We start from the raw sequence: 72,089 nt of genomic DNA, 5'->3' as shown, positions 1-72,089 counted from the left end.
TCGCTCGTGCTTTGCCTCCTCTTCTCGCCCTCTTTTGCGAATAAGTTAGCCACCAGACTTGCTAGTCGCTTGCTGCAGCTCCACTCATATTTAACCTTGCCATACCTATAAGCTTAAATAGTCTTGATCGCGAGGGTGCGAGATTGCTGAGTCCCTGTGGCTCACAGATTACTATTACACCAGATGCAGGTCTAGGTGATTCCGCTCCAGGTGACGAGTATGAGCTCAAGTGGGAGTTTGACGAAGACTCTCAGCGATACTACGTGTCTTTTCCTGACGATCAGTAGTGGTGCCTAGTTGGGGTTTGATCGGGACCGTGTCGCATGTTGGGTTCTCTTCTATTTTGGCACCGTAGTCGGGCCATGAGTGTTTTGGATGATGTAATGTTATTTATGTTCTTGATTGATGTGGCGAGTGTAAGCCAATTATGTTCTCCCCTTTAATATTCATGTTACATGGGATGTTGTGAAGATTGCCTAACTTGCGACATATGCCTTCAATGCGATTATGTCTCTAAGTCGTGCCTCGACACGTGGGAGCTATAGTCGCATCGAGGGTGTTACAGAAACATCATAGGATCCAAATATAATAGCAAAGCTCATGATACATCAAGATCGTACCACCTTAAGAACATGAGAGAGAGAGATCAAACACATAGCTACTAGTACATACCCTCAGCCTCGAGGGCGAACTACTCCCTCCTCGTCATGGAGAGCACCGGGATGATGAAGATGGCCACCGGAGAGGGATTCCCCCTCCGGCAGGGTGCCGAAACGGGTCTAGATTGGTTTTCGGTGGCTACGGAGGCTTCTGGCGACGGAACTCCCGATCTATTGTGCTCCCCGAAGTTTTTAGGGTATATGGGTATATATGGGAGGAACAAGTACATCGGTGGACCTCCGGGCTGTCCACGAGGCAGGGGGGCGCGCCCAGGGGGTGGGCGCGCGCCCCACCCTCGTGGGCAGCCCGGGACTCTCCTGGTCCAACTCCGATACTCCATGGGCTTCTTCTGGTCCAAAAATAAGTTCCGTGAAATTTCAGGTCTATTGGACTCCATTTGATTTTCCTTTTCTACGATACTCTAAAACAAGGAAAAAACAGAAACTTGCACTGGGCTCTAGGTTAATAGGTTAGTCCCAAAAATCATATAAAATAGCATATAAATGCATATAAAACATCCAAGGTTGATAATATAATAGCATGGGACAATAAAAAATTATATATATGTTGGAGATGTATCAGCATCCCCAAGCTTAATTCCTGCTCGTCCTCGAGTAGGTAAATGATAAAAACAGAATTTTTGATGTGGAATGCTACCTAACATATTTATCCATGTAGTTCTCTTTATTGTGGCAAGAATATTCAGATCCATAAGATTCAAGACAAAAGTTTAATATTGACATAAAAATAATAATACTTCAAGCATACTAATAAAGCAATCATGTCTTCTCAAAATAACATGGCCAAAGAAAGCTATCCCTACAAAATCATATAGTTTGGCTATGCTCTATCTTCACCACACAAAGTGTTTACATCATGCACAACCCCGATGACAAGCCAAGCAATTGTTTCATACTTTTGGTGTTGACAAACTTTTTCAATCTTCATGCAATACATGAGCGTGAGCCATGGACATAGCACTATAGGTGGAATAGAATGGTGGTTGTGGAGATGACAAAAAGGAGAAGATAGTCTCACATCAACTAGGCATATCAATGGGCTATGGAGATGCCCATCAATAGATATCAATGTGAGTGAGTAGGGATTGCCATGCAAAGGATGCACTAGAGCTATAAGTGTATAAAAGCTCAAAAAGAAACTAGTGGTGTGCATCCAACTTGCTTGCTCACGAAGACCTAGGGCATTTTGAGGAAGCCCGTCATTGGAATATACAAGCCAAGTTCTATAATGAAAATTTCCCACTAGTAAATGAAAGTGATATCATAGGAGACTCTCTATCATGAAGATCATGGTGCTACTTTGAAGCACAAGTGTGGTAAAAGGATAGTAGCATTGCCCCTTCTCTCTTTTTCTCTCATTTTTTGGGCCTTTTTTTATGGCCTCCTTTTTTTATTTGGGCTTCTTTGGCCTCTTTTTTTTTCATCCAGAGTCTTATCCCGACTTGTGGGGGAATCATAGTCTCCATCATCCTTTCCTCACTGGGACAATGCTCTAATAATGATGATCATCACACTTTTATTTTCTTACAACTCAAGAATTACAACTCGATACTTAGGACAAGATATGACTCTATATGAATGCCTCCAGCGGTGTACTGAGATGTGCAATGACTCATGAGTGACATGTATGAAAGAATTATGAATGGTGGCTTTGCCACAAATATGACGTCAACTACATGATCATGCAAAGCAGTATGACAATGATGGAGCGTGTCATAATAAGCGGAGCAGTGCAGTGGAAAGTTGCATGGCAATATATCTCGGAATGGCTATGGAAACGCCATAATAGGTAGGTATGGTGTCTTTTTTGAGGAAGGTATATGGTGGGTTTAAGGTACCGGCGAAAGTTGCACGGTACTAGAGAGGCTAGCAATGGTGGAAGGGTGGGAGTGCGTATAATCCATAGACTCAACATTAGTCATAAAGGACTCACATACTTATTGCAAAAATCTATTAGTTATCGAAACAAAGTACTACGCGCATGCTCCTAGGGGGATAGATTGGTAGGAAAATACCATCGCTCGTCCCCGACAGCCACTCATAAGGAAGACAATCAATAAATAAATCATGCTCCGACTTCATCACATAACGGTTCACCATATGTGCATGCTACGGGAATCACAAACTTTAACACAAGTATCTCTCAAATCCACAACCACTCAACTAGCATGACTCTAATATCACCATATCCATATCTCAAAACAATCATAAGGAATCAAACTTCTCATAGTATTCAATGCACTCTATATGAAAAGCTTTTATTATATCCCTCTTGGATGCCCATCATATTAGGACTAAATTCATAACCAAAGAAAATTACCATGCTGTTTAGGACTCTCAAAATAATATAAGTGAAGCATGAGAGTTCATCTATTTCTTCAAAATAAAACCACCGTCATGCTCTAAAACGATATAAGTGAAGCACTAGAGCAAATGACAAACTACCCCAAAAGATGTAAGTGAAGCTCAAATGAGTAGTCGAATAATTATGCAACTATGTGAAGACTCTCTAACATTTAATAATTTCAGATCTTGGTATTTTATTCAAACAGCAAGCAAAACAAAGTAAAATGACATTCTAAGAATGGCAAACATCATGTGAAGAAGAAAAAACTTAGGATCAACCGAAACTACTAACCGATAGTTGTTGAAGAAGAAAGGTGGGATGCCAACCGGGGCATCCCCAAGCTTAGACGCTTGAGACTTCTTGAAATATTATCTTGGGATGCCTTGGGCATCCCCAAGCTGGACCTTTTGTGTCTCCTTAATTCCTCTCATATCACGGTCTCCCTAAATCTCAAAATCTTCATCCATGCAAAACTCAACAAGGACTCGTGAGATAAGTTAGTATAAACCAATGCAAAAACCTTATCATACTCTACTGTAGCAAATCATTAAAATTATTATTCAACATTGCATACTAAATGCCTCTGCATATTTAATAGTTCTATCCTCAAATAGAATCATTAAAGAAGCAAACATATGCAAACAATGCAAACATAATAACAATCTGCCTAAACATGACAGTCTGTAAAGAGCGCAGCAAGATCCATACTTCCCTACCTTCAAAAATTATGAAAGAAAATTCCCACTGTAGTAAATTTATCAGAGCTTATTATGCAAAAGGTTTCAACATTTTATCACATTTTGACTTTTCTAGGAAATTTTTGCAACAGCGGTAAACTTTCTGTTTTCAAACAGCAACATGTGGACTTGTAAAATAGGCATAGTAAAGGCTATCAATGCCACTTTTATTGAAATAAAATATGCAAAACATTGTTCTAAATAACAGCAAGCAAATCCTAAAAAAATAAATTGACGCTCCAAGCAAAACACATATCATGTGGTGAATAAAAATATAGCTCCAAGTAAAGTTACCGATGAACGAATACGAAAGAGGGGATGCCTTCCGGGGCATCCCCAAGATTAGGCTCTTTCCACTCCTTATTTCATAGTCCATCGAATCTTCACCCAAAACTTGAAAACTTCACAACACAATACTTAACAGAAAAGTCGTAAGCTCCGTTAGTATATGAAAATAAATCACCACTTAGGTACTGTTGTGAACTCATTCTAAATTCATATTGGTGTAATATCTACTGTAATCCAACTTCTCTATGGTTCATACCCTCCGATACTACTCATAGATTCATCAAAATAAGCAAACAACACATAGAAAACAGAATCTGTCAAAAACAGAACAGTCTGTAGTAATCTGTATCAAACGTATACTTCTGGAACTCATAAAATTCTAAAATAAATTGCTGGACGTGAGGAACTTATCTATTAATCATATGCAAAAATAATTAACTAAATAACACTTTCCAAATAAAAATGGCATCAATTCTCGTGAGCGCTAAAGTTTCTGTTTTTTATAGCATGATTGCAAAGACTTTCCCCAAATCTTCCCAAAGGTTCTACTTGGCACAAACACTAATTAAACACAAAAAACACAACCATAACAGAGGCTAGATGAAATATTTATTACTAAACAGGAACAAAAATCAAGGAACAAAAATAAAATTGGGTTGCCTCCCAACAAGCGCTATCGTTTAACGCCCCTAGCTAGGCATGATCATTTCAATGATGCTCACATAAAAGATAAGAATTGAAACATAAAGAGAGCATCATGAAGAATATGAATAGCACATTTAAGTCTAACCCACTTCCTATGCATAGGGATTTTGTGAGCAAACAACTTGTGGGAACAAGAATCAACTTGCATAGGAAGGCAAAACAAGTATTACTTCAAAACTTTAAGCACATAGAGAGGAAACTTGATATTATTGCAATTCCTACAAGCATATATTCCTCCCTCATAATAATTTTCAGTAGCATCATTAATGAATTCAACAATATAACCAGCACCTAAAGCATTCTTTTTCATGATCTACAAGCATAGAGATTTTATTACTCTCCACACAAGCAAAATTCTTCTCATGAATAATAGTGGGAGCAAAGTCAACAAAATAATTATCATGTGAGACATAATCCAATTGAAAACTAAAATCATGATGACAAGTTTCATGGATATCATTATTCTTTATAGCATACAAGTGATCACAATAATCATCATAGATAGCAATTTTGTTCTCATAATCAATTGGAACCTCTTCCGAAATAGTGGATTCATCACAAAATAAAGTCATGACCTCTCCAAATCCACTTTCATCAATATAATCATCATAAATAGGAGGCATGCTTTCATCATAATAAATTTGCTCATCAAAACTTGGGGGACAAAAAATATCATCTTCATCAAACATAGCTTCCCCAAGCTTGTGGCTTTGCATATCATTAGCATCATGGATATTCAAGGAATTCATACTAACAATATTGCAATCATGCTCATCATTCAAATATTTAGTGCCAAACATTCTAATGTATTCTTCTTCTAACACTTTGGCACAATTTTCCTTTCCATCATTCTCACAAAAGATATTAAAAAGATGAAGCGTATGAGGCAAACTCAATTCCATATTTTTTTGTAGTTTTCTTTTATAAACTAAACTAGTGCTAAAACAAGAAACAAAAATATTCGATTGCAAGATCTAAATATATACCTTCAAGCACTCACCTCCCCGGCAACGGCGCCAGAAAAGAGCTTGATGTCTACTACACAACCTTCTTCTTGTAGACGTTGTTGGGCCTCCAAGTGCAAAGGTTTGTAGGACAGTAGCAAATTTCCCTCAAGTGGATGACCTAAGGTTTATCAATCCGTAGGAGGCATAGGATGAAGATGGTCTCTCTCAAGCAACCCTGCAACCAAATAACAAAGAGTCTCTTGTATCCCCAACACACCCAATACAATGGTAAATTGTATAGGTGCACTAGTTCGGCGAAGAGATGGTGATACAAGTGCAATATGGATAATAGATAATGGTTTTTGTAGTTTGAAAATATAAAAACAGCAAGGTAACTAATGATAAAAGTGAGCACAAACGGTATTGCAATGCGTTGAAACAAGGCCTAGGGTTCATAGTTTCACTAGTGCAAGTTCTCTCAACAATAATAACATAATCGGATCATATAACTATCCCTCAACATGCAACAAAGAGTCACTCCAAAGTCACTAATAGTGGAGAACAAACGAAGAGATTATGGTAGGGTACGAAACCACCTCAAAGTTATCCTTTCTGATCGATCTATTCAAGAGTCCATAGTAAAATAACATGAAGCTATTCTTTCCGTTCAATCTATCCTAGAGTTCGTACTAGAATAACACCTTAAGACACAAATCAAGCAAAACCCTAATGTCACCTCAAGTATCTGTGGGTATGATTATACGATATGCATCACACAATCTCAGATTCATCTATTCAAACCAACACAAAGTACTTCAATGAGTGCCCCAAAGTTTCTACCGGAGAGTCAAGACAAAAACGTGTGCCAACCCCTATGCATAGGTTCATGGGCAGAACCCGCAAGTTGATCACCAAAACATACATCAAGTGAATCAATAGAATAACCCATTGACACCACGGTTATCCCATGCAAGACATACATCAAGTGTTCTCAAATCCTTAAAGACTCAACCCGATAAGATAACTTCAAAGGGAAAACTCAATCCATTACAAGAGAGTAGAGGGGGAGAAACATCATAGGATCCAAATATAATAGCAAAGCTCACAATACATCAAGATCGTACCACCTCAAGAACACGAGAGAGAGAGAGAGATCAAACACATAGCTACTGGTACATACCCTCAGCCCCGAGGGCGAACTACTCCCTCCTCATCATGGAGAGCATCGGGATGATGAAGATGGCCACCGCATAGGGATTCCCCCTCTGGCAGGGTGCCGTAACGGGTCTAAATTGGTTCTCGGTGGCTACGGAGGCTTCTGGCGGCAGAACTGCCGATCTATTGTGCTCCCCGAAGTTTTTAGGGTATATGGGTATATATGGGAGGAAGAAGTACATCGGTGGACCTCCGGGCTGTCCACGAGGTAGGGGGCCGCGCCCAGGGGGTGGGCGCGCCCCCCACCCTCATGGGCAGCCCGGGACTCTCCTGGTCCAACTCTGATATTCCGTGGGCTTCTTCTGGTCCAAAAATAAGTTCCGTGAAGTTTCAGGTCAATTGGACTCCGTTTGATTTTCCTTTTCTGTGATACTCTAAAACAAGGAAAAAACAGAAGCTGGCACTAGGCTCTAGGTTAATAGGTTAGTCCCAAAAATTATATAAAATAGCATATAAATGCATATAAAACATCCAAGGTTGATAATATAAGAGCATGGAACAATAAAAAATTATAAATATGTTGGAGACGTATCAGGAAGATATAACTTGATGAGGTTGTTAAACCTTCACTTCAACCAGAGAGTAGCGCAGCGCAGAAAGATGTTCCTGTGGTACCTATGTCAGTTGAAGAGGAAGCTAATGATGGTGATCATGAAGTTTCAGATCAAGTTACTATCTAACATCGTAGGTCGATAAGAACATGTACTACTCCTGAGTGGTACGGTAACCCTGTCTTAGAGGTCATGTTGTTGGACAACGATGAACCTACGAGCTATGGAGAAGCGATGGTGGGCCCGAATTCTGGCAAATGGTTAGAGGTCACGAAATCTGAGATTGGATCCATGTATGAAAACAAAGTACAGACTTTGGAAGTATTACCTGAAGGGAGAAAGGCCATTCAGAATAAATGGATCTTCAAGAAGAAGACGGACGCGAACGGTAATGTCACCGTCTATAAAGCTCGATTGTGGCAAAGGGGTTTTCACAAGTTCAAGGAGTTGACTACGATGAGACTTTCTCACCCGTAGCGATGCTTAAGTCCGTCAGAATCATCTTGGCAATAGCTGCATTTTTCGATTATGAAATCTGGCAGATGGATGTCAAAACAAAGTTTCTTAACGGTTTCCTTAAGGAAGAGTTGTATATGATGCAGCCGGAAGGTTTTGTAGATCCAGAGAATGCTGACAAAGTGTGCAAGCTCCAGTGATTCATTTATCGACTGGTGCAAGCATCTCGTAGTTGGAATCTTCGCTTTGATGAGGTGATCAAAGCATTTGGGTTTATACAACTTTATAGAGAAGCTTGTATTTACAATAAAGTGAGTGGGATCTCTATAGCGTTTCTAATATTATATCACTCGTGCGCGTCGGTCCTAAACAAACGGTTTTTTGCCCCTTTCCACGACGGCATTTGGAACCGTCGCCAAGTGAGTGTGTGCGGTAGGGTGTCCTTCCCACACGACCCAAAAATCATCAGGGATAGGCCCTCCTGGGACCCAGGCTGGGGCCTTGTGCGATCGGGTGAGGCATAGGAACCCAATCATTTTCGTAGGTATGTACATCCCACACGGTGAATCCCAGAAATCATTTCCGTAGGTATGTACATCCCACACGGTGAATCCTAGAAATCATTTCCGTAGGCATGTACATCCCACACGGTAATCCGAAAAAGTCATTTACGTAGGTATGTACATCCCACACGGTGAATCCAAGAAAAACATTTCCGTTCGTATGTATATCACACATAGTCAATCCAAGGAATACGTTTCCGTTCTTATGTACATCCCACACAGTCAATCCAGGGAAAACATTTCCGTTCGGACGTAAATCCCACACAATTTTATGTGTAGGCTTGTGTGTGAAAGGTGTAACTATCACACACGGTCTTCCTTGGTTAACTGTTTGCTTTTATCAACTATATCACACATGATTTGATGAAGAAAACTGTGTGGCATTGGGCTATCCATCGCAACCGCTTTTACGGCTAGAACCGTTTGCAAAGGTCCATGACACATTGAGCAGGTTTATTAGTTTACAATTAATAATTCCACTATTACGCAAATTCACATTTCATATCGAACAGTTGTTTGCCAATTTCATATCAGGCACATAAATATATTATAACATCACAGTACGATAGCTACATGAAAACAACACAGTACAACATATAGCTAGTTCAACTTCATAAGAACAATATATTCATTTCCCTAATCGAGATCATCCAGGCTCCTCTTATCCACCTCTGCTTTCAGTTTAGTAAGAACCTGCTTTGCACGGGCCAACTGGGAAAGTGCCCCCTCCTTCGCCAACACCATCTTAGCAAAGTCTTTAAAAAAGTCTGAGCTCATTCTCCACCTTCAACTTTTTATCCTGCATCTTCAAAAATTCTTCAGCGTTGACCAGACTTTCTCTAAGCCTAGCTGTGTTCACTTCCTCATACATGCTCCAGAGCTTCGTTAGGCACATCTTCAAAGACTGTGGCCACTCTTGATCAGCCCACTCCAAGTAAGAACACTTCCGTTCATCCTATAATATTTAAAACTAGATCAATAACAATTGTAGGGGAAATGGGTTCATAGCAACATAGAAAATCACCAATGCTTATTTTGAAAAACTGAAGAAACATGTTAATTATGACAGATCTTCTCAAAAAGATCAATGTGCAAATGAAATAATTGGTACTGAGACAACAACTAAATTCTGGAACATCATAAGCTATAATTAACTACAACGACGCTACAAGTTCTTACTCATCTACAATAAATAACAAATTGAACATTTTATGAGGAAGGTAAATATAACTGCAACAGCATAGCGACAGTGTTTGGATGACATCAACTTGATACTAACAGGTGTGTACACGCAGCAAATTAGGAACATAGAACTAATAGCACTAAGGCCGTCCACTATATATGCCAAAACTGGTGTAAAGACAACTGTTGCTACATCTCGCACCGGTGCCCTAAACTAGTGAGCCGATGCAGCGGAAAAAAAATCAGGGACCCGGACTCCGGAGCACGTAGTTGCTTTGATGCCCAAGTTACTTCATGCCATAAAGATTTTGTATTTTACTACTTGGCTACTCAGATGTGTGGACCAAAGTTGGCTGCACAAACTGCTGAAGCGATGCTAAATAATTTTCTAATGGCACTGCTGATGAGATGGCTGCTACGTCTTGAGCTTGCGTTGGTTTTCCCCGAAGAGGAAGGGATGATGCAGCAGAGTAGCGTAAGTATTTCCCTCAGTTTTTGAGAACCAAGGTATCAATCCAGTAGGAGGCCACGCTCAAGTCCCTCGTACCTGCACAAAACGATAGCTACTCGCAACCAATGCGATTAGGGGTTGTCAAGCCCTTCACGGTCACTTACGAGAGTGAGATCTGATAGATAGAATATTTTTGGTATTTTTGGTATAAAGATGCAAAGTAAAAAGTAAAGGCAAAGTAAATAGCAAAACAATATTAAAGTGATGGAGATTGATATGATGAGAATAGACCCGAGGGCCATAGGTTTCACTAGTGGCTTCTCTCAAGAGCATAAGTATTCTACGGTGGGTGAACAAATTACTGTTGAGCAATTGACAGAATTGAGCATAATTATGAGAATATCTAGGCATAATCATGTATATAGGCATCACGTCCGTGACAAGTAGACCGAAACGATTCTGCATCTACTACTACTACTCCACTCATCGACCGCTTTCCAGCATGCATCTAGAGTATTAAGTTAAAAACAGAGTAATGCCTTAAGCAAGATGACATGATGTAGAGAGATAAATTCATGCAATAATAAACCCCATCTTGTTATCCTCGATGGCAATGATGCAATACGTGCCTTGCTGCCCCTTCTGTCACTGGCAAAGGACACCGCAAGATCGAACCCAAAGCTAAGCACTTCTCCCATGGCAAGAACTACCAATCTAGTTGGCCAAACCAAACGGATAATTCGAAGAGACTTGCAAAGATAACCAATCATACATAAAAGAATTCAGAGAAGATTCAAATATTATTCATAGATAGACTTGATCATAAACCCACAATTCATCGATCTCAACAAACACACCGCAAAAAGAAGATTACATCGAATAGATCTCCACAAGAGAGGGGGAGAACTTTGTATTGAGATTCAAAGAGAGAGAAGAAGCCATCTAGCTACTAACTATGGACCCGAAGGTCTGAGGTAAACTACTCACACTTCATTGGAGGGGCTAGGATGATGTAGAAGCCCTCCGTGATGACGGCCCTCTTCCAGCGGAGCTCCGGAACATGCCCCAAGATGGGATCTCGTGGATACGGAAAGTTGCGGCGGTGGAATTAGGTTTTTGGCTCCTGTTCTGATCGTTTGGGGGTACGTGTGTATATATAGGAGGAAGAAGTACGCCGGAGGAGCAACGAGGGGCCCACGAGGCAGGGGCGCGCCCTAGGGGGGGCGCCCCCACCCTCGTGACCGCCTCTTTTGTTCCTTGGAGCAGGGTCCAAGTCTCCTGGATCACGTTCGGTGAGAAAATCACGTTCCCAAAGATTTTATTCCGTTTGGACTCTGTTTGATATTCTGTTTCTCCGAAACACTGAAATAGGTAAAAAACAACAATTCTGGGTTGGGCCTCTTGTTAATAGGTTAGTCCCAAAAATAATATAAAAGTGGAAAATAAAGCCCAATATAGTCCAAAATAGTACATAATATAGCATGGAGCAATCAAAAATTATAGATACGTTGGAGACGTATCAGACATCCCCAAGCTTAATTCCTGCTCGTCCTCGAGTAGGTAAATGATAAAAAGAGAATTTTTGATGCGGAGTTCTACTTGGCATAATTTCAATGTAAATCTTCTTAATTCTGGTATGAATATTCAGATTAGAAAGATTCAAGACAAAAGTTTATATTGACATAAAAATAATAATACTTCAAGCATACTAACAAAGCAATTATGTCTTCTCAGAATAACATGGCCAAAGAAAGTTATCCCTACAAAATCATATAGTCTGGCTATGCTCTATCTTCACCACACAAAATATTTAAATCATGCACAACCCCAATGACAAGCCAAGCAATTGTTTCATACTCTAACTTTTTCAAAACTTTTTCAATCTTCACACAATACATGAGCGTGAGCCATGGACATAGCACTATAGGTGGAATAGAATGGTGGTTGTTGAGAAGACAAAAAGGGAGAAGATAGTCTCACATCAACTAGGTGTATCAACGGGCTATAGAGATGCCCATCAATAGATACCAATGTGAGTGAGCAGGGATTGCCATGCAACGGATGCACTAGAGCTATAAGTGTATAAAAGCTCAAAAAGAAACTAAGTGGGTGTGCATCCAACTTGCTTGCTCATGAAGACCTAGGGAAATTTGAGGATGCCCATCATTGGAATATACAAGCCAAGTTCTATAATGTAAAATTCCCACTAGTATATGAAAGTGATAACATGAGAGACTCTCTACTATGAAGATCATGGTGCTACTTTGAAGCACAAGTGTGCTAAAAGGATAGTAACATTGTCCCTTCTCTCTTTTTCTCTCATTTTTTATTATATATTTTTTATGGCCTTTCTCTTTTTTATGGCCTTTCTCTTTTTTTTAATTTTTTTTGTCCGGAGTCTCATCCCGACTTATGGGGGAATCATAGTCTCCATCATTATTTCCTCACTGGGACAATGCTCTAATAATGACGATCATCACACTTTTATTTTTCTTACAACTCAACAATTACAACTCGATACTTAGAACAAAGTATGACTCTATATGAATGCCTCCGGCGGTGTACCGGGATATGCAATGAATCAAGAGTGACAAGTATGAAAATTATGAATGGTGGCTTTGCCACAAATACTATGTCAACTACATGATCATGCTAAGCAATATGACAATGATGGATGTGTCATGATGAACTAGATGATGTAAAGTTTCATGGCAATATATCTCGGAATGGCTATGGGAGTGCCATAATAGGTAGGTATGGTGGTTGTTTTGAGGAAGGTATATGGTAGGTGTATGATACCGGCGAAAGTTGCGCGGTATTAGAGAGGCTAGCAAAGGTGGAAGGGTGAGAGTGCGTATGATCCATGGACTCAACATTAGTCATAAAGAACTCATATACTTATTGCAAAATCCTAGAAGTTATCAAAGCAAAGTACTACGCGCATGCTCCTAGGGGGATAGATTGGTAGGAAAAGACCATCGCTCGTCCCCGACCGCCACTCATAAGGAAGACAATCAATAAATAAATCATGCTCCGGTTTCATCACATAACGGTTCACCATACGTGCATACTACGGGAATCACAAACTTCAACACAAGTATTCTTTAAATTCACAACCACTCCACTAGCATGACTTTAATATTATCACCTCCATATCTCAAAACAATTATCATGCTTCAATCTTTTCTTAGTATTCAACACACTCAAAAGAAAGTTTCACAAATCTTGAATACCAAGCATATTATTATTAAGCAAATTACCATGCTATTAAGAGACTCTCAAAATAATTTAAGTGAAGCATGAGAGATCAATAGTTTCTTTAAAACAAATCCATCACCGTGCTCTAAAAGATCTAAGTGAAGCACATAGAGCAAAATTATAACGCTCAAAGGATATAAGTGAAGCACATAGAGGAAAACTACTTAGCTCAAAAGATATAAGTGAAGCACATAGAGTATTCTATCAAATTTTAATTCATGTATGGCTCTCTCAAAAGGTGTGTACAGCAAGGATGATTGTGGCATACTAACAAACAAAGACACAAATAATACAAGACGCTCCAAGCAAAACACATATCATGTTGGTGAATAAAAATATAGCTCCAAGTAAAGTTACCGATGGAAGTGGACGAAAGAGGGGATGCCTTCCGGGGCATCCCCAAGCTTTGACTTTTTGGTGTCCTTGGATTATCTTGGGGGTGCCATGGCATCCCCAAGCTTAGGCTCTTGCCACTCCTTGTTCCATAATCCATCAAATTCTTACCCAAAACTTGAAAACTTCACAACACAAAACTCAAAATAGAAAACTCGTGAGCTCCACTAGCGAAAGAAAACAAAAGACCACTTCAAGGTACTATAATGAACTCATTATTTATTTATATTGGTGTTAAACCTACTGTATTCCAACTTCTATATGGATTATAAACTATTTTACTAGCCATAGATTCATCAAAGCAAACAACACATGAAAAACAGAATCTGTCAAAAATAGAACAGTCTGTAGTAATCTAAAGCTAGCGCAAGATCTGGAACCCCAAAAATTCTAAAATAAATTTCTGGACGTGCGGAATTTATCTATTAATCATCTTCAAAAATAATTAACTAAATATCACTCTTCAAATAAAAATGGCAGCAGTTCTCGTGAGCGCTAAAGTTTCTGTTTTTACAGCAAGTTCAACAAGACTTTCCCCAAGTCTTCCCAACGGTTCTACTTGGCACAAACACTAATTAAACACAAAAAACACAACCAAAACAGAGGCTAAATAATTTATTTATTACTAAACAGGAGCAAAAAGCAAGGAATAAAAATAAAATTGGGTTGCCTCCCAACAAGCGCTATCGTTTAACGCCCCTAGCTAGGCATAACAAGCGAGGATAGATCTAGGTATTGCCATCTTTGGTAGGCAATCCATAAGTGGCTCTCATGATAGTTTCATATGGTAATTTTATTTTCTTTCTTGGAAATTGTTCCATGACCTTTTTTGATGGAAATTAAAATCTAATATTCCCTTCCTTCATATCAATAATCGCACCAACCGTTCTAAGGAAAGGTCTACCAAGAATAATAGGGCAAGAAGGATTGCAATCTATATCAAGAACAATGAAATCTATGGGCACATAATTCCTATTTGCAACAATAAGAACATCATTAATTCTTCCCATAGGTTTCTTAATAGTGGAATCTGCAAGATGCAAGTTTAGAGAGCACTCATCAAAATCGCGGAAATATAGTAAATCACACAAAGTCTTGGGAATAGTAGAGACACTAGCACCCAAATCACACAAAGCATAAAACTCATGATCTTTAATTTTAATTTTAATAGTTGGTTCCCACTCATCATAGAGTTTTCTAGGGATAGAAACTTTCAACTCAAGTTTTTCTTCATAAGATTGCATCAAGGCATCAACAATATGTTCGGTGAAGGCTTTATTTCGACTATAAGCATGTGGAGAATTTAGCACGGATTGCAACAAGGAAATACAATCAATTAAAGAGCAACTTTCATAATTAAATTCCTTGAAATCCAATATAGTGGGTTTAGCAACATCTAGATTTTTATTTCTTTCAATCCCACTTTCGTCAATTTCATCATTAAGATCTAAATACTCCGAATTTTTAGAACGCCTTCTAGGTAAAGGAAGATCATATTCAGTTTCATCAAGATTCATATTGCAAAATAAAGATTTAATTGGAGACACATCAATAACTTTTAGATCTTCATCTTGATTTTCATAGGAATTGGAAGAACACGCTTTAATAAAGGCATATTTGGAAGGACGCATCATAGCGGTTCTTTATTTACACTCATCAATTGAAATTCTCATGGCTTTTAGAGACTCATTGATATCATGCTTAGGTGGAATAGATCTAAGTTTTAAAGCATCAACATCAAGAGCAATTCTATCAACGTTCCTAGCCAAATCATCAATCTTAAGCAATTTTTCTTCAATCATAGCATTAAAATTCTTTTGCGAAGAAATAAATTCTTTAATATTAGATTCAAAATCAGAGGGCATCTTATTATAATTTCCATAAGAGTTGTTGTAGGAATTCCCATAATTATTAGAAGGATTACTAGGATATGGCCTAGGATTAAAATTCCCTCTATAAGCGTTGTTACCAAAATTATTCCTACCAACAAAATTCACATCCATAGATTCATTGTTATTCTCAATCAAAGTAGACAAAGGCATATCATTAGGATCAGAAGAAACACTCTTAGTAGCAAATAATTTCATAAGTTCATCCATCTTTCCACTCAACACATTAATTTCTTCTATCGCATGCACTTTTTTATTAGATGATCTTTCAGTGTGCCATTGAGAATAATTAACCATAATATTATCTAGGATTTTAGTAGCATCTCCTAAAGTGATTTCCATAAAAGTGCCTCCCGCGGCCGAATCTAAAAGATTTCTAGAAGCAAAATTCAATCCGGCATAAAAATTTGTATAATCATCCACAAATTCAAACCATGAGTAGGGCAATTACGTATCATTAATTTAATTCTCTCCCAAGCTTGTGCACCATGTTCATGATCAAGTTGTTTAAAGTTCATAATATCGTTTCTAAGAGAGATGATCTTAGCGGGAGGAAAATACTTAGAGATAAAAGCATCTTTGCACTTGTTCCATGAATCAATACTATTCTTAGGCAAAGACGAAAACCAAGCTTTAGCACGATCTCTAAGTGAAAAAGGAAATAGCTTCAATTTAACGACATCATTATTGACATCTTTTTTCTTTTGCATATCACATAAATCAACGAAGCTATTCAGATGAGTAGCGGCATCTTCACTGGGAAGGCCGGCGAATTGATCTTTCATAACAAGATTCAACAAAGCAGTATTAATTCACAAGATTCAGCATCGGTAAGAGGAGCAATCGGAGTGCTAAGGAAATCATTATTATTGGTATTGGTGAAGTCACACATTTTAGTAGTATCTTGAGCCATCGCAACAAACAAGCAATCTAGCACAGGAGCAAACAAGAGCAAACGGGCAAAAGAGGCAAACAGAGAGGGAGGAAAGAGAGAGAGATGGCGAATAAAACGGCAAGGGTGAATTGGGGGGAGAGGAAAACGAGAGGCAAATGGCAAATAATGTAATGCGAGAGATAGGGATTGTGATGGGTACTTGGTATATTGACTTTTTGCGTAGACTCCCTGACAACGGCGCCAGAAATCCTTCTTGCTACGTCTTGAGCTTGTGTTGGTTTTCCCCAAAGAGGAAGGGATGATGCAGCAGAGTAGCGTAAGTATTTCCCTTAGTTTTTTAGAACCAAGGTATCAATCCAGTAGGAGGCCACGGTCAAGTCCCTCGTACCTGCACAAAACGATAGCTACTCACAACCAACGCGATTAGGGGTTGTCAAGCCCTTCACGGTCACTTACGAGAGTGAGATCTGATAGATAGAACATTTTTGGTATTTTTGGTATAAAGATGCAGAGTAAAAAGTAAAGGCAAAGTAAATAGCAAAACAATATTAAAGTGATGGAGATTGATATGATGAGAATAGACCCAGGGGCCAGAGGTTTCACTAGTGGCTTCTCTCAAGAGCATAAGTATTCTATGGTGGGTGAACAAATTACTGTTGAGCAATTGACAGAATTGAGCATAGTTACGAGAATATATAGGCATGATCATGTATATAGGCATCACGTCCGTGACAAGTAGACTGAAACGATTCTGCATCTACTACTATTACTCCACTCATCGACCGCTATCCAGCATGCATCTAGAGTATTAAGTTAAAAATAGAGTAACGCCTTAAGCAAGATGACATGATGTAGAGAGATAAATTCATGCAATATGAAATAAACCCCATCTTGTTATCCTCGATGGCAACGATGCAATACGTGCCTTGCTGCCCCTTCTATCACTGGGAAAGGACACCGCAAGATCGAACCCAAAGCTAAGCACTTCTCCCATGGCAAGAACTACCAATCTAGCTGGCCAAACCAAACGGATAATTCAAAGAGACTTGCAAAGATAACCAATCATACATAAAAGAATTCAGAGAAGATTCAAATATTATTCATAGATAGACTTCATCATAAACCCACAAATCATCGATCTCAACAAACACACCGCAAAAAGAAGATTACATCGAATAGATCTCCACAAGAGAGGGGGAGAACTTTGTACTGAGATTCAAAGAGAGAGAAGAAGCCATCTAGCTACTAACTATGGACCCGAAGGTCTGAGGTAAACTACTCACACTTCATCGGAGGGGCTAGGATGATGTAGAAGCCCTCCGTGATGACGGCCCTCTTCCAGCGGAGCTCCGGAACAGGCCCCAAGATGGGATCTCGTGGATACGGAAAGTTGCGGCGGTGGAATTAGGTTTTTGGCTCTTGTTCTGATCGTTTGGGGGTACGTGTGTATATATAGGAGGAAGAAGTACGCCGGAGGAGCAACGAGGGGCCCACGAGGCAGGGGGGCGCACCCTGGGGGGGGCGCACCCACCCTCGTGACCGCCTCTTTTGTTCCTTGGAGCAGGGTCCAAGTCTCCTGGATCACGTTCGGTGAGAAAATCACGTTCCCGAAGATTTTATTCCGTTTGGACTTCGTTTGATATTCTGTTTTTCCGAAACACTGAAATAGGCAAAAAACAACAATTCTGGGTTGGGCCTCCGGTTAATAGGTTAGTCCCAAAAATATTATAAAAGTGGAAAATAAAGCCCAATATAGTCCAAAACAGTAGATAATATAGCATGGAGGAATCAAAAATTATAGATACGTTGCAGACGTATCAATGGCAACAATTTAAGATACTAGGTACAAACTGTGACACTGTCTTAGGATGTGTTTGGTTGAAGGTGTGGTATGAATGGGTTGGGACCGTGACAGTGTCTGAATCACATCTAACAAATGATTTGTAACAACGAAAGAGGGTCTAACCTTCTCTGCACATGCCAGAAACTTCCTCCCAGTGTCCACAGAATCAAACACAAGTAGCTTCACGCATGGAGATTGATGGTGACAACGATCAGATAGATCTTTAGCCACCCTGCTCCATTCATTGCCACTGATGGTCCTATGGAGCTACAAGAGGAAGAAACGACTCAAATCGACCTCCAGGTAAAAACCCTTCATTCCAAGTCATAGCCCGAGAGAGAGAAGAGAGGCATATCTAGGTGGTGAAGGAGTAGTCGCCGGAGGAGGAACTGCTAGAGATGTCTTTGAAGAAGACCATGGCGACCCCGGCGGTAGGATGCGAGATGGCGAGAGCGAGGAAGCGACTATAGCTTAGCAAGGAAGGAAGGAGGGATGGAAGGAAGGAGGAAACAGGGGAAATGTGACTTGTGCTCGGGGAGAAAAGTGAGTAGGGAAGGGGGGAAGGGGGGCAGGGGTAGATATTTTGGCGGTAGGCCAAAATTTTGGAAATGTGGAGGGAAACTTTGCGCGCGGTGCCGCCGGACCATTCACTTTGAACGATTGTGTGCATCACAAACGATTCTTCTGCTTTACGCGCATGGGATGAGTTTGATAATTCAACTTTTGGTCTCAAGGCATGGGCACATTCACATTGAACGCGCGTGGTGCCGCCGGACCATTCACTTTGAATGGCTGTGTGCATCACAAATGATTCTTCTGCTTTACGCGCATGGGATGAGTTTGATAATTCAAATTTTGGTGGAAATTTCCCCGGGTACGTCATTGCATAATTTAACATCGCTTGCTAATTTGGGCACACAAAAGAGCGTACAGCAGACATACCACACTTACTGAATCGAGAAATTTCAGTAATTACACAGAGCCAGTTGACCTAAACATTGCTCTAACAAAATACCATCATTAAAAACAAAGCCTAAGTACGCATAATTAAAAATCCGCCGTCGCGCCGTCCTATGCATCACCGGTGTGAGATGAGACGTCGATGACTTGTCTTGGCGACATGCCGCTGTTGGTGGACTCCACGTCCCCCCTACTGAAGTCGACCGCGTCCTCGTCCTCGACGCCGCCCTCAAGGTTGTAGTACTCGTAGTAGTGGCTGCGTCAGAGCTTGCATTGGATCTCCACAGCCGATTCCTCGACCGACAGACTCTTCTCTACCTCGACCTAGGCCATGCGCAACTCCTCCTCCCGATGCTCCTCGATCTCCATCGCCTCCTTCATCTCTAGCTCCTGCTCAGCGACCTCATGAGGAAGCAGGTGCTTAATGGCCGCCGCCGCCTTTTCAGACGTGGGTTGCATGCTGGAGTCCGAGGTGGCCTGGAATATCTTGGCGTGTGCATCCTCGATCTTGGTGTGGATGGACTCGACCCGGTCCAGGGCGACATCAGCGGCACGGACGGTAGCTCGAGCACTCTCGGTGTTTGCAGCCGCCATCGCAGCAGCAGCTATAACCGTCTCGGCTACCACAGACGCCCTCTTGGCGGAAGCGGCTGCACTCAATGCGGATGCGGCGGCACTCTCAGCATAGGCGACCATGCTCTCGGCGCAGGCGGTGGCGCTCGGGGGGGGGGGATCGTATGGGCCTTCACGAAGAGTTTCCATGGCATCATCTTTGTAAGAAGGGGGTGCGGGAATGGGGATTGGGATTCGTGGATTCGGGGGTTGCAGGCACTAGAGCAGACGAGCTGGCGAAGCTTAAGGAGGGAGACTTAAATAGATCCAGATATTTTCATCGCAAATGGTTCCTAGAAAACAACTGTGTTGAAGAAAATATGCCCTAGAGGCAGTAATAAAGTTGTTATTTATATTTCCTTATATCATGATAAATGTTTACTATTCATGATAGACTTGTATTAACCGGAAACTTAGTACATGTGTGAATACATAGACAAACAGATTGTCACTAGTTTGCCTCTACTTGACTAGCTCGTTGAATCAATGATGGTTATGTTTCCTAAACCATAGACATGAGTTGTCATTTGATTAACGGGATCACATCATTAGAGAATGATGTGCTTGACTTGACCCATCCGTTAGCTTAGCATGATGATCGTTTCGTTTGTTGCTATTGCTTTCTTCATGACTTATACATGTTCCTATGACTCTGAGATTATGCAACTCCCGAGTATCGGAGGAACACTGTGTGTGCTACCAAATGTCACAACATAATTGGGTGATTATAAAGGTGCTCTACAGGTGTCTCCGATGGTTCTTGTTGAGTTGGCATAGATCGAGATTAGGATTTGTCACTCCGATTGTCGAAGAGGTATCTCTGGGCCCTCTCGGGAATGCACATCACTATAAGCCTTGCAAGCATTGTGACTAATGAGTTAGTTGCGGGATGATGTATTATGAAACGAGTAAAGAGACTTGCCAGTAACGAGATTGAACTAGGTATGAGGATACCGACGATCGAATCTCAGGCAAGTAACATATCGATGACAAAGGGAACAACGTATGTTGTTATGCGGTTTGACCGATAAAGATCTTCATAGAATATGTAGGAACCAATATGATCATCCAGGTTCCGCTATTGGTTATTGACCGGAGACGAGTCTCGGTCATGTCTACATAGTTCTCGAACCGGTAGGGTCTGCACGCTTAAAGTTCGGTGATGATCGGTATTATGAGTTTATGTTTTTTGATGTACCGAAGGTAGTTCGGAGTCCCAGATGTGATCACGGACATGACGAGGAGTCTCTAAATGGTCGATATGTAAAGATTGATATATTGGACGACTATATTCGGACACCGGAAGTGTTCCGGATGGTTTCGGAGAAAACCGGAGTGCCGGAGGGGTTACCGGAACCCCCCGGGGAAGTATTGGGCCTTAGTGGGCCTGAGGGGAGCCCCTTCCCATGAGGAGTCCGAATTGGACTAGGGGAGGGGGCGCGTCCCCTCTTTCCTTCTCCCTCTCCCTCTCTTTCCTTCCCCCTTCCCCTTTCCTAGTAGGACTAGGAAAGGATGAATCCTACTCCTACTAGGAGGAGGATTCCTCCTCTCCTTGGGGCGCACCAAGGCCGGCCGGCCTCCCCCCTTGCTCTTTTATATAAGGGGGTGGGGGGGCACCCAAATACACACAAGTTGATTGTTCCAAGCCGTGTGCGGTGCCCCCCTCCACCATAATCCACCTCGATCATATCGTAGCGGTGCTTTGGCGAAGCCCTGCGTTGGTAGCAACATCATCACCGTCATCACGCCGTCATGCTAACGGAACTCTCCCGCAAAGATCTGCTGGATCGGAGTTCGTGGGACGTCATCGAGATGAACGTGTGCTGAACTCGGAGGTGCCGTGCGTTCAGTACTTGGATCGGTCGGATCGTGAAGACGTACGACTACATCAACCACGTTCTCATAACGCTTCCACTTACGGTCTACGAGGGTACATGGACGATACTCTCCCCTCTCGTTGCTATGCATCACCATGATCTTGCGTGTGCGTTGGAAAATTTTGAAATTACTATGTTTCCCAACAGTGGCATCCGAGCCAGGTTTATGCGTAGATGTTATATGCACGAGTAGAACACAAAGGAGTTGTGGGCGTGGGTATATACATATTGCTTGCCATCACTAGTTGTGTCTTGATTCAACGGTATTGTTGGATGAAGCGGCCCAGACCGACATTACGCGTACGCTTACGCGAGACTGGTTCTACCGACGTGCTTCGCACATAGGTGGCTGGTGGGTGTCAGTTTCTCCAACTTTAGTTGAATCAGATTCAATGAACATGGTTCTTTCTGAAGATCAAAAAGCAATCACTATACCGCGTTGTGGTTTTTGATGCGTAGGTAAGAGCAGTTCTTGCTCAGCCCGTAGCAGCCACGTAAAACTTGCAACAACAAAGTAGAGGACGTCTAACTTGTTTTTGCAGGGCATGTTGTGATGTGATATGGTCAAGACATGATGAGATATAAATTTTTGTATGAGATGATCATGTTTTGTTGAAGTTATCAGCAACTGGCAGAAGCCTTATGGTTGTCTCTTTATTGCATAAGATGCAAGCGCTAAATAATTGCTTTACTTTATCGCTATGCGATAGTAATAGTTGCAAGAGAAATAGTTGGCGAGACGACCACGTGACGACACATTGATAGAGATCATGGTGTCATGCCGGTGACGATAGATATAATGACGATACTTTGGAGATGGAGATCAAAGGCGCAAGATGATCATGGCCATATCATGTCACATATTTTGATTGCATGTGATGTTTATCCTTTACGCATCCTATTTTGCTTAGTTCGGCAGTAGCATAGTAAGATGATCTCTCACTAAATTTCAAGGTATAAGTGTTCTCCTTGAGTATGCACCGTTGCTATAGTTCGTCGTGCAGAGACACGACGTGATGATCGGGTGTGATAAGCTCTACATTCACAAACAACATGTGCAAGACAGTTTTGCACACGCAGAATACTCGGGTTAAACTTGACGAGCCTAGCATATGCAGACATGGCCTCGGAACACTAGAGACCAAAAGGTCGAGCGTGAATCATATAGTAGATATGATCAACATAGTGATGTTCACCATTGAAAACTACTCCATCTCACGCGATGATCGGACATGGTTTAGTTGATATGGATCACGTGATCACTTAGATGATTAGAGAGATGTCTATCTAAGTGGGAGTTCTTAAGTAATTTGATTAATTGAACTTTAATTTATCATGAACTTAGTACCTGATAGTATTTTGCGTATCTATGTTGTAGATCAATTGCTCGCGTATAGCTTCCCCATTTTATTTATGATATGTTTCTAGAGAAAAAACTATGTTGAAAGATAATAGTAGCAATGATGCAGATTGGATCCATGATCTGAGGATTATCCTCGTTGCTGCACAGAAGAATTATGTCCTTGATGCACCGCTAGGTGACATAACTATTGCAGGAGCAAATGCAGACGTTATGAACGTTTGACAAAGTTCGGTATGATGACTACTTAATAGTTTAGTGCACAATGCTTTACGGCTTAGAACCATGTCAAAAATGTTTTTAAACGCCACAGAGCATATAATATGTTCTAAGAGTTGACATTGGTATTTCATACTCATGCCCGTGTCGAGAGGTAGGAGACCTCTGACAGAACTTTGCCTACAAGATGGAGGAGAATAGCTCAACCAGTGAGCATGTGCTCAGATTGTCTAGGTACTAGAATTGCTTGAATCAAGTGGGAGTTAATCTTCCAGATAAGATAGTAATTGACAAAGTTCTCTAGTCACTATCACCAAGTTACTAGAACTTAGTGATGAACTATAATATGCATGGGATGACGAAAGTAATTCCCAAGCTCTTCGCGATGCTGAAATTGGCTAAGGTAGAAATCAAGAAATAGCATCAAGTGTTGATGGTTAACAAGACCACTAGTTTCAAGAAAAGGGCAAGGGAAAGAAAGGGAACTTCAAGAAGAATGACAAGCAAGTTGCCACTCCCATGAAGAAGTCCAAAGCTAGACCCAAGCCTGAAACTGAGTGCTTCTACTGCAAAGGAAATGGTCACTGGAAGCGGAACTGCCCTAGATACTTGGCGGATAAGAAGGATGGCAAAGTGAACAAAAGTATATTTGATATACATTTTATTGATGTGTACTTTACTAGTGTTTATAGCAACCCCTCAGTATTTGATACTGGTTCAGTTGCTAAGAGTAGTAACTCGAAACGGGAGTTGCAAAATAAACAGAGACTAGTTAAGGGCGAGGTGATGATGTCAGTTTGAAATGATTCCAAGGTTGATAAGATCACCATCGCACACTCCCTTTACCTTCGGGATTAGTGTTGAACCTAAAATAAATGTTATTTGGTGTTTGCGTAGAGCATAATATGATTGGATCATGTTTATTGCAATACGGTTATTCATTTAAGTCAAAGAATAATTGTTATTCTGTTTACATGAATAATACCTTCTGAGGTCGTACACCCAAGGTGAATGGTTTATTGAATCTCGATCGTAGTGATACACATATTCATAATATTGAAGCCAAAAGATGCAAAGTTAATAATGATAGTGCAACTTATATGTGGCACTGCCGTTTAGGTCAAATTGGTGTAAAGCGCATGAAGAAACTCCAAGTTGATCGGCTTTTTGAATCACTTGATTATGAATCATTTGATGCTTGCGAACCATGCCTCGTGGGAAAGATGACTAAAACTCTGTTCTCCGGAACAATGGAGCAAGCAACTGACTTATTGCAAATAATACATACTGATGTATGCAATCCGATAAGTGTTGAGGCTCGCGGCGGGTATCATTATTTTCTGACCTTCACATATGATTTGAGCAGATATGGGTATATCTACTTGATGAAACATAAGTCCGAAACATTTGAAAAGTTCAAATAATTTCAGAGTGAAGTGGAAAATCATCATAACAAGAAAATAAAGTTTCTGCGATCTGATCCTGGAGGAGAATATTTGAGTTACGAGTTTGGTCTTCATTTTAAACAATGCGGAATAGTTTCTCAACTCACGCCACCTGGAACACCACAGCGTAATGGTGTGTCCGAACGTCATAACCGTACTTTATTGGATATGGTGCGATCTATGATGTCTCTTACCGATTTATCACTATCGTTTTAAGGTTATGCATTAGAGACAACTGCATTCATGTTAAATAGGGCACCATCTAAATCCGTTGAGATGACACCATATGAACTGTGGTTTAGCAAGAAACCTAAGCTGTCGTTTCTTAGAGTTTGGGCTATGATGCTTATGTGAAAAAGTTTCAACCTGATAAGCTCGAACCCAAATCGGAGAAATGCTTCTTCATAGGATACCCAAAAGAAACTATTGGGCACACCTTCTATCACAGATCCGAAGGCAAGATATTTTGTTGCTAAGAATGGATCCTTTCTAGAGAAGGAGTTTCTCTCGAAAGAAGTAAGTGGGAGGAAAGTATAACTTGATGAGGTAATTGTATCTTCTCCCAAATTGGAAAGTAGTTCATCACATAAATCAGTTCCAGTGATTCCTACACCAATTAGTGAGGAAGCGAATGATGATGATCATGAAACTTCAGATCAAGTTACTACTGAATCTCGTAGGTCAACCAGAGTACGGTCCGCACCAGAGTGGTACGGTAATCCTATTTTGGAAACAATGTTACTAGACCATGACGAACCTATGAACTATGAGGAAGCGATGATGAGCCCAGATTCCATGGCTCGAGGTTTGGTAGGTGATTGTTGAAGATCATTAATCAGACACGGTTCTGTATTGGAAACCGCCAGCTATTATGTTCACACACGAATTTGCTGCGAGAATTGTGTGTAATTCAAACTACAGTACTCGTAAATTCCGGCGACCGCCGTGTGTACTATCCCCGTCGATCTAGATTCCGGCCGCCAATAAATACTACCTTGCTCATGTCGTCTCGCCTGCATTCTCATCTACATCCTCCCCTCGCTCGCCCTCTCTCTCTCTCAAATCTCTGTCATGGTGCCGCCGGTCTGCCCACGCGCCGACGAGGAGTCGCCGCCCCTCGAGGACGCTCACTCGATTAGCAGCAACGAGGACTCCTACATGCTGCCTTACGAGGTTGTGCCGGACCCTCCAACTTTGGATTGGTTTTGGGGCTAGTAAAATCTTTGCCTGTGGAAGTCGCTGCCGCCGGCTCAGAAAGCCAGGCAAGTGGCGTTCAAGAAGGAGATGGAGGAGGAGGAAGCCAGGTACCAGGCGGCCTGTGAAGCCTGTGATGCTACCTGGAAAAAGGAGGCGGTGGAGCTTAGGGGGCAGGCGCGTCGTCGTGCCGAGGAGGTGTACGAAGACGGGCACTTCGCGAGGGAGGTCATAGGCGTTGGGCGCCTCATTGCTGCATGGAGGTGGGCCGATAAGCTCCAGTGTGCCACCGACGATGAGCTTCGGTGGGCGCCCAACGAAATGTCAAATCGGCCGCGTGCGTCTGCCAACAAGAGGCAGACCGATACGTCAAGCGCTGCAAGGTGGAGGAGTCAGAGTACTGCCTCTGCACTGGGAAGACGCCGCGCACCAGGGAGCTGCTGGCGAGGGGCTGCCGGAATACTGGCCCCAGGAGGGATTATTAGTTTTAGTATTGTTCATTTTCAGTTTTATGCATTGTACCTAGTAGTTAAGTATCATCACGTATATGTGATGATATTATATATATATATATATATATATATATATATATATTCTGTGATGATCTAATGAACAGTTAATATATATATATATATATATATATATATATATATATATATATTATGAATTCCATTTTTCTATCTGTTTTTGTATACTAATTTGAATATAGTTGTTATCATCCACATATACAGAATGGAAAGCGTATACACACACATTGAAACAGAACATATAATAATGGAAAACAGAGTACACACATTGAAACAGAACAATAAACAGAGCAATACTATGATTGCTGTGAATACAAAGCTATCCACGTTGAAACAACTTTTCAAAATAAAACGCGTCCATGAGATCATGACCAGCAGCCTTTGCCTAGGGTATCTCTTGGCTCGGCTTGAACTCGTATGGGTGTTCGTCCAAGCGGTCGACATGCTCGTGGTACATCTGGAGCGCGATCTCAAGCTCCAAGTTGGCTATTTCATCGGAGATCACCAGCTCGAGGATGCGACGGCCATGTTCCTCTACTGCGCCCAGGTGGACACCTGGGCCAAGGAGGCGGTCTAGCCTACGGACCAGCGCGTTGGCATCCAGCGGGCCGCGAACAAGGCGAATGGCGGCACCCATGCGAACGGCGCGGCGGGTGTCTGGTGCAAGTACGGCGTGGCCGGCATCTGGTGCAAGTACGGCGCTGAGGGCCTCTGCCCACTCCTAGCGAGGAATGGGGGTACTGACGGGACGTGTACCCAGCTGCGACGTCGTGTCGACGGCAGGCAAGCACCGATGAATCCTCTCTTGCTGTGCAGCGCATCGCGCCTCTCACTCTACGATGCTCCAATGGTCTTGTCGTGCGGTGAGCCGCAGCCTATCGGCACGGACGCGCCTAGCTTGCTCTACGGCGCGCCATCGATCATGTTGTGCGGTGAGCTGCAGCCTGTCGGTGCTGACATGCCTATCTTGATCCGCGGTGCTCAAGCGCCATGCGCCAAAGGTCTGCTCAACCCTGGCGATGACCCACATCACAACGTCGTCCATCGCATTGCCGGGGAGCGCCTCGGCCTCGATAGGCCGTGGCGCCTGCTCATTTTCCTCGTCGACGAGGATGATGGCAGAGGCGTCGCTTTGGTGGGTTGGCATGCTTGGAAAAGGTGGATGTGCTATAGGCTGCGCTTGTCGCCTCCGTGCGTCGCGCGCCCCCTATACGCAATATAGCAGGGTGGCGGGAAACATGTGAGGAAATGGCAGGAAACATTGCCGTGTTCATAAAACGCTATCAATTAATGGAAACTTAGCATCAAGCTAGCACAAGAAGTAGATGATGATCAGATGAACACGGACCACACTAGGGATCCCGTCAGTGATGGATTCATCAATCCCGAACGGTTGAATACTAGCAAGCGTTTGCCCATAACACACACGGCCTATTCCATCACAAATAGGTCGGATGGATCAACTGTATGCCACGTATCGCACATTGTCAAAAAGTAATGCGGTAGACCTTCTATAACATGTGTTAAAAAATAAAAAAAACAAGGACCTCGAGGTTAAATTAGCTGAGGGAATTTAACATCGACACAACTTCCCATCCAGTCACCCATCTGATGGCTACTCCAGCCTGAGCACACTTAACTTGATAGTTTTCTTACATGAGCTACTGGTGGAACAGCTAGTCCTTGCTGATAGGAATGCCTCTTTGCATCCTTATGCCGTATCCGGATGACCGCCCATCCCACAATGGCCAATAGATGTTGTGTAGACAGAGCATATCAAATACGTCTTATTAGAAGCAATCGTCTGCGTTATTATCGGTCTTCGCACACATTTCTGATTACATACATGTTTGTCGTGTATCACACACATCTTGTTATATTGAACTATTTCTGTTATCTTGCCTAATCACAAACAGTTCATCCGAGTGAACCGTATGTTGTACATCGCACACACCTTGATCGGTCTGTCCGTTTCTTTTGTGTTGCCTAATCACAAACAGTTCATTCGAGTGAACCATATGTTGTACATCGCACACACCTTCATCTGGCTTCCCATTTCTTTTGTTCCTCCTCATTGCAAATAGTTAATTGAATTGAACCGTATGCCCTTCATCGCACACGCACAACTAAAACCTGAACCGTGTTTGATGCATCCGTCATCGCAAACATTTTATACATTTCTGTCGGTTTTCCTACACCATCGTTTGCGATCATTGCATCGCACACAGTTTCTCGAAGGGTCTCTGATCGTAGTGTCGCGTTAGCAGCATCCTGCATTAGTGTATGTGGATGACATATTGTTGATTGGAAACAATACAGAACTTTTTGAAAACATGAAGGCATATTTGAACAAGAGTTTTTCAATGAAGTACCTAGGAGAAGTTGCTTTCATATTAGGCATTGAGATCTATGGATATAGATCGAGACGCTTAATAGGACTTTCACAAAGCACATACCTTGATAGGATTTTGAAGAAGTTTAAAATGATCAGGCCAAGAAGGGGTTCTTGCATGTTTTTCAAGGTGTGAAGTTGTAAGGGAATATTTATCCCTAAGTGGTTTTGGTGATTGATGACAATGCATTTGCGGACTAATCGTGTGCATTGAGCTTTTCAAATATCTCATGATTTAGGCACAAGACGATTCATTGCCCCTCAGAGTCTAGTGAAGACGGAGTTTTCCAGATTTGAGTCGTAGGAAAGTCGTAATATTAAGAGGGGGTCTATGTTGGAAAGGTTTGGGTGGAATCATCACGTACACGTCTGTTCCTTTTGCACCCCTTTCCTTTGCACCTTTGGAGCAACCACCGTTTATCCGTTCTCTACAAAATGAAGGACTCCTAGTGTCTATTGTGCGGTGGCATGCGGTAGTACTGCTCATGGTAGCAGTAGTACTGCAGTGGCCCATGGTAGTACCGGTCGGGGTCGTGGTAGTACCGCAGGCCCTTGCGGTAGTACCGCTCCCCGGGCGCAGTAGTACCGTGGCCTCTGGCCAAGCACAGCAGCATGAGCGGAAGTAGGGGCGGATGTAATTTTTTACATCCTCACCCTACGCGGTACTACAGCTCCCTATATGCCGTAGTACCGTGTCAGAGTTTTGCATAGATCGATACTCAGCAGAAGTAGCCACAGATGTATTTTTATTTGTCCGTGCCGTCCCTACCCAGACAAACCGTGCCTTGCGGTAGTACCGCAAGGGTGAGCAGTAGTACCACTCCGGCGGTTCTACCGCTCTTTGCTTTAATGCATCAGGGCTGGTCTAGCTTCTACCGCGCATGCGATAGTACCACAGTGCCTCATGGTAGTACCGCAGGCCCATGCAGTAGTACCGCATGTTTGGTGTGGTAGTACCTCACGTCATGGGCTGAGTAAGTGGATAACGGTTGGATTTGTCCAATCACTATAAAAGGGGAGTCTTCTTCTCCGAGTTGACCACCTCTTCCACCCCTAAGCTCCATTTTCGCCCGATTTCTCTCCCTAGCCAATCAAACTTGTTGATTTTCTAGGGATTGGTTGAGAAGGCCCCGATCTACACTTCCACCAATAGAAGTTTGATTCCCCCACTAATCCCTTGCGGATCTTGTTACTCTTGGGTGTTTGAGCACCCTAGACGATTGGGGTCACCGCAGAGCCAAATTCCATTGTGGTGAAGCTTCGTGGTGTTGCTGGGAGCCTCCAATTAAGTTGTGGAGATTACCCCAACCTTGTTTGTAAAGGTGCGGTCGCCGCCTCCAAGGGCACCAATAGTGGAATCATGACATCTCGCATTGTGTGAGGGCGTGAGGAGAATACGGTGGCCCTAGTGGCTTCTTGGGGAGCATTGTGCCTCCACACCACTCCAACAGAGACGTACTTCCTCTCAAAGGGAAGGAACTTCGGCAACACCTCCTTGTCTTCACCGGCTCCATTCTTTGTTATCTCGTACCTTTACTTGTGCAAACTTATATTGTGTTGCATCCCTTGCTTGCTTGTGTGCTTGTTGTTGTTGCATCATATAGGTTGCTCAGCTAGTTGCATATCTAGACAACCTACTTTGATGCAAAGTTTAAATTGGTAAAGAAAAGCTAAAAATTGTTAGTTGCCTATTCACCCCCCTAGTCAACTATATCAATCCTTTAAATTGGTATCAGAGCCTCGTCTCTTTATTAAGGACTTTGTCGTCCGAAGAGTATGGTTGACACCGTAGACGGTGAAGAGGAGCACCCCGGTGTGATTCCATCCTTGTCTACGGCCGATGGGGGAACCTTGGTCTCACGTGAGGAGTTGAATGTGGCATCGGACACATTGAAAACCTCCATGATGGCCGAGCTCAAAGGCATGCTTAAGAACTTTCTTGATGGTCTTAAATTGTCCACCGCACCGTTGGAAGTGGTCGATCCCACTAACAAGGTGACGGATGCTAACTCCGACATGTTGGAAATATGCCCTAGAGGCAATAATAAATTAGTTATTATTATATTATATTTCATTGTTCATGATAATCGTTTATTATCCATGCTAGAATTGTATTGATAGGAAACTCAGATACATGTGTGGATACATAGACAACACCATGTCCCTAGTAAGCCTCTAGTTGACTAGCTCGTTGATCAATAGATGGTTACGGTTTCCTGACCATGGACATTGGATGTTGTTGATAACGGGATCACATCATTAGGAAAATGATGTGATGGACAAGACCCAATCCTAAGCCTAGCACAAATATCGTGTAGTTCGTATGCTAAAGCTTTTCTAATGTCAAGTATCATTTACTTAGACCATGAGATTGTGCAACTCCCGGATACCGCAGGAGCGCTTTGGGTGTGCCAAACGTCACAACGTAACTAGGTGGCTATAAAGGTGCACTACGGGTATCTCTGAAAGTGTCTGTTGGGTTGGCACGAATCGAGACTGGGATTTGTCACTCAGTGTAACGGAGAGGTATCTCTGGGCCCACTCGGTAGGACATCATCATAATGTGCACAATGTGACCAAGGAGTTGATCGCGGGATGATGTGTTACAGAACGAGTAAAGAGACTTGCCGGTAACGAGATTGAACAAGGTATCGGGATACCGACGATCGAATCTCGGGCAAGTATCGTACCGATAGACAAAGGGAATTTTATACGGGATTGATTGAATCCTTGACATCGTGGTTCATCTGATGAGATCATCATGGAGCATGTGGGAACCAACATGGGTATCCATATCCCGTTGTTGGTTATTGACCGGAGAGTTGTCTCGGCCATGTCTGCATGACTCCCGAACCCGTAGGGTCTACACACTTAAGGTTCGATGACGCTAGGGTTTATAGGGAAAGTATGTACGCGGTTACCAAATGTTGTTCGGAGTCCCAGATGAGTCCCGTACGTCACGAGGAGTTCCGGAATGGTCCGGAGGTAAAGATTGATATATAGGAAGTATGGTTTTGGCCACCGGAAGTGTTCTGGGCATCACCGGTAGTGTACCGGGACCACCGGAGGGGTCCGGGGGTCCACCAGGAGGGGCCACCGGCCCTGAAGGCCTACATGGGCCAATAGTGGGAAGGGACCCGCCCCTAGGTGGGCTGGGGCGCCTCCCACCAAATCCCAAGGCGCCTCCAAGAGGGGAGGGGGGCAAACCCTAGCGCAGATGGGCCGTAAAGCCCACCCCAGGTGCGCCTCCCCCTCTTCCCCTTGTGGCCGCCACCCTAGATGGGATCAGGGGCTGCCGCACCCCTTGGGGTGGGAACCCTAGAGGGGGCGTAGCCCCCTCCCCTCCTCCTATATATACTTGAGGTATGGGGGCTGCCCAACACACAATTCGATCTCTCTCTTGGCACAGCCCTACCCCTCTCCCTCCTCGTCTCTCGTAGTGCTTGGCGAAGCCCTGCTGGAGTCCCGCGCTCCTCCACCACCACCACGCCGTCGTGCTGCTGCTGGATGGAGTCTTCCCCAACCTCTCCTTCCCCCCTTGCTGGATCAAGGCATAGGAGACGTCACCGGGCTGCACGTGTGTTGAACGCAGAGGCGCCGTTGTTCGGCGCTTAGATCAGAATCAACCGCGATCTGAATCGCTACGAGTACGACTCCTTCATCCGCGTTCTTGCAACGCTTCCGCTTAGCGATCTACAAGGGTATGTAGATGCACTCCCCTTCCCCTCATTGCTAGATTACTCCATAGATTGATCTTGGTGATGCGTAGAAAATTTTAAATTTCTGCTACGATCCCCAACAGTGGCATCATGAGCTAGGTCTATGCGTAGTTTCTATGCACGAGTAGAACACAAGTTGTTGTGGGCGTCGATTTTGTCAATTTACTTGCCGTTACTAGTCTTATCTTGATTCGGCGGCATCGTGGGATGAAGCGGCCCGGACCGACCTTACACGTACTGCTTACGTGAGACTGGTTCCACCGACTGACATGCACTAGTTGCATAAGGTGGCTAGCGGGTGTCTGTCTCTCCCACTTTAGTCGGATCGGATTCGATGAAAAGGGTCCTTATGAAGGGTAAATAGAAATTGGCATATCACGTTGTGGTTTTGGCGTAGGTAAGAAACGTTCTTGCTAGAAACCTATAGCAGCCACGTAAAAACTTGCAACAACAATTAGAGGACGTCTAACTTGTTTTTGCAGCATGTGCCTGTGATGTGATATGGCCAAAAGGATGTGATGAATGATATATGTGATGTATGAGATTGATCATGTTCTTGTAATAGGAATCACGACTTGCATGTCGATGAGTATGACAACCGGCAGGAGCCATAGGAGTTGTCTTAATTTATTTATGACCTGCGTGTCAACATAAACGTCATGTAATTACTTTACTTTATTGCTAAAGCGTTAGCCATAGTAGTAGAAGTAATAGATGACGAGACAACTTCAAGAAGACACGATGATGGAGATCATGATGATGGAGATCATGGTGTCATGCCGGTGACAACGATGATCATGGAGCCCCGAAGATGGAGATCAAAAGGAGCAAAATGATATTGGCCATATCATGTCACTATTTGATTGCATGTGATGTTTATCATGTTTTACATCTTATTTGCTTAGAACGACGGTAGCTTAAATAAGATGATCCCTCGCAATAATTTCAAGAAAGTGTTCCCCCTAACTGTGCACCGTTGCGAAGGTTCGTTGTTTCGAAGCACCACGTGATGATCGGGTGTGATAGATTCTAACGTTCGAATACAACGGGTGTAAGCCAGATTTACACACGCAATACACTTAGGTTGACTTGACGAACCTAGCATGTACAGACATGGCCTCGAAACACGGAAGACCGAAAGGTCGAGCATGAGTCGTATAGAAGATACGATCAACATGAAGATGTTCACCGATGTTGACTAGTCCGTCTCACGTGATGATCGGACACGGCCTAGTTGACTCGGATCATGTTTCACTTAGATGACTAGAGGGATGTCTATCTGAGTGGGAGTTCATTAAATAATTTGATTCAATGAACTTAATTATCATGAACATAGTCTAAATTGTCTTTGCAAATATGTTGTAGATAAATAGCTCATGTTGTAGCTCCCTGTTTCAATATGTTCCTAGAGAAAGACCAAGTTGAAAGATATTGTAAGCAATGATGCGGACTGGGTCCGTAGTCCGAGGAGTGTCCTCACTGCTACACAGAAGGCTTACGTCTTTGATGCACCGCTTGATGTGCAAACCCCTACAACGTCGTCTGTGGATGTTGTGAACACCTGACAGACACGTCCTGATGACTACTTGATAGTTTAGTGCACCATACTTTACGGCTTAGAATCGGGATTCCAATGACGTTTTGAATGCCATAAGACATATGAGATGTTCCAAGAGCTGAAATTGGGATTTCAGGCTCATGCCCGTGTTGAGAGGTATGAGACCTCTGACAAGTTCTTTTGCCAACAAGATGGAGGAGAATAGCTCAGCTAGTGAGCATGTGCTCAGAATGTCTGGGTGCTACAATCACTTAAATCAAGTGGGAGTCAAACTTCCAGATAAGATAGTGATCGGTAGAGTTCTCTAGTCACTATCACTAAGCTACTAGATCTTCGTGATGAACTATGACATGCAAGGGATGGAGATGATCCCGGAGCTGTTCGCGGTGCTTAAGACCGCAAAAGGTAGAAATCAAGAAGGAGCATCAAGTGTTGATGGTTTAACAAGACCACTGGTTTCAAGAAGGGCAAGGGCTAGAAGGGAAACTTCATGGATGGCAAACCAGTTGCCGCTCCAGTGAAGGAACCCAAGGTTGAACCCAAACCCGAGACTAAGTGCTTCTATTGTAAGGGGAACGGTCACTGGTAGCGGAACTACCCCAAATGCATGGTAGATAAGAAGGCTGGCAACTTCAACAAAGTATATACGTGTTATTAATGTGTACCTCACTAGTACTCCTGGTAGCACCTGGGTATTGGATACCGGTTCAGTTGCTATTATTGGTGACTTGAAGCAAAAGCTACAGACTAAACGGAGACTGGCTAAGGGCGAGGTGACGATGTGTGTTGGAAGTGTTTCCAAAGTTGATGAGATCACCATCGCACGCTCCATCTGCCTTCGGGATTAGTATTGAACCTAGATAAATGTTATCAGGTGTCTACGTTGAGCATGAATATGATTAGATCATGTTCATTGCAATACGGTTATTCATTTAAGTTAGAGAATAATGGTTATTCTGTTTACATGAATAATACCTTTCATGGTCATGCACCCTATGTGAATGGTTCATTGAATCTCGGTCGTGGTAATACGCATGTTCACGCCAAAAGATGTAGAGTTAATAATGATAGTACCACTTTCTTGTGGCACTGCCGCTTAGGTCATATTGGCGTAAGATGCATGAAGAAACTCCATGTCGATGGATGTTTGGAGTCACTTGATTTTGAATCACTTGACACATGCGAGCCATGCCTCATGGGCGGGATGACTAAGACCCTGTTTTCAGGTACAATGGAATGGGCAAGTGACTTGTTGGAAATCATACATTCTGATGCGTGTGATCCAATGAAAATTGAAGCGTGCAGTGGATATCGCTATTTTCTCGTCTTCACTGACGATTTGAGTAGATATAGGTATATTTCTTTAATGAAGCACAAGTCTGAAACGTTTGAAAAGTTCAAGCGATTTTAGAGTGAAGTTAAGAACCATCATAACAAGAATATCAACTTCCTACGATCTGATCGATGAGAATTTCTGAGTTATGAGTTTGGCAATCACTTAAGACGTTGTGGAATTGTTTCACAGTTGAAGCCACCTGGAACACCACAGTTGTAATGGTTTGTCCGGACGTCGTAATCGAACCTTATGAGATATGGTGCGATCTATGATGTCTCTTACCGATCTACCGTTTTCATTTTGAGGTTATGCGTTAGAGACAGATGCATTCACTTTAGATAGGACACCATCTAAGTCCGTTGAGACGACGTCATGTGAACATTGGTTTGGCAAGAAACCAAAGTTGTCGTTTCTTAATGTTTGGGGCTGCGATGCTTAAGGCTTCAGCCGGAGAAGCTCGAACCCAAAGCAGACAAACACATCTTCATAGGATACCCAAAGGTGATAGTTGGGTACACCTTCTATCTCAGATCTGAGGGCAAATTGTTTGTCGCTAAGAACGGGTCCTTTCTCGAGAAGGAGTTTCTCTCGAAAGAATTGAGTGGGAGGAAGATAGAACTTGATGAGGTTGTCGAACCTTTACTTCAACCAGAGAGTGATGCAACACAGAAAGATGTTTTCTGTGGAGCCTACGTCTATTGAATAAGAAGTTAATGATAGTGATCATGAAGCTTCGGATCAAGTTGCTATCGAACCTCGTAGGTCGACAAGGATATGTACTACTCCTGAGTGGTACGGTAATCCTATCTTAGATATCATGTTGTTAGACAACAATGAACCTACGAGCTATGGAGAAGCGATGGTGGGCCCGTATTTCAACAAATGGTTAGAAGCCATGAAATCCGAGATAGGATCCATGTATCAGAACAAAGTATGGACTTTGGTGGACTTGCCCGATGATTGGCAAGCCATTGAGATAAATGGATCTTTAAGAAGAAGACGGACGTGGGCGGTAATGTTACCATCTATGAAGCTCGACTTGTGGAAAGAGTCTTTTCACAAGTTCAAGGAGTTGACTACGATGAGAATTTCTCACCCGTAGCAATGCTTAAGTCCGTCGGAATCATGTTAGCATTAGCTGTATTTTTCGATTGTGAAATCAGACAGATGGATGTCAAAAACAAGTTTTCTTACCAGTTTTCGTAAGAAAGAGTTGTATGTTATACAATCAAAGTTTTGTCGGTCCTAAGGATGCTAAAAGGAATGATGACTAGAGCAAGCATCTCAGAGTCAGAATATATGCTTTGATGGAGTGATCAAAGCTTTTAGGTTTATACAATGTTTGCTAGAAACTTGTATTTACAAGAAAGTGAGTGGGAGCACTACAACATTTCTGATAAGTATATGTGGATGCCATATTGTTGATTCAAAATAATGTAGAATTTCTGGAAAGCATAAACGGTTGTTTGAAGAGTGATTTTCAAAGGAAGACCTGGATAAAGCTGCTTACATATTGGGCATCAAGATCTATAGAGATAGATCAAAACACCTGATGATACTTTCAAAGAACGCACACCTTGACATGTTTTTGAAGGAGTTCATAATAGATCAGTCAAAGAAGGGGTTCTTACCTGAGTTGTAAGGTGTGAAGTTGAGTAAGACTCGAAGATTGACCACGGCAGAAGAAAGAGGAAGGACGAAGGTCGTCCCCTATGCTTTTGTCATAGGCTCTATACGGTATGCCATGCTGAGTACCACACCAGATGTGTGCCTTGCCACATGTCTGGAAAGAGGGTACAAAGGTGATCTAGGAATGGATCACCAGATAGCGGTCAAAATTATCCTTAGAGGAATAAGGAAATGTTTCTCGGTTATGGAGGTGATAAAGAGTTCGACGTAAAGAGTTACGTCGATGCAAGCTTGACACCTATCCGGATAGCTCTGAGTAGAGATACCGGATACGTATAATGGAGCAACAATTTGGAATAGCTCCAAGTGGAACGTGGTAGCAGCATCTACGATATGACATAAAGTTTTGCAAAATACATAGGGATCTGAATATGGCAGACCCGTTGACTACAACCTCTCTCACAAGCATAACATGATCAAACCCAGAACTCTTGAGTGTTAATCACATAGTGATGTGAACTAGATTAGTGACTCTAGTAAACTCTTTGGATGTTGGTCACATGGCGATGTGACCTGTGAGTGTTAATCACATGGCGATGTGAACTAGATTATTGACTCTAGTGCAAGTGGGAGACTGTTGGAAATATGCCCTAGAGGCAATAATAAATTAGTTATTATTATATTATATTTCATTGTTCATGATAATTGTTTATTATCCATGCTAGAATTGTATTGATAGGAAACTTAGATACATGTGTGGATACATAGAAAACACCATGTCCCTAGTAAGCCTCTAGTTGACTAGCTCGTTGATCAATAGATGGTTACCGTTTCCTGACCATGGACATTGGATGTCGTTGATAATGGGATCACATCATTAGGAGAATGGTGTGATGGACAAGACCCAATCCCAAGCCTAGCACAAAGATCATGTAGTTCGTATGCTAAAGCTTTTCTAATGTAAAGTATAATTTCCTTAGACCATGAGATTATGCAACTCCCGGATACCGTAGGAGTGCTTTGGGTGTGCCAAACGTCACAACGTAACTGGGTGGCTATAAAGGTGCACTACGGGTATCTCCGAAAGTGTCTGTTGGGTTGGCACGAATCGAGACTGGGATTTGTCACTCCGTGTAATGGAGAGGTATCTATCGGCCCACTTGGTAGGACATCATCATAATGTGCACAATGTGACCAAGGAGTTGATCATGGGATGATGTGTTACGGAATGAGTAAAGAGACTTGCCAGTAACGAGATTGAACAAGGTATCGGGATACCGACGATCGAATCTCGGGCAAGTATCGTACCGATAGACAAAGGGAATTGTATACGGGATTGATTGAATCCTTGACATCGTGGTTCATCCGATGAGATCACAGTGGAGCATGTGGGAACCAACATGGGTATCCAGATCCTGCTGTTGGTTATTGACCAGAGAGTTGTCTCGGCCATGTCTGCATGACTCCCGAACCCGTAGGGTCTACACACTTAAGGTTCGATGACGCTAGGGTTTATAGGGAAAGTATGTACGCGGTTACCGAATGTTGTTCGGAGTCCCATATGAGATCCCGGACATCAGGAGGAGTTCCGGAATGGTCCGGAGGTAAAGATTGATATATCGGAAGTATGGTTTTGGCCACTGGAAGTGTTCCGGGCATCACCGGTAGTGTACCGGGACCACCGGAGGGGTCCGGGGGCCCACCGGGAGGGGCCACCGGCCCCGGAGGCCTACATGGGCCAATAGTGGGAAGGGACCGGCCCCTAGGTGGGCTGGGGCGCCTCCCACCAAAGCCCAAGGCGCCTCCAAGAGGGGAGGGGGCAAACCCTAGGGCAGATGGGCCCTAAGGCCCACCCTAGGTGCGCCTCCCCCTCTCCCCCTTGTGGTCGCCACCCTAGATGGGATCAGGGGCTGCCGCACCCCTTGGGGTGGGAACCCTAGAGGGGGCGCAGCCCCCTCCCCTCCCCCTATATATACTTGAGGTATGGGGGCTGCCCAACACACGATTCGATCTCTCTCTTGGCGCAGCCCTACCCCTCTCCCACCTCGTCTCTCGTAGTGCTTGGCGAAGCCCTGCTGGAGTCCCGCGCTCCTCCACCACCACCACGCCGTCGTGCTGCTGCTGGATGGAGTCTTCCCCAACCTCTCCTTCTCCCCTTGCTGGATCAAGGCATAGGAGACGTCACCGGGCTGCACATGTGTTGAACATGGAGGCGCCGTTGTTCGGCACTTAGATCGGAATCAACCGCGATCTGAATCGCTACGAGTACGACTCCTTCATCCGCGTTCTTGCAATGCTTCTGCTTATCGATCTACAAGGGTATGTAGATGCATTCCCCTTCCCCTTGTTGCTAGATTACTCCATAGATTGATCTTGGTGATGCATAGAAAATTTTAAATTTCTGCTACAATCCCCAACACGACAAGGGGGAAGCTACTAGTGATAAAGTTCCTTTATCTAGTGGTAAAAGTGGAAATGACATATTTGCCCATGTTGAACCTCCTCTTACTTATGGAGGAACGGTTCCCTCCACTCATCTAAATCATGCGGGTTCTCCTCCTAAGATTGTGAAAAATGAGGATTTTGACTCTTGGTTCTATCACTTTAAACGTCATTTAAATCATTTAATACTAACCTTTGGGGAATCATTGAGCAAGGTTTCTATCTGCATGACCCAAGCAACTTCACCCCTAGAGAAGTCGCGGATCATCAATTCAACGAGAATGCTCTCCTCATCATCCAAGATGCAATTCCTTCCGAAGATATTGCACATCTTCGACCTTTCACCGTGGCCAAGGAAGCATGGCGCTATTTTGTTTCCCTTTACAAGGGAAGTGCAAGCATTCAACGCTCCAACTATGAAGTGGTGCAAGATGAAGCCGATGAGTTTGCAATGAATGAAGATGAAGAACCTCATGAGCTTTACCGGAGATTAACCACTCTCGCGGTCTCACTCCGAGATCATGGGAGCAAGGATATAGATGACAATTGGATCAAGCGCAAGTTCCTTAAGGCCACAATGCCTTACCACAAGGCCATGTCCTCCGTCATTCGTCAAAGGCCGGACTTCCACACCTTGTCCTCAAGTGAAGTGTTGGATGAGTTTGTGGCTACAAGACCGCCGACAATGCAGTGTTGCGTTCTCAAAGAGCAAAGAAGCCCAACCTTTCCTTGAAGGCCAAGGCTAGTGAGGACGAAGAGGAAGAAGAGGAGAGCAACCCCGAAGATACGAAGTATGCTTATCATGAGCACATGGCTCTCGCTTCAAGGCAATTTTGGAGCAAGAATAACACAAGGCCCAACTTCAACAAGAACAACTCAAGTGGCGTGAAGGGCAAGCAACATGTGAGGACTTGCTATAATTGTGGCAATGTGAGCCATTTTGTTGCAGAGTGCCCATATGAGAAGAAGGAAGACAATGGTGGCAAGCTCATCCGAAAAGACAAGGCCAAGTACTTCCCCAACAAGAGCAACTTGATGGGATCTATGGTAGGGTGCGTCGACTGCAAATTAAAATTTCCTACACACAGAACAACCAAGAACATGTTACGGGAGATGGATCACAGCTCGTTACCACTAGATGCGCAGTGCCATGCAGCGGAAGAAGAGTTGGGGCAGCGCGTCCGCGTGGATCGTCTCCTCCTCGTCCGATCTCCCTTGTACAACCGGTGGTCGGTTCCCACGTACAGGTTCGCCAGAGCGGCGCAAGTGCACCGCCTCTAACGGTATCCGCGCGTGCAGGAGGAACGTCGTGCGGCGGACTGCTAGGTCCGATCACACAACCGACGGCGAGTGGAGGTTTCTATTCGCAACACATGCAAACCCTAGTGACAGCGCCGAAGCGATCAGCCCATGAGTGTGCCACACCTCCACTATATATATAGGCGTCCGTCACGGGCTCAACACTTGGGCCTCGCACGGACCCTAAAGCCCATAAGTCTACTCGGCCACAATCCGAATACAGTTCGGATCACATTCGACCAGTGTCCTTGGATCCGACCTTGTAGGTTCCTTCCCTTAAGCGTGCGACCCCTTAGGTTCAAGTCGGCTTGGTCGCAGTTCGGATCACCTCCGAACTGCACAATTGGTAGCGGCCTCTAGCAAGGCATGCCAAACACCAAGCAGACTATGAAGCTGGTTAGCAAACCTGTACATTACACTTCCATTCCTTTTGCCACACGATATATGTTGTCGAGCTCAAGGCGAGTCTGTCATCCTTGTGCTAGCCCGACCTCTTTCTCGTTCCAGTGATGCCGACCACAAACCCGAGTATCTCATAATCCTTGTCGCATGGCCATGCTTATCCTGGTCGGATCACACGAGGGGCCCAGAGTATGTCTCTCCTGATCGGAGGGGCAAATCCCATCTTGCTCGACCACGTCTCGCAACATGGTTCTGGACAAACCCAAAACTTACCTTTATAACTACCCAGTTACGGAGTAGCGTTTGGTCGGCCCAAAGCAAGTCTGTCACCATCCCGAGTACATGCGTCAGCTCAGGTCTTAGGACATAGAACATATGTTGTACTAGAGACTCACAGATGACATATCGCTGCGTCTCATAGTTGGGTCTGTCCGACTTGGACCTTATCTTGACTCGGATCCGACTACATCGAATCCGACCAGATCCTTCCAAGTCCATATTATCCGGTTAGCATCCAATGCACCATGGCTAGTGAGACCAAGCCATCGACCGTGTCATATGCTAGTCTAGTTGGCTGCGCGTCCACACAGCCCTTTCGACTAGGGACCTTTTAGGACAGTCATCATACAATGCATAGTCCCACAAACAAGTCACGTACTTGCTGATACACATCATTGATAATGTCCAAGGACTATCTTTATTCATAAACACATAGGAAATATCATCATACATGATTGCCTCTAGGGCATATCTCCAACACAACTTCACCAAGAGGACTCCTCCCAAGGGGTTGGTGGCACAATAAGAGTACAATAAGGATGATGACGATGATGAAGATAAAGACGGTTGCCATGGCCTCCGTTGCCATTGCAACAAATCCACGGGTGTCCCTCTTCGACTCACCCAGCAAGAACATCACCGCCAAGTGCCTCATGGCCAAAGCCACCAACAAGGTAACCCCCAACATCAAAACTACCATCACTACTAATCCCTCTTTAATGGATTGCATTGATGAAAGTGATGGATCTAATGAGGAAGAAAATGAATTTGAGTCTTTTATGAGTAAGCTCAAGGGTAAGTCCAAGAAGCACTTTGTTGCTCTCTTGGAACAACTTGGTGAAGCCAATGACATGACCAAGGCTCACGAAGACACCATCTCTAAGATGGAGGGACATAGTCATGACTATGCCGATGAGATATCGGATCTCTCTAATGTTCTTGAGGAAGAGCGCAGTCATCGTTTGGCTCTTGAGGAGTCACACAACGATGATCATGCCAAATTAAAGAAAGATCTTGATAATGCACTTGTTGTATCTCGTGTGCTCAATTCCGAGAAGGCCAAACTTGGGGTTGATCTTGCAAGACTCAAGGAGGAGTGTGATATACTCGACAAGTCTCACAAAGCCTTGAAGGGTGCTCATGCTAGCCTCAAAGAGTCTCATGATCAACTCCAAGTGAAGCTAACTAAGGAAAAGGCCACTTTTCCTCATATGGTCTTAATTGATAATGCAAATGCTACTAACCCATGTTGTGAGCATGTGCATCTTGTGGAGGAGAATGCTAAGTTGAAGGAGCAACTTGAGAAAGGCCTTGTGTCATGCATACAAGGTGAGAAGAACCTCAACGACCTTTTGAGCAATCAAAAGGAAGTTGTGGGCAAGGAGGGAATTGGGTTTGCTTCCAAGCCCAAGAACAAGAAGAAGAATGACAAGGACAAACAACCTCCTCCTCTCAACCAAACTTTTGTGAAGGAGGGAGAGGGTGCGTCTAAGGAGAAGAAGAACAATGAGAAGGGTGATGGTGTCAAGAAGGGAAATGCCACCCCTTCCAACAAAGCCGGCGAATTTAACCCTTCTTATGTGTTGTCCCGTGCTAGTGATGGGCATGTTTATGCTAAATTTGTTGGTTCTCCTTATTAGTATATTGAGTGGTCTATTTGGGTTCCTAAGACCCTTGTTACTAACATCAAAGGACCCATTACAAAATGGGCACCTAAAACCAAGCATTGATCTCTTGTAGGTGTTTGCTTCCGGTGGGGGGGTCATGGTTGCTCGATAGTGGAGCCACTAATCTTATGACCGGAAGAAAGGACTTGGCGGTGGATGTGCACAAGATTCCATCTATGCCCACCAATGTCGAGTGGGATGATGCCTCGTCTTCTAAGGTATTGGGACTTGGCAAGGTTGTCATTTCTCATGATCTCACGATCGAGAAAGTCATGCTTGTTGAGTCCCTTGCATACAATTTACTTTCCGTTCGTCAACTTGCACTCATGGGCTTTGCCACTTTCTTTGATATTGATATCGTGGCCCTCTTGTGGAGCAAGACTCTTAAAGTAGCCTTTGTTGGGCATGTCGAGAATGGCTCTATGTGATTAACTTTTCGGAGCGACCCACTAAGACCGCGACATGCCTAATGCCTAAAGTTGACGTGGGATGGCTTTGGCATCGCCGTTTAGCCCATGTCAATATGAGATCTTTGCAAAGTCTTCTCAACGGGGGCCATGTCCATGGACTAACAAATGTTAGTTTTGCCAAAGATCATGCTTGCAGTGCTTTTATCAAAGTAAAGCTACATGAGAAGGCTCACCCTCCCATGACTATCATTTACTCGAAGAGGCCTTTGGAGCTCCTTCACTTGGATTTATTTGGGCCTCCATCCTTTGGTAGTCTTGGGGGTAGAAAGTATTGCTTGGTGATTGTGGATGATTATTCAAGATACACTCGGGTATACTTCTTCAAGAGGAAGAGTGAGACCCAACAAACCGTCATTGACTTTGCAAATGAACCTCAACGCCAACACAATGCAAAGATTTTGACGATAAGAAGTGACAATGGCACTGAGTTCAAGAACTACACCTTGGATGAGTTTCTTAGTGATGAGGGGATCAAGCATCAATATTCCGCACCTTACACCCCTCAACAAAATGGTGTAGCAGAGAGGAAGAACCGGGCGTTGATGGATGCGACAAGGACCATGATGCCGGAGTTCAAGTCTCCATACAACTTTTGGGCCGAAACCATCAACACCGCGTGTCATGCATCCAATCGGCTCTATCTCCACAAAGGCTTGAACAAAACTCCATATGAGATACTCACTGGTAACAAGCCCAACCTCAAGTACTTTCGGGTGTTCGGGTGTAAGTGTTTCATGAGACTTATTGAGATGATGTCTAACATGGGGTTTAATGAGAATAACGGCTCCCATGTGGAGCAAAGTGGTACTTGTGATGTAGGTGATTAAATTCCTCCCCAAGCCATAAGAAGAATGGGTGTTGGTTTTATCCTACCCATTGAGGAACCCCTTATGGCCGAAGGAGAAGGACAATGTTCCACTCAAGTGGAACCATCACCAACTCAAGACCCACACGCTTACGAAGAACAAAGTGAATGCCCTCAACCTCATGAACAAGATCAAGGGAAAGATCAACCTCAAGATGGTGTTGAACCACCAAGTGATGCCCAAGATCAAGTTCTCACCTCAGAGCAAGTTCAAGATCAAGAAAAAGCTCAAGACGACGCTCAAGATGATCAAGTTACTGCTCCTCAACTCACTCCCGAGGAGGAATTGGAGTGTCGTGCCGCCAAGATTGCATCCAAGCTTACTACCAAGGGTCATCTCATAACGAATGTGCTTGGAAGCATTAGAAAGGGGTAAGCACTCGTAGACAATTAGCAAACTATTGTGAACATCACGCGTTTGTTTCTTGTGTTGAACCCAAAAGGTCTATGAGGCGCTCGAGGATCCCGATTGGCTTAATGCCATGCATGAAGAACAACTCAACAACTTTGAGCACAACAAGGTGTGGAGACTGGTGCTAAGGCCAATGGGGAACCATAATGTCATTGGAACCAAGTGGATATTCAAGAACAAGCAAGATGCTCATGGGATTATCATTCGTAACAAGGCTCGTTTGGTAGCACAAGGCTACTCCCAAGTCGAGGGTATCGATTACGGTGAAACCTTTGCTCCCGTTGCCCGCCTTGAATCCATTCGTTTATTGATTGCTTATACTTCTCATCATAACTTTATGTTGCAAAAAATGGATGTGACAAGTGCTTTTCTTGATGGTCCTATTAATGAGTTGGTGTATGTCAAACAACCCCTGGGGTTCGAGGATCCCTATTTTCCTGATCATGTGTACCAACTCGATAAGGCGCTATATGGCCTTAAAAAAGCCCCACGTGCGTGGTATGAGCATCTTACCGAGTGGTTGCAAGATTGTGGGTTTGAAATTGGGAAAATCGAACCCACTCTTTTTACCAAGAAGGTCAAAGGGGAGTTTTTTGTATGCCAACTATATGTTGATGATATTATCTTTGGCTCCCCTAACAAAGATTTCAATGAGGAGTTTGCCGCTCTCATGACCTCAAAGTTCAAGATGTCCATTATGGGAGAGTTGAAGTTCTTTCTCAGGTTCGAAATCAAGAAAAGAAGAGAAGGAACCTTCATCAACCAAGACAAATACACTCAATACATGCTCAAGAGATTCAAGCTAAGTGATGTCAAGCCGGTTTCCACTCCAATGCCCGTCAAATGCCAACTTGACATAGATCCCAATGGTAAAGCGGTGGATCAAAAGGTATATCACTCCATGATTGGCTCCTTGCTTTACCTTTGTGCATCTAGATCGGATATCATGTTGAGTGTGGGAATTTGTGCATGGTTTCAAGCCACACCTAAGGAAAGCCACTTTGTCGCGGTCAAGCGAATCTTTCGATATTTGGCTCATACCCCAAACTTTGGCTTATGGTACCCAAGAGGAGCAAACTTCAACCTTGTAGGCTATTCAGACTCAGATTGGGCGGGAGACAAAGTGGATAGGAAGTCAACTTCCGGAGGGTGCCAATTCCTTGGTTGCTCTTTGGTGAGTTGGTCTTCTAAGAAGCAAAGTTGTGTGTCTCTCTCGTCCATCGAAGCGGAGTATGTGGCCGCCGGTAGCTGTCGTGCACAACTTCTATGGATGAGGCAAAGTTTAAAGGATTACGGTGTCATTTGTGACAAAGTGCCTCTTTGGTGTGACAATGAAAGTGCTAGCAAGATTTCTCTCAACCCGATGCAACACTTCAAGACGAAGCATATTGAGACTCGGTATCACTTCATCCGGGATCATATAAGGCGAGGGGAGATCGAGCTCAACTATGTCAACACTCATGATAACCTTGCAGATATCTTCACGAAGCCCTTGGACGAAGCAAGATTTTGCGAGTTAAGGCATGAGCTAAATATCATTGATTCGAGAAATGTGGCTTGAACCCTTGCACACCCCACCATACTCATCTTGATATCTTGTTTAGGTGTAGGCATGGACATAGGGGGAGTGTTGTTCTCTCAATGAACTCTGCCTCCCCCCATTATGCATAAATTGATCAAATCTTTGACATTAGCCATTTTTATGGTACTTGTGCTTTAAATACGAGTTTTGGTCATGGGCCCAAGGATAATTCTTCATGGTGCCATACCAATTGACTCAAACATAGGTGGCTCCGGCCACCGCCCTCTCTTTGGAGAGGTTGTGTCTCGTGTTTGGTCCTTGTTGTCTTTTGCCTTTCTTTTCTTTGAGCCGAGTTTGTGTTTGAGTTGCCTCTTGTGTTAGCTTCTTTTGTGTGTTTGGTTGCTTGAAGGTTGCATTGCAAAGGCCATTTTCCTCTCTTCTTTGCGAAACTTGCACTTTCTTGGGGTTACGGTACTACCGTGGCAAGCCACGGTACTACCGCAGGAGGTGGGCTGCTCTGTGCATACACAGCTGCATCCTAGGCACGGTACTACCGCTTCCAGCATGGTAGTAATTTTTTACTACCGCTGGAAGGGCGGTACTACCGCCCAGCGAGCGGTACTTCCGCCCGGGCGGTACTATCGTGAGGACCCGTGGTACTACCGCTGTCGGTGTCAAAACCGGCGGATCTCGGGTAGGGGGTCCCGAACTGTGCGTCTAAGGCGGATGGTAACAGGAGGCAGGGGACACGATGTTTTATCTAGGGTCGGGCCCTCTTGATGGAGGTAAGACCCTACGTCCTTCTTGATTATTCTTGATAATATGAGTAGTACAAGAGTTGATCTACCAAGAGATCGGAGAGGCTAAACCCTAGAAGCTAGCCTATGGTATGATTGTATGTTGACCTACGGACTAAAACCCTCCGGTTTATATAGACACCAGAGGGGGCTAGGGTTACACAAGGTCGGTTACAAAGGAGGAGATATACATATCCGTATTGCCTAGCTTGCCTTCCACGCCAAGTAGAGTCCCATCCGGACACGGGACGAAGTCTTCAATCTGGTATCTTCATAATCCAACAGTCCGGCCAAAGGATATAGTCCGGCTGTCCGGAGACCCCCTAATCCAGGACTCCCTCAGTAGCCCCTGAACCAGGCTTCAATGATGATGAGTCCGGCGCGCAGTGTTGTCTTCGGCATTGCAAGGCGGGTTCCTCCTCCGAATACACCACGGAAGAATTTGAATACAAGGATAGTGTCCGACCCTGCAAAATAAGTTCCACATACCACCATAGAGAGAATAATATTACCACAAATCTCATCTGCTGACACATTTTGGCAGCATGACATCACGCCATGGCTTGGTACTTATTCGAACTGTTTTTCCTTAACCAGCCCCGCACATAACGCGAGGCGGTTTCTTGACACGTCTTGTCAAAGCAGAGATCGTGTTCCCCTTATTACGGGATTCTAATCAATACGGACATGGGTAACCCAACCGCGCCATCAATTACGGCGCTTGGGGGATAAGCGAGTTTTACCAGGCTAGTGGGGGCACATAGTTTAGTCCGCCCTTATAAAGGGATAAGATCTCACCTTTTTCTAATCACGCCTTCTTCCTCCTTGCTCATCCATTCTCGCACACTCGAGCTCTAGCGCCCAAGTCTGCCTCCTCCTCCTCAACTCTCTCCAAAACATGTCCGGAGCTGGATGCAAGTGGAACGGAGGGGCACATCAAAAAGTTGCGGAGAGCCGGATACTTAGCCGCGGACATCGCGCACCGGCTGCCAGCCGCGGGGCAGGTCATCCCTACCCCAGAACCTCACGTGAGGGTGGTCTTCCTCCCCCACTTTGTCTGTGGACTGGGGTTTCCCCTCCATCCATTTGTCCGTGGCCTCATGTTCTTTTATGGGCTGGACTTTCACGATCTGGCCCCGAACTTCATCCTCAACATCTCGGCGTTCATCGTCGTGTGCGAGGCTTTCCTCCGCATCCGGCCCCACTTCAGCCTATGGCTGAAGACCTTCAATATCAAGCCGAAGGTTGTAGGAGGCCAACAAGCGGAACGCGGCGGAGCCATGGTGGGAAAAAAGCCCAACGTTGCATGCTCGAGGGCTCCTTCGTGGAGACCGTAAAGGGGTGGCAGTCGGGGTGGTTCTACATCACCGAGCCGCGCGACACCAACTGGGTGGCGGCCCCCGAGTTTCGATCCGGAATCCCCACGCGGCTCACTTCCTGGAAGGAGAAGGGCCTGTCCTGGGGTTCATCGGTGGAGCTGGATGGACTGTAGAAATGTATCCAGAACATGACAAGCAAGAAACTTAAGCTTGTCAACATAGTCCAAGTCATGCTCTTCTGCCGGATCCTCCCGTGTCAGCAACGGGATTTCAACTTATGGGAGTTTGACCCGGCCCGACACCAGACTCTAAGCGAGCTCTTCGACACGATGCACAAAGACGTCTGGAGGGTGTTGTTCAAGGGCGCCGAGGTTCCTCCCTCTCTCACCGAGGACCGCGGGCTAAGCGCGAAGCGCCCTGCGAATCCGGTAAGTTCTGTACATTTGGTAGGATATTTATTTCCCATAGCTTAACCATGTGCGGGGTCTGAGCTCTCATGCCTTTAACAGGACTAGGTGGAGGCATCGGAGCAGATCGACTATCCAGCCCCCCTGCCCGAAAACACCGCGGACGCTCTCCTGACGGAGATGCTGACTCCGGCTCCTTATAAGGTGCCGGAGAAGACCAAGAAGAAGGCCAAGGGAACCCGAAAGAGTTCCCGACACCAGGTGGTATCAGACTCATCGTCTGATAACTCCACGACGCACTCCTCCCACGAAGACGAGGAGGAAGATGAAGACGCTCCCCCTCCAGCCGGGGGAGACAAGAAAAGGAAGGCCTCCCCGACCGGGGAGGCCGAAGGGTCCAAGAAGGGAAGGACTCTTCTTCCGGACTGTTCCACCACCGCCGCCGAAGGCGAAGACGAGTGGCTGCTCAGGGCCAAGCCCCTGGCGAAGTCGTAAGTATTCGGATACCAGAGTAACTCATAGCATACCTTTGTCGACTGCTTCTCCTAACGCCGAATATGATTATGCAGACCGCCCCAAGCCCCTATCGACGTATCCTCGTCGGACGGCTCCTTGGATTCGTTGGATATGGATAGCGATCCACTTCCGACCGCCTCCTCCCCTTGCCCTATGGACAATGCCGAGGTATTGTCTCAAGGGGCACCGAGCCAGGGGGAGACAGTCCCGGAGGCGCCTCAAGGCGACCTTCCGGACTCCAGGAGCAAAGGGAGCAAGGCTCCCGGGGGCTCCAAGTTCGGCTCTCAGCCGAACACCGCGCCGGAACCTCCCGTGGCTCCGGACTCGGGCAGGCGGCCCCCTTCCAAAAGGGGTAAGACGCCCGTGCCGGTGACCTCTGTCCATCCAGAGGCACCGGACAGCCTGCTGGGAGCGCTTCACGGTGCTTCCATCGATGAAGAGCACCGCACTATTATGAGTGCGGTGATCAAGAAGGTTCAGTCCGCCAAGAGCGGACTGACTGAAGCCTGTGCCAGCCTTCTAATAGGCTTTGAGGTAAGTATTTAAAATATAGGAAAAATATTACCGCATAGACAGTAGCCCCTGATGCTCTGTTTGGTGTTCACAAAGAAAAGCCGAATAGAGGATCAAATAATATCTGCAGGAGTCTAATACAAGTATGTCTATATGCGTATGCAGGCTTCGCTGCTGACCTCTGCCGCACTGACTGCGGAGGTCGCCGCACTGAAGCAGGACCTCGAGGGGTCCGAGAAAGAGCTCGACCTTGCTAAGAGGCAGCTCGAGGAGAACAAAGGTGAGTAATACCTTGTCTATATATATACAAAAAAGATGCGATTGCAAAATGACAGGATCATCATGAATTTGCCAGGGGCCACGACCGAAGTGGCGACCCTGAAGCAAGCGTTGTCCGAGGCCGAAAACAAAGCGGCCCAGGAGCGCACCGAGCGGGAAAAGCAAGAGGCACGGGTGGGCGAGGTGCAGCAAGAGCTCCAAGCTCTCATGACGAAGCACGAGGCGTTGGAGCTTGACTCGAAGACGCGAGAGTCTGAGCTTGCCGCGGCCCTTGAGAGCGCAAAGAATGCCAAGGCTGAAGCCCACAAGTCCCTCCAGGAGATTGAGGCGATGAGGAAGATAGCGGTGGGTAAGGCATTCAATATGCAAAGCAAGCATGTGAAAGTAAATTACTTGTTACTTACCCGAGTCTGGAGCTCTCCAGGAGCATTCACAGATTTGCCCCGCAGCGTGTCAGATGACGCACAGTTTTACCAGGATGAGGAGGGAAGCTCAACGGAGAAGCTATTCTGGTCTCAGTATACTGGGACCGAACACCCGATGCCTATGAGCGACCAGCTGAAGCAACTGGTCGAGCTGCATAAGGCGGTCGAACAGGCCATGAAGGGCTTTATAGTCCGGATGTGGCCTGGCGACGCCCTTCCCAATAGCTACTTCGGCCTGGTGAGGCGGCTTGTGGATGCCTGCCCACGGCTGGAAGTCATCAAGCGGTCCGTCTGCATCGAAGGTGCACGCCGGGCTTTCGCCCGTGCGAAGGTGCACTGGGCTAAGATGGACGCCGTGAAGCTGGTGAAGGAGGGGCCGCCGCAGGGCAAGGAGCATCGCCACCCCGAGATGTATTATGAGGGTGTCCTGAAGGGTGCCCGTCTTGTAGCGGACGAGTGTGCGAAAGATGTAATATTTGAATGAACTTGCTCGTGTGATCCTGTATTATGAAAACTTGTTCATATGCGCTATGCAACGCTTGTTTGAATTTAAAATATTACCTTCTGTTCGGCTGTTTATCAAATCTGAGAGATGGCTAGTCGTCGGCTTCTGCCCCCATGCCACGAGTGCTGGGGTGTTCGGGATAAACCTGAGCACTCTTATTCCCAGTTTTGGGTCCTTCGAGGGAGGTGCTCAGCACAACGAACAAGGCAATCGGACTATAATGCTTTATCACTCTCACTTAGCCATAGAATTCTATAATTTTAAATTTTGGCGAAGCCCCTAGTATTCGGAAGGCCGAATTCGGGGCACTATACACGCCTTAAGCCGGACAAAGCCGACTCCTCGCTCTAAGCGGCATAAGTCTTTAGGGACTCAAAACCTCTCGAACAGCGACCAGTCTCTCGCCTTATCATGACAGTCAGTTTTAGCTTTCTTTACTAAGGTGCTTAGACCAGCAGAACCGGGGCACAATCTCAGTAGTTGTCCCAGTGCTACCTTAGCCGATAGAGCGGAACGTAAGGTACCAAAACATGGGAGCCGGGCAAACCCAACTATTGACCCAAGACATGATTCGGAGCTGATGCATATAATGCTATAAGTTCGGGGTGCCGCACTGTCGAAAGTGTTTGGACTTCTCACGCTGTATTATGGGGTATGCTTAAGCCCCTAGCGTATTGGCTGTACCAGAGTGTACGGGAGCTGGATGTCATGAATGAACATATATATACATAAAAAGGAAGAATGCAATAATAGTCTTAGTGCTATGCATTGTTTATTCAAAAAGGTGTGTTAAAGCAGAATGATACAAGTAGTGTGATAAGCAAAAAGTAGGACTATTTGACATGTCCCCTCCAAGGGCAAGCTGAGGAATGGTATTAAAGCAAGTATTTCACTCGTTATCGTAATCCACCTGGGAGTTCCATGGTGCGACGTAGCTTTCTGCCTCCTTGGTTGCTGCATCATGTGTCCGGCAATCATGCTGCCGGACAGGGTTTCCAGAGATTAAAGTCCTGAAAGAGAAAAATAACAAAGCAGGAAGCCCCTAGTGCGGTTGAGCCGCGTCTTGGGGCGTGCTGTAGTCGTGCCCCCTCCCCACCTGTGCCCATGGTATTTTTAATGTGTAATTATGTACGCATGGCACAGATTTCGCCATTTGGCTAGGACCAGGGTGGGGGCCGCATTGCTATGCGAGCTCGGAACGTGCCAAGCGGTCTTGTTGCCAATTACTCTGGGCGCGCTTGAAGGTGTCCGGGTCCTTAATCGCCGAACTAGTGGATTGCCTTAAGAGGCTGCTTTGCGCTTCTGCTGCGAGGGCCACAGTGTGCTCCTCCGTGCGGAGAGAGTGCTCTGTGTTTCCATTAACTGTGATGACCCCTAGAGGTCCTGGCATCTTGAGCTTGAGGTATGCATAATGCGGTACCGCATTGAATCTCGCAAATGCGGTTCACCCGAGCAGTGCATGATAGCCGCTGCGGAATGGGACTATATCGAAGATTAACTCTTCACTTCGAAAGTTATCCGGGAATCCGAAGACCACCTCCAGTGTGACTGAGCCTGTGCAATGGGCCTCTACACCTGGTATGACGCCTTTGAAGGTCGTTTTTGTGGGTTTGATCCTTGAGGAGTCTATACCCATTTTGCGCATTGTGTCCTGGTAAAGCAGGCTCAAGCTGCTGCCGCCATCCATAAGGACTCGAGTGAGGTGAAATCCGTCAATGATTGGGTCTAGGACCAGTGCGGCGAATCCGCCATGACGGATACTAGTGGGGTGGTCCCTGCGATCGAAGGTGATCGGACAAGAGGACCATGGGTTGAACTTTGGGGCGACTGGCTCCAACGCATATACGTCCCTTAGCGCACGCTTCCGCTCCCTCTTAGGGATGTGGGTTGCGTATATCATGTTCACTGTCCGCACTTGTGGGGGGAACCTCTTTTGTCCTCCGGTGTTCGGCTGCCGGGGCTCCTCCTCGTCATTGCTATGTGACCCCTTATCTTTGTTTTCGGCATTTAACTTGCCGGCCTGCTTGAACACCCAACAATCCCTATTGGTGTGGTTGGCTGGCTTGTCGGGGGTGCCGTGTATTTGACACGAGCGGTCGAGTATACGGTCCAAACTGGACGGGCCCGGAGTGCTTCTTTTGAATGGCTTTTTCCGCTGACCGGGTTTAGAGCCTTTGAATCCGGAATTGACTGTCGTATCCTCGGTATTGTCGCTGTTAATGCGGCGCTTGTGTTTGTTATGACGTGACCTGCCATTGCCATCCTTGGTATCCGAAGTACCATGGTTCTTTGATATGTTATTGCTGCGAGCCAGCCAGCTGTCTTCTCCCACACAAAAGCGGGTCATGAGTGTCGTGAGGGCTGCCATAGATTTCGGCTTTTCCTAGCCAAGGTGCCGGGCGAGCCACTCGTCGCGGATATTGTGCTTAAAAGCTGCTAGGGCCTCTGCATCTGGACAGTCGACGATTTGATTTTTCTTTGTTAGGAACCGTGTCCAGAATTGCCTGGCCGATTCCTCTGGCTGCTGAATTATGTGGCTCAAATCATCGGCATCTGGCGGTTGCACATAAGTGCCCTAGAAGTTGTCGAGGAATGCGGCTTCCAGATCTTCCCAACAGCCAATGGACTCTGCTGGCAAGCTGTTGAGCCAATGCCGAGCTGGTCCTTTGAGCTTGAGTGGGAGGTATTTGATGGCGTGTAGATCATCACCGCGGGCCATGTGGATGTGCAGGAGGAAATCCTTGATCCATACCGCAGGATCTGTGGTGCTGTCGTATGATTCTATATTTACGGGTTTGAAACCCTCTAGGATTTGATGATCCATTACTTCTTCTGTGAAGCATAGGGGGTGTGCGGCACCTCTGTACTGGGCTATATCGCGACGCAGCTCAAATGAGTCTTGCCCGCTGTGTTCGGCCCGACCGGACTTACTTTTACTGTATCCAGCGTGATGATTATCGTCTCGCATAGTGGCGCGCCCTCATGATCCGTAGATCGATCTTGCATGTTTTTCTTTGTCCTCCAATACGTCTCGTAGGTCTGGCGTATTTCCCCATGCCTTGACATTTTTATTTGAGTGGCGCCGGAGTGCGGGCTGAGCTTTTGGCTGGAATGCCTCTCTGTCGCGGCCACGAGGTGGCTGGTCAGCCGCATCATATGCCGGAGATGTAGGTTTGATTGCTTCCTCCTCCAGTCGGGGTAGCAGCCTACGCTTTGGGTAACTCTTGGAGGGGCGTTTGAGTTTATATTCCTCGGCCGCAAGGACTTCAGTCCATCTGTCAGCTAGCAAATCTTGATCAGCTTGAAGCTGCTGTTGCTTTTTCTTAAGGCTATTTGCCGTGGCTATAAGCCGGCGCTTGAAGCGCTCTTGTTCAACGGGATCCTCAGGCACGACGAGTTCGTCATCATCGAGGCTTGCCTCGTCTTCGGAGGGAGGCATGTAATTATCGTCCTCCGCCTCTCCATCTGCCACTCTCTCGGGAGGGCTGGCGACTCCATCCTCCTGCCCTAAATCTTGCTGGAGGGGATTGTTGTCGTCTTCGGCACTGTCCGGAGTGGTATTATCTCATGTGTCGGTGTCACCGCTTTTGCTTTGGCGAGACTTAGAGCGGCGCCGCTGACGTTGGCGCTTGGGTTGCTTCTTGGAGGAATCATCCTCCGCTGTCTCGTCGCCATTGCCTTCTATGAGTGTGTCCAACATATATATATATATATATATATATATATATATATATCATATGATGAGGTGGCTGTCCAGTGCCCTGTGGGCAGTGGTTCCTCTTTGCCTCCCGCATCGTCGTCCATACCGTCGATGTCTTCGGAGTCGAAGTCGAGCATGTCGGTTAAGTCGTCGACAGTGAATACTAAGTGGGTGGTGGGTGGGTGGCGAATTTCTTCGTCATCTGTATCCCAATCCTGCCGGACATAGTCCGGCCAGGACTCTCCTGACAAGGAGAGAGACCTTAATGAGTTTAGTATGTCGCCGAAGGGCGAGTGCTGAAAGATATCCGCGGAGGTAAACTCCATGATCGGCGCCCAATCGGATTCGATAGGCACGGGCGCAGGCGGTTCGGAGTCCGTGGCCAGGGAGGAATCCGGTAGTTCGGCGTCACGACTCCCGGTAAGGTCGATACTCGGCTCGATCGCCACTGAGGATACGGCATCCGTGTTGGGGTCTATCCACCCGTCCATGGATGGCGCAACTAGTTCCGAATTGAGGGTCGGAGAGGTTGCTGGCGCGATCTCCTCAACACTGTCCGATGGTAGAGCTAAATCATGCTCATCGTGACCGTGTGGCGCTCAAGGCAGGGGCTCGAATCCGTCGAAGATCAAGTCCCCGTGGATATCGGCCGTGTAGTTTAGGCTTCCAAACCTGACCTGGTGGCCTGGGGCGTAACTCTCGATCAGCTCCAGATGGCCAATCGAGTTGGCCTGCAGTGTGAAGCCGCCGAATACAAAAATCTGTCTGGGGAGAAAAGTCTCACCCTAGACTGCATCGCTATCGATGATCGAAGGAGCCATCAAGCCTAACGGCGACGACACAGAGGAACTCTCAATGAAAGCACCAATGCCGGTGTCAAAACCGGCGGATCTCGGGTAGGGGGTCCCGAACTGTGCGTCTAAGGTGGATGGTAACAGGAGGCAGGGGACATGATGTTTTACCTAGGGTCGGGCCCTCTTGATGGAGGTAAAACCCTACGTCCTGCTTGATTATTCTTGATAATATGAGTAGTACACGAGTTGATCTACCACGAGATCGGAGAGGCTAAACCCTAGAAGCTAGCCTATGGTATGATTGTATGTTGTCCTACGGACTAAAACCCTCCGGTTTATATAGACACCAGAGGGGGCTAGGGTTACACAAGGTCGGTTACAAAGGAGGAGATATCCATATTCGTATTGCCTAGCTTGCCTTCCACGCCAAGTAGAGTCCCACCCGGACACGGGACGAAGTCTTCAATCTGGTATCTTTATAATCCAACAGTCCGGCCAAAGGATATAGTCTGGCTGTCCGGAGACCCCCTAATCCAGGACTCCCTCAACCGCGCCATCACGGTCGGGTGGGGGTTAAGAGCGGGACAGGGGGGGTCTAACTCCCCCATACCCATTCATCTCTTTTCCCCACCACATCCCTCTCTCCTGCCCAAGAACGGCGCCGGAGGACCTCGTCGGATCTCCGTATCTGGCCACTCTCCTCGCATTTCGACCGGTGGGATCATTCCCTACCTCGCCCTCTTGCCATGGACCCCAGTATTTCCCCAAGTCCTTCCCTTTTTGTTCCGTTCTTGAGCTTCTAGGTCTTGGGGAGATGCATGTATAGTTCGTGTGATTTTCGGCTAAATCTTTGCAAGATGGGATTGTAGGAGATTGCTAGTGCAGTAGACATGATTTTTGGAGTGATACAACAGTATAGTTTGATCAATGGTAGTACCGATCTAGTGTTGCGGTTGTTTCTAGATCCGGATCCATATCCAGATCCGTTGTTCATGTGGCTGTCAAATCCGTGCGGTACTACCACTCCTCCTAGAGCGGTACTACCGCACCCTCACCCATGAACTGACCTCGGCGTGGTACTACCACTTCCAGAAGCGATACTACCGCCCGGGGCGCAGAAGTAAAAAATTACTTCCGCTCCAGGCGAGGTACTACGGTGCCACTCCGGCACAGTACTACTGCGGCTGGAGCGGCTGTAAATTTTTAGTTCCATAAGCCTGTCCGGTACTATCGTACAATTGCAAACTTTGCTGTTTTGTCCATCCGAATCTCGTGTTTTCTTGTTTCATTTGGTTCTAGCCCTCGTCTTTGCAATAATCCTTCTCGGTTTCTCTCATGTTTGCATTGTGTGTCATAGGTGGTGGCTCCGGTTCCAATGTGCGTTGTTCCAATCCCAGCCGTGACACGGGCTCGAAGCGCCTGCGCAACCCAGAGGAGGTTCTAGAGGGCTCCAGTGCCCCCCAACGCAGGACCAAGTCAACCGCCGCCAAGACCAAGGAGCCAACAATGGGCATGGATGAGATTCCTCTAGCCGAGTTTATCACTCGCAGGAGGATCAACCCCTATGTGAAGCCTTGTGAGAATTTCAGAGGGAATGAGTTGTTTTGGACCAAGCAACATAACCTTATCTTCCTGGATGTGATCAAGGACAAGCAGAACATCTACGTCGACATGCACTGGATTAACATGGTTCACATGAGGAAGGATAATCACCGGGAATATTTTGGTGAGGCTTTGGACCTGGTGGAGCAATTTGGCATTGAGGACTTGTTCACGTTTCACTTGGACTATGACCCAAAGATTGTGGCTCATTTCTTTGCGTCGGTCCACTTCCATCCTGATGAGGAACGGACCATGATGTGGATGACCAATGGGCACAGGATGACTGCTAAGTGGAAGGAGTTCATGGCGCTGTTGCATGTTCGTGATGAGGGGCTCAAATCGCCCATTGGTGTCCGCCCTCATGCCAACCCCGAGTCGGCCAGCAAGGACAAGCTTCAGTCGTACCTTGTTGAGAAGAAGCTTGGCATAGACAAGTAGACCTGGGTGCTAAATCCATTCCTTGACATCATGCACTAGATCTTCCGCAACTCCCTCTTTCCACGCATTGGTGACAAGGATAAGGTGCATGCTTATCTTGTGGACATGATGCTCATCCGTGAGAAGGCGCGTCTCCATGAGACGGAACCACTTGATGTCTCACATATCATGTGGTGTGAGCTGCAGTTTGCCGTGCTCAACCGTAAGGTGCCCATCTATGGACCCTACCTGCATCTCTTGATCTCAAAGACTTGGGAGCAGCTCTATCCCAATGAATAGTTTGAAGCCCCCAACTGGATTTGTCATGAGCCTATTAAGCTGCTCATCAAGAACAAGTGGGCTAACACCACTACCCGGGCTGGGGCAGAGGCTGCTAGGATGGATGTGGATGAGGATGAGCTCGAGGAGGAGGAGGCGGATGAGGACAGTTCTGATGGATACACTGCTCCATCGTCTGAGCCCACTTGGGCTAAGAAGCTAAAGAAGAAGATGAAGGCTCTGTTCTGCATGTAGGCCAAGGGATAGTACAAGTCCCATGTTGCTCAGAAGGAGAGTCGCCGACGTGACAAGAGGATCTTGAGGACGTTTCGCGAGCATGTGTCGAGCGGGTCCGAGAGGGTCATCACTCTTGAGGCTGCCTGAGGGTCATCACTCAATCAGGGTTACCAGCGGACTGAGTTAGAGGAGGAGCCCATTCCCGCTGCCGAGACCGAGAGGAGCGTGATGAGTGATCACTACAGCTGAGCTACCACCTGTATCGTAGGTTTCCTCTCTGCCTTTTTGGTGTCTCGATGCCAAAGGGGGAGAGAGTGTAGGATTTGCGTGTCTTGTGTCGTGTCTTGTTTCACTTTGTTGCTTTGCTTTCGTTTTGTTGAACCTCGTTTGCTTTGGTTTGGTTTGTGCTCGTGAAACCTGGTTCCCTATCATATGGTGTAAGACATATGCACTCTAGCTTATCTTATTATCTTTTATGCTTAATACCCCGTGAGCCTATGCTATCTTGTGCCCATTACTTTATGCTCACACTGGTGCCCGTCGGTCCTAAACAAACAGTCTTTAACCCCTTTCTGCGACGGCATTTGGAACCGTCACCAAGTGAGTGTGGGCGATAGGGGGGTCCTTCCTACACGACCTAGAAATCGTCGGCGATAGGCCCTCTTGGGACACAGGCTAGGGCCGTGTGCGATCGAGCGAGGCATCGAAACCCAGTCATTTTCGTAGGTATGTACATCCCACATGGCAATCCGATAAAATCATTTCCGTAGGTATGTACATCCCACATGGTGAATCCCAGAAAAACATTTCCGTTCGTATGTATATCACACACAGTCAGTCCAAGGAATACGTTTCCGTTCTTATGTACATCCCACACAGTCAATCCAGGGAAAATGTTTCTGTTCGTACATACATCTCACACAGTTTTATTTGTAGGCTCATGTGTGAAAGGTGTAACTATCACACACGGTCTGCCTTAGTTAACTGTTTGCTTTTATCAACTATATCACACAGGATTTGATGAAGAAAACTATGTGGCATTGTGCTATCCATCGCAAGCGTTTTTACTGCTAGAACCGTTTGCAAAGGTCCATGGAACATTTAGCAGGTTTATTAGTTTACAATTAATAATTCCAATATTGCGCAAATTCACATTTCATATCGAACAGTTGTTTGCCAATTTCATATCAGGCACATAAATATATTATAACATCACAGTACGGTAGCTACATGAAAACAACACGGTACAACATATAGCTACTTCAACTTCATAAGAACAATATATTCATTTCCCTAATCGAGATCATCCAAGCTCGTCTTATCCACCTCTGCTTTTAGTTCAGTAAGAACCTGTTTTGCACGGGCCAACTGGGAAAGTGCCTCCTCCTTCGCCAACACCATCTTACCAAAGTCTGATTTTAAAAATCTGAGCTCATTCTCCACCTTCAACTTTTTATCCTGCATCTTCAAAAATTCTTCAGCGTTGACAACAGTTTCTCTAAGCCTACATTTGTTCTCTTCCTCATACATGCTCCAGAGCTTCGCTAGGCACATCTTCAAAGACTATGACCACTCTTGATCAACCCACTCCAAGTAAGAACACTTCTGGTCATCCTATAATATTTAAAACTAGATTAGTAACAATTGTAGGGGAAATGGGTTTATAGCAACATAGAAAATCACCAATGATTATTCTGAAAAACTGAAGAAACATGTTAATTATGACATATCTTCTCAAAAAGATCAATGTGAAAATGAAATAATTGGTACTGAGACAACAACCAAATTCTGGAACATCAGAAGCTATAATTAACTACAACGATGCTACAAGTTCTAACTCATGTACAATAAATAACAAATTGTAAATTTTATGAGGAAGGTAAATATAACTGCAACAACAATGCGACAGTGTTTGGATGACAACAAATTGATACTAACAGGTGTGTACATGCACACTTTTAGTAACATAGAACTAATAGCACTAAGGCCGTCCACTATGTATGCCAAAACTGGGGTAAAGACAACTATTGCTACATCTCGCACCGGTGCCTTGCATTGGCAAGCCGATGTAGCGGAAAAAATGGACTCGGACTCCGAAGCACGTAGTTGCTCCGATGCCCAGTTCCTTCATGCCATAAAGATTTAGTATTTTACTGCTTGGCTACTCGGATGTGTGACCAAAGTTGGCTGCACAAACTGCTGAAGCAGTGCCAAATAATTTTCTAATGGCACCGCTGATGAGATGGCAACAATTTAAGATACTAGGTACAAACTGTGACACTGTCTTAGGATGCGTTTGGTTGACGGTGTGGTATGAATGGGTTGGGACCGTGACAATGTATAAATCACATCTAACAAATGATTTGTAACAACGAAAGAGGGTCTAACCTTCTCTGCACATGCCAGGAACTTCCTCCCACTGTCCACAAAATCAAACGCAACTAGCTTCACGCATGGAGATTGATGGTGACAACGAGCAAATAGATCTTCAGCCACCCGCTCTATTCGTTCCCACTGATGGTCCTAGGGAGATACAAGAGGAAGAAATGACTCAAATCGACCGCCAGGTAAAAATCATTCATTCCAAGTCATAGCCCGAGAGAGAGAAGAGAGGCATACCCGGGTGGTGAAGGAGTCGTCGCCGGAGGAGGAACCACCGGAGAGGTCTTTGAAGAAGACCATGGCGACCCCGGCGGTAGGATGCGAGATGGCGAGAGCGAGGAAGCGACTATAGCTTAGCAAGGAAGGAAGGAAGGAAGGAGGAAACAGGGGAAATGTGACTTGTGGTCAGGGAGAAAAGGGGGTGGGGAAGGGGGGTAGATATTTTGGCGGGTATGCCAAAATTTTGGAAATGCGGAGGGAAACTTTGCATGCGGTGCCGCCGGACCATTCACTTTGAACGATCGTGTGCATCGCAAACAATTCTACTGCTTTACGCACATGGGATGAGTTTGATAATTCAAATTTTGGTGGAAATTTCCCCGTGTATGTCATTGCATAATTTAACATCGCTTGCTAATTTGGGCACACAAAAGAGCGTACAGCAGACATACCACACTTACTGAATCGAGCAATTTTAGTAATTAAACAGAGCCAGTTGACCTAAACATTGCTCTAACAAAAGACCAGCATTAAAAACAAAGCCTAAGTACGCATAATTTTAACAAATCGGCCGCCGTGCCGGCCTATGCATCACTGGTGTGAGATGAGACGTCGATGACTTGTCCTGGCGACATACCGCCGTTGGTGGACTCCGCATCCCCCCTGCTGAAGTCAACCGCGTCCTCGTCCTTGTCCTCGGCGCCACCCTCAAGGTTGTAGTACTCGTAGTAGTGGCTGCGCTAGAGCTCGTGTTGGTACTCCACCGCCAATTCCTTCACGGACAAACTCTTCCCTACCTCGACCTCGGCCTCGCGCAACTCCTCCTCCCGGTGCTCCTCAATGTCTGCCGCCTCCTGCATCTCCAACTCCCGGTCGGTGATCTCATGAGGAAGCAGGTGCTCCATGACCACCGCCGCCTTTTCATACGTGGGTTGCATGCTGGAGTCCGAGGTGGCCTGAAATATCTTGGCGTGTGCATCCTCGATCTTGGCGTGGATGGCCTCGACCCAGGCCAGGGCGACATCAACGGCACGGACGGAAGCTCGAGCGCTCTCGGCGTTTGAAGCCGCCGTCGCAGCAGCTGCTGCAGCCGTCTCGGCTGCTGCAGCTACCCTTTCGGCTGCCACAAACGCCATCTCGGCGGAAGAGGCCATGCTCAATGCGAATGCGGTGGCACTCTCGGCGCAGGCAGCGGCGCTCGGGGGTGACGCGTCCATCGTACGGGCCTTCACAAAGCGTTTCCACGGCGTCATCTTTGCAAGAAGGGGGTGCGGTAATGGGGGTAGGGATTCGTGGATTCGGAGGTTGCTGGCACCGGAGCAGATGAGCCGATGAACCTTAAGGAGGGAGACTTAAATAGACCCAAATATTTTCATCGCAAAGGTTTCTAGAAAACAACTGTGTGTGATGTTGTAGATATTTTTTATTAGCTGTGAAAGACGAATTTGGAGTACAGTGGCAACGGATGGTGTTTTAAATGTACGAGAAATTTTGTAGTACTAATACAACTGTCATGTCAAATTTTGGAAAATTTCAGGGGTCATTTGACCTTTTAAGACATTTAAGTGTTTTTCTAGCCATTTAATGACCGTAATTCAAATTTGAACAACATCTACATGCAACGCCTAACCAAAATGGTTTGAAAAATCATATATGTGTACTAGTGTGCGAGTTAATTCCATGTGCAGTAAATTAGAAGGAATTTTCAAACATATTAGTCTCACGACATGGACACATGCATACATATGCATGGAGTGACATGGCATTTTAATTCCAAAAATTAAAAAAATGATCAAAAAAACATGAAACCTTCGTTGATGTCATGTCATGCCACCATGATGATGTGGTAAAAAAATTGGCATGTTTGACAAAAGTTTGGACACACACCCATCACAAACCGGAGCAACTCACTAGAAGGCTCGTGATTCCGAGAGGGAACAATGCATGTTTGATGACGAACGGGAAATAGCTTCCTCTTACGGCCTTCAATTTTATTTCTACGTCTAACGTGCACTACTACAACTGTAATGTGAATTTTTTGAAAATTTTAGGGGTCATTTGACCTTTTAAAGACATTTAAGTGATTTTCCAGCCATTTAATGACCGTAATTCAAATTTGAACTACATCTACATGAAAACCTAACCAAAACGGTTTGAAAAATCATATCTGTATACTTGTGTGCAAGTTAATTCCACGTGCAATAAATTAGAAAGAATTTTCAAACATATTGGTCTCATGACATGGACACATGCATACGTATGCATGGAGTGACATGGGATTTTAATTCCAAAAAAAACATGAAATCTTGGTTGATTTAATGTCATGCCACCAAGATGACGTGGTAAATAAATTGGCCTGTTTGACGAAAGTTTGGACACACTCCCCTCACAAACCGGAGCAACTCACTAGAAGGTTCGTGGTTCCGAGAGGGAACAATGCATGTTTGATGACGAACGGGAGATAGCTTCCTCTTATGGCCTTCAATTTTTTTTCTGCGTCTAACGTGCACTAATACAACTATCATGTGAAAATTTTAAAAATTTCAGGGGTCATTTGACCTTTTAAAGACATTTAAGTGATTTTCTAGCCATTTAATGACTGTAATTCAAATTTGAACTACATATACATGCAACGCCTAACCATAACGGTTTGAAAATCATATTTTTGTGTACTTGTGTGCGAGTTAATTCCATGTGCAGTAAATTAGAAGGAATTTTCAAACATATTGGTCTCAAGGCATGAGCACACATGCATGGAGTGCCATGGCATTTTAATTCCAAAAAAATTAAAAATGATCAGAGAACATGAAACCTTGCTTCATTTAATGTCATGCCACCAAAATGATGTGGTAAAAAATTGGCCTGTTTGACAAAAGTTTGGACATACACCCCTCACAAACCGGAGCAACTCACTAGAAGGTTCGTGGTTCCGAGAGGGAACAATGCATGTTTGATGACGAGCGGGAGATAGCTTCCTCTTACGGCCTTCAAATTTTTTTCCATGTTTAATGTGCACTACTACAACTGTCATGTGAAAATTTGGAAAAATTCAGGGGTCATTTGACCTTTTAAAGACATTTAAGTGATTTTCTAACCATTTAATGACCGTAATTCAAATTTGAGCTACATCTACATGCAACGCCTAACCATAACGGTTTGAACAATCATATTGTTGTATACTTGTGTGCGAGTTAAAAAATCATTAGACGATGTAAATATCTAGTGTTCAAAAAAGAAAATGTAAAGATCTGGCAAGACGACTGCCCCCCACACGATTGGCACTCTATCTTGCGGCTCGAGGTTTGGAAGGTGAGTGGCGGGGATCATTAATCGGACACGGTTCTGCATTGGAAACCATCGATTTTGGATATTATGTTCACACACGGATTTTGCTTCGGGAATCGTGTGTAATTCAAACTACAGTACTCGTAAATTCTGGCGGCCGGCGTGTGTACTGTCCCCGTCGATCTAGATTTCGGCCGCCAATAAATACTACCTTGCTCATGTCGTCCCGCATGCATTCTCATCTACATCCTCCCCTTGCTCGCCCTCTCTCTCTCTCAAATCTCTGCCATGGCGCCGCTAGTCTGCCGACGCGCCGACGAGGATTCTCCGCCCCCTGAGGACGCTCACTCAATTAGCAGCGACGAGTACCCCTACGCACCGCCTCACAAGGTTGTGCCGGACCCCCAAACTTTGGATTGGTTTTAGGGCCAATACAATCTTTGTTTGTGGAAGTCGCTGCCGCCGGCTGAGAAAGCAGGCAAGTGGCATTCAAGAAGGAGATGGTGGAGGAGGAAGCCAGGTACCAGGCGACCTGTGAAGCCCATGATGCCGCCTGGAAAAAGGAGGCGGTGGAGCTTTGGGGGCAGGTGCGTCGTCGTGCCGGAGGAGGTGTATGAAGACGGGTACTTCACGAGGAAGGTCATAGGCGTTGGGTGCCTCGTCGCTGCGTGGATGTGGGACGATAAGCTTCCGTGTGCCACCGATGAGGAGCTCCGGTGGGTGCCCAATGAAATGGCAAGATCGGTTGCGCGCGTCCGCCAGCAAGAGGCAGATCGGTACGTCAAGCGCTGCGAGGCGGAGGAGGCGGAGTACTGCCTCCGCATTGGGAAGACGCCGCGCACCAGGGAGCTGCTGGCGAGGGGATGCCGGAATACTGGCCCCAGGAGGGATTATTACTATTAGTATTGTCCATTTTCAATTTTATGCATTGTACCTAGTAGTTAAGTATCATCACGTATATGTGATTATATTATATATATATATATATTATGTGATGAACTAATGAACAATTAATATATATATTATGAATTCCATTTTCTATTTGTTTTTGTATACTAATTTGAATCTAGCTGTTATCATCCACATATACAAAATGGAAAGCGTATACACACATTGAAACATAACTTATAAGAATGGAAAATAGAGTACACACACTGAAACAAAGTAATAAATAGAGCAATACTATGATTGCTGTGAATACATAGCTATCCACGTCGAAAACGCGTCCATGAGACCATGACCAGCAGCCCTTGCCTACAGTAGCTCTTGGCTCTGCCTGAACTCGTGCTTGCGTTCGTCCAAGTGGTCGACACGCTCACGGTACATCTGGAGTGTGATCTCGAGCTCCAAGTTGGCTATTTCATCAGAGATCACTAGCTCGAGGATGCGACGGCCATGTTCCTCTACTGCGCCCAGGTGGACACCTGGGCCATGGAGGCGGTTGAGCCTACGGACCAGCGCGTTGGCATCCAGCGGGCCGCGGACAAGGTGAACGGTGGCACCAATGCGAATGGCGTGGCGGGCGTCCGGTACAAGTACGGCGCGGCCGGCCTCTGGTTCAAGTACGGCGCTGAGGGCCTCTGCCCACTCCTGGCGAGGAAGGGGTACTGACCGGATGTGTACCCAGCTGCGACGCCGTGTTGACAGCAGGCAAGCGCTGATGGATCTGCTCTTGCTGTGCGGCGCGCCGCGCCTCTCGCTCTGCGGTGCTCCAACGGTCTCGCCGTGCAGCGAGCCACAGCCTATCGGCACGGACGCGCCTAGCTTTCTCTGCGGCGCGCCATCGATCATGTTGTGCGGTGAGCTGCAGCATGTCGGCGCTGACATGCCTATCTTGATCTGTGATGGTCAAGCGCCATGCACCAAAGGTCTACTCAACCCTGGCAATGACGCACATCACGACGTCGTCCATCGCGTTGCCGGGGAGCACCTCGGCCTCGACGGGCCGTGGCGCCTGTCGTTTTCCTCCTCGATGAGGTTGATGGCAGAGGCGACGCTTTGGTGGGTTAGCATGCTTGGAAGAGGTGGATGTGCTACAGGCTGCGCTTGTCGCCTCCGTGCGTCGCACGCCGCCTATGCGCAATATCGCTGGGTGGCGGGAAACAGGTGAGGAAATGGAGGGAAACGGTGGCGTGTTCATAAAACGCCATCAATTAATGGAAATTTAGCATAGGAACATCAAGCTAGCACAAGAAGGAGACCCTTCGAGAGCACACATCGAGAGCACACATCGCACACAGTTTCGAGAGCACATATTCATTACCTTGCCTCCTTGCTTAATGTTAGTTATATTGTTGCAAGATATGCCTCGTCTATAAAATATAGGGGGAGTGTTGATCCTAGTATGTGTGCCATGCAGTCCAAAGCATCTCTCTAGAGAGCACACATCTAGGGGGAGCCCGTCTATATTTTATACATGTTGAGTTTGCCTATGTTTCATTTTATATCCCTATGTGCAAATCCCGTATTGTCACCAATCCATCAAAAAGGGGGAGATTGTAAGGGCATATTTATCCCTAAGTGGTTCTGGTGATTGATGACAATGCATTTGCGGACTAATCGTGTGCATTGAGCTTTTCAGATATCTCATGATTTTGGAACAAGACGATTCATTGCCCCTTGGAGTCTAGTGAAGACGGAGTTTTCCCTACGTATCTTTTCGGTAGATTTGAGTCGTAGGAAAGCCGTACTATTAAGAGGGGGTCCGCGTTGGAATGGTTTGGGTGGAATCATCACGTACACGTCTATTCCTTTCGCACCCCTTTCCTTTGCACCTTTGGAGCAACCACCGTTTATCCGTGTCTCTGCAAAATGAAGGACTCCTAGTGTTTGTTGTGCTATGGCATGCGGTGGTACTGCTCATGGGAGCAGTAGTACCATAGTGGCCCACGGTAGTACCGGCCGAGGTCGCGGTAGTACCGCTACCCGGGCGTGGCAGTACCGTGGCCTCTGGCTAGGCACAGTAGCATGAGCGGAAGTAGGGGCGGATGTAATTTTTTACATCCGCGCCCTACGCGGTAGTACCGCTCCCTGTATGTGCTAGTACCGTGTCGGAGTTTTGCACAGATCGATACTCAGCGGAAGTACCACGGATGTATTTTTATTCGTCCGTGCCTTCCCAGCCCTGACAAACCCTGCCTTGCGGTAGTACCGCAAGGGGGAGCGGTAGTACCGCTCTTTGCTTCAACGCATCAGGGCTGGTCTAGCTTCTGCCGCGCATGCGGTAGTACCGCAGTGCCTCGCGGTAGTACCGCAGGCCGGTGCGGTAGTACCGCATGTCTGGTGTGGTAGTACCGCACGTTGCGGGCTGAGTAAGTGGATAACAGTTGGATTTATCCAATCACTATAAAAGGGGAATCTTCTTCTCCGAGTTGACCACCTCTTCCATCCCTAAGCTCCATTGTTGCTCTAAGCTCCATTTTCGCCCGATTTGTCTCCCTAGCCAATCAAACTTGTTGATTTTCTAGGGATTGGTTGAAAAGGCCCCGATCTACACTTCCACCAAGAGAAATTTGATTCCCCCCACTAATCCCTTGCGGATCTTGTTACTCTTGGGTGCTTGAGCACCCTAGATGGTTGAGGTCATCGCGGAGCCAAATTCCATTGTGGTGAAGCTTCGTGGTGTCGTTGGGAGCCTCCAATTAAGTTGTGGAGATTTTCCCAACCTTGTTTTTAAAGTTCCAATCGCCGCCTCCAAGGGCACCAATAGTGGAATCACGGCGTCTCGCATTGTGTGAGGGCGTGAGGAGAATACGGTGGCCCTAGTGGCTTCTTGGGGAGCATTGTGCCTCCACACCACTCCAACGGAGACGTACTACCTCTCAAAGGGAAAGAACTTCGATAACACATCCTCGACTTCATCGGCTCCACTCTTGGTTATCTCGTACCTTTACTTGTGCATGCTTATATTGTGTTGCATCCCTTGCTTGCTTGTGTGCTTGTTGTTGTTGTTGTTGCATCATATAGGTTGCTCACCTAGTTTCATATCTAGACAACCTACTTTGATGCAAAGTTTAAATTGGTAAAGAAAAGCTAAAAATTGTTAGTTACCTATTCACCCCCCTCTAGTCAACTATATTGATCCTTTCAGAAGTGATGTCGATTGAAACTGTGTCAGCATTTCCCCAAAGAGGAAGGGATGATGCAGTACAGCTACGGTAGGTATTTCCCTCAGTTATGAAACCAAGGTATCAATCCAGTAGGAGAACCAAACAACACTATGTTAACAGTACCTGCACACAAAAAACAAATACTTGCAACCCAACGCGTGAGAGGGGTTGTTAAACCCTCCTAGGTAACGGCGCCAGAAATTGGCGAGTTGATGGGACAATAATTGTGATAGATTGGATAAATAGCTCTCGATAAAACATGAAATAAAATAAGTAATAAAAAGTGCAGCAAGGTATTTTTGGGTTTTTGGAATAATAGATATGAAAATAAAAGAGAATAAAAATAGATCTGGAGGCAAATATGATAAAGAATAGACCCGGGGGCCGTAGATTTCACTAGTGGCTTCTCTCAAGAAATAGCACACGCTGGGTAAACAAATTACTATTGGGAAATTGATAGAAGATCGAATAATTATGACGATATCCAGGGCAATGATCAATATATAGGCATCACGTCCAAGATCAGTACACCGACTCCTGCCTGCATCTACTACTATTACTCCACGCATCGATCGCTATCCAGCATGCATCTAGTGTATTAAGTTCATGGAGAAACAGAGTAATGCAATAGGAACGATGACATGATGTAGACAAGATCTATCTATGTAGATATAGACCTCATCGTTTTATCCTTAATAGCAATGATACATACGTGTCATTTCCCCTTCTGTCACTGGGATTGAGCACCGTAAGATCGAACCCATCACAAAGCACCTCTTCCCATGGCAAGAAAAATCGATCTAGTCAGCCTAACTAAACTGAAGATTCAAAGAAGAAATACGAGGCTATAAGTAATCATGCATATAAGAGATCAAAAGACTCAAATAACTTTCATGGATAAAAACATAGATCTGATCATAAACTCAAAGTTCATCGGATTCCAACAAACACACTGCAAAAAGAGTTACATCAAATAGATCTCCAAGAGACCATTGTATTGAGAATCAAGAGAGAGAGAGAGAGAGAGAGAGAGGAAGCCATCTAGCCATTAACTATGGAGCCATAGGTCTACAATGACCTACTCACACATCATCGGAGAGGAACCAATGAGGATGATGAACCCCTCTGTGATTGTATCTAGATTGGATCTGTGGTTTCTAGAACTTGCGGCGGCTGGAAGTGTGTTTCGTCGAATCCCCTAGGGTTTTTAGAATATTGGGGTATTTATAGAGCAAAGAGGCGGTGCGGGAGGCCACCGAGGTGGGCACAACCCACCAGGACACGCCTGGTGTCGTGGTTCTAAGTTTGACAGTAGAATGGGGGCTAGGAATGTAGAGGCAAGATCCTAGCTGTGGAGGAGTTGTACACGCGAGTTTTACGAGTTCAGGCCCTTCTTGGAGGAAGTAACAACCCTACGTCTCGGAGCTCGGAGGCGGTCGACTGGATTATATGCGCGTGAGTTATAGGGGATGCGAACCCTTGTCCCTGAGGAGGGGGTGGCTTATATAGAGTTCGTCAGACCCCTCCCATCCTCAGTTACAAAGGTTTTAAGGTACATAAAGGTAGAGACGTTACTGGTAACGCCTGTAATAAAAGTACATAAATGACCATTAAAGCTATGACTTAAATCCCGACCGTTGCAGAGTGAGTGGCTCTTAGTCTTCTGGTAGTCGAGTGGTTGTACGTATGGTCGAGTGTCTTCAAGGCTGCCGAGTGGAACATGGCTTTATGGTCGAGTGGACGATGATTTTTCTTCGACTACTTCTGGTTCTTTAAGAGATGTCCTTGGGGAGGGTATCTTGATCAGATCCATGACCCTACCCTAGGTACATAGCTTCATCACCTGGCTCCCTAGGCGCGCCCAGGTGGGTTGTGCCCCCTCGGGCACCCCTTTGGTACTTCTTTGGCCCATCATGAGTCTTCTAGCCCAGGAAAATTCTCCAATTTTTTTGCTGCGTTTGGACTCCGTTTGGTATTGATTTCCTGTGAAGTAAAAAACGAGCAAAAACAGCAACCCGCACTGGGCACTATGTCAATAGGTTAATCCCAAAAATGATATAAAGTTGCTATAAAATGAATATAAAACATCCAAGAATGATAATATAACAACATGGAACAATAAAAAATTATAGATACGTTGGAGACGTATCAGCATCCCCAAGCCTACGCCACCCTCCGCCGACTCTGATCGCTGCTAGTTGTGCAGCTCCTAGCCACTGCTCAGCCGGTTGGCTCTCTGCATGAGAGGGCGACCCTGTTAGATTAGGGCCCTAACCCACCCCACTAACCCCCACTGACCTGTGGGCCCAAGGCCATTAGGCCTAGTTTAATTAGTCTAAGTCAATACCCCTGTGACAATGACTGGTGGACCCCCCCCCTAAATTTAAACTAAGGAAACTCTGGTAAAATTATGTCCCAATGACACTTGGGCCCCACTGCCCAGTTTTGACTAGTCAACAGTCAATAGTTTGACTGTTGACTGCCGAGTCAGCACCCCTCTGGCCCCACATCTAATAGACCCTGGCTAGAGTAGTACTAGGTGACAAAAGTGTTTTGTTTTTATTTCGAATTTAATTAATTCTAGAAATTTTAGAAATTGTTTAAATCTTTGAAAAATCATATAAAATAATCCGTAACTCCGATGAAAATGATTTATATATGAAAATCGATCGGAAAAATATGACGATACCGAATATGCCCTCCGTTCATCTGCCACGTGCACCTAGCATAGAGAACATGCAACCGTCCCCCTCTAGTTCGTTTGTCCAAAATTGCCAAACACCGAGGATACTTTCCCAGATGTTTTCCCCCTTTGCCAATATTGCCTAGTACGGCGTTAGGTCACCCCCTAGCACTGCGTATTGCCATGTTATGCTTTGTGTTTCTTTGATAGCTTTGTTATTTATTATGCCCCCCATGTAACTTCTTTCCGGTAGACCCCCAAGACTGTTGACGACCCCCAGTTCGACTACGGTGTTGATGACCCCTCCTTCTCGGCAAAGCTTCCAGGCAAGCAAATCCCTTTGATCAACCAGATATCACCCACTCTCTTCTCTCTTATTCTTACATTAGGTTTGCTACTATTGTTGATTCGATAGCTCCTATTCTGTTGCATAGCCTGTCATTGTTGCTACAATTGTTGATACCTTTACCTGCTATCCTAATGCCTAGAATAGGTTGCTAGTATTACATCAGTGGCCCTACACTTGTCCGTCTGCCATGCTATATTACTGGGCCGTGATCACTCGGGAGGTGATCACGGGCATATACTATACTATTACATACTTATGTTGATGATTTGGGGATGGGGGCTGAAGGGGCAGGTGGTTCCACTCAGGTAGTGGTGGGCCTGGGTTCCCGATAGCCCCCTGATGGTTACTTTATGGCAGAGCAACAGGGTAGGTTGCGACCACCTAGGAGACAGGTGGGCCTGGTCCCTGGTCGGCGTCCGCGGATACTTCAAATAACATGCTTACAGAGATCCGGATATTTGATTTGAGTCTGGCCACTGGCCTATACGCACTAACCAACTACGCGGGAACAGTTATGGGCACTCGATGTCGTGGTATCAGCCAAAACCTTCTTGACGTCAGCGACTGAGCGGCGCACGCCGGGTTGGACTGGAACGCCTACTCTTGTATAAGGGAGGCTAGGTTTGCTCACCGGCCGCGTACGCAGCATGCAGGTGTGCAACGGGCGATGGGCCCAGACCCCTACG

The sequence above is a fragment of the Triticum aestivum genome, chromosome 7A, assembly GCF_018294505.1.
Source record: "Triticum aestivum cultivar Chinese Spring chromosome 7A, IWGSC CS RefSeq v2.1, whole genome shotgun sequence".
NCBI lineage: Eukaryota > Viridiplantae > Streptophyta > Magnoliopsida > Poales > Poaceae > Triticum > Triticum aestivum.
Note: the sequence above shows the minus strand (reverse complement) of the source record.